This window comes from Magnolia sinica, chromosome 1 (assembly GCF_029962835.1).
Source record: "Magnolia sinica isolate HGM2019 chromosome 1, MsV1, whole genome shotgun sequence".
In the NCBI taxonomy this organism is placed as follows: Eukaryota; Viridiplantae; Streptophyta; class Magnoliopsida; order Magnoliales; family Magnoliaceae; genus Magnolia; species Magnolia sinica.
In genome coordinates, this window is record NC_080573.1 from 1,186,454 (window position 1) to 1,247,401 (window position 60,948).

Sequence of the window (60,948 nt, forward strand, 5' to 3'; positions counted from 1 at the left end):
TAGAAGTAGGTCATTTCGGATACATAAACCGAATGTTATTTTACATGTGATTGGTCTGTTTCTTCGACTAGTCTTAGGTCCTTCGACTAGTCTAGACTTGCTTCGACCCACTCTAAGAAAATCCTCGACCGATCGTAAGTTTGTTACAAATTCGGATAAAATTTGTTAGCCTTCGACTAGTCCTGAATCTGCTTCGACCGATCGTAGGAAGCAGTGTTTCGCATCTTCGACCGATCGTAGAATCTACGACTCGAAGTCCAGTGAACTTTTGCAGGACCTCGACCGGTCGAAGGAAACCTACGACCGATCGTAGGTGACTACGACCGATCGTAGGAGGGCTACGACCGATCGTAGAACGGTCTGCGCTTATCCCGCCTAATCTTTCAAATATCTGTATGGCTTCGACTAGTCGAAGAGCACTCTAGACATCGAAGACCCGATCTTCTCACCTATAAATAGAGCACGAATCTCGGAAGAAATCATCGATTTAATTATAGTATTCAAGCCAATCTTCGTCGAACTTCCGAGAGATAATTCGTGCTCCAATTAAGCTAAGTGTGCTTATTTAATATCTTCTTTCCTTAGCTTTATTTTAATTGATTTTGTTTCGGTTATCCAATCCGATTTGAAAAGAGGAATTGTTATTCCCTTTCTTTGGAATCAAAATCAATTAAGGCAAGCCCTATTTGGTTTAATTTAAAATCTATTAGAATTAGAACCATTGTAATCAAGTACCTGGACATTGAACTTGGACATTCAATCATCTACTTTGATTTGGTTCTACCGGCTGCTACAACGAAGGAGATTTTCAGGTATTTTACATATTGTAAATTCCTTTCTATTATTTTGGTTTCTTTCAAGATTTGCAGAAAAATCTTGTTATTTTGGTTATCTGAGGAGAGCCAGGAAAACTCAGAAGTGGGGGTTTTTAATTGTGTAAGCCCACATACAAAGACACAATTGTAAGGGTTTTGGGTGAACATAGGAAAACCTATTTTTAGTGAACGCTAATATCCCCTGTGTGAGGATATTAGGAGTGGAGTAGCTTTTTGTGTGGTTGTTGGATAACAGTTGGTGAACACACAGGCGAACCACTATAAATCCTTTGAGTTGTGGTTGATTGATTTATTCTTTTAATTGTTTTTATTCTTTTTGTGGGATGTATGTATGGTGGTGAATGTTGTAATTATTTCAAGCTTTGTGAGAATGTTGTAATAGCTTAGAATTTACTTTCTGCTATTCCTTTATAAGCTTGTTTTTCAATTTCATTTTGAAAGTTGTTCCAGCAAGGTTGCCCTGCCATTTTTATGGTGTATGGCTGTCCCTAGAACAATACATCTTTAATTACAAGTTATTTCAATTCAATTCATATTTGTTTTTGTATTCCTCTTCGATTTGAGACTTGATACAAAGACCTTTCTAGAAATAAGGTTGTCCTACCATAAACTCTTTTTTGGTGTAAGGTTGTCCTTAGAATAATGTTTGTATCAACCTCTCAAGATCTGAATTTTGAGGTTGTTTTTCTTTCCTGCATTATTATTTAATTTGGCTATCATTTTCTTTATTATTCCGCTGTTATAAGTTTTTATTTGGCATTGTCCTATTCACCTCCCCTCTAGGACATATAGCTTGGCCTTTTCAAGTGGTATCGAGCCTAATAGCTCCTTTTAATTCTTGGATTTAATTCCGAGCTAACGATTTAAGCTATTCGGATGTCAAATTTTGATAGCCTTTCGATCACTAGGCCTCCACCCTTTGATGGCTCCAACTATGCTTATTGGAAAGCCGGAATGAGGATCTTCCTCAAATCAATGGATGAAAATGTTTGGCAAGCCACAGTGACTGAATGGAATCCTCCTATCATGGAAGTTAATGGGGTTGATGGTTCAAAGTCTATGAAAACCACACCATATTACCAATGGACCACCCTTCGAAAAGTGAGAGTAGTGCAAATGCTAAAGCACTAAATGCAATTACTTGCGCACTATCACCGGATGAGTTCAAAAGAATCATTTCTTATACCGCAAAGCAAGCTTGGGATACATTAGAAATGACACACGAGGGTACTACAATTGTCAAAAATCTAAAGTCCAACTCCTCACAACCAGATTTGAAGAAATTCATATGGAGGAAAATGAGATGTTTATGGACTTTTACACTAGATTGAATGACATTGTAAACTCAATGTGGGGTCTTGGCAATAAAATCCCAGAAAGTAAAGTATGTGCAAAAATATTACGCTCACTTCCTGAACGGTTCAATTCTAAAGTAACCGCAATTCAGGAACTTCGTGATACGGATAATATGAGGGTTGAAGAACTAGTTGGTTCTCTACAAACCTACGAGTTAAACTTTAAAGCTCCTAAAGGTAAATCTATCGCTCTAAAATCTTCTAAATGTAGTTCAGAAGAAAATTCTGATTCAGAAGATGACATGACTCTTTTAGCTAAAAATTTTACAATATTTTCAAAAGTAAGTAAAGATTTGATTTTCAAAAATGAAATGACTTACATAAGTTTAGACCCAAATCTCGAAAATCTTTGAAAGATAGTCAATGTTACAACTGTCTAGAATATGGGCACTTAGCAAATAGATGTCCTAAAAGGGACAAACCCAAGAAGAAGGGTATGTTGGCTACATGGGATGAATCATCTGATTCTGAAGGTTCTTCTGAATCAGAAGATTCTGAAACCGAGTCCGGCAATGAGGTCAAAGCTCTTATGACTCTAGCCAAATTCACATTTTCAGATAATGACTCTACGAGTGAAGAAAATCTGAATAGTGAATGTGAAAATGAAGATGATCTTCAAGATGCTTACAATGCCCTATATAAGGAAAGTTGTAAAATTGTCAAACTTAAACTTCAAAAAGAAAAGTTTTCTAAACTCAAAAATTGTTTTGAATCGCTTGTCTTAGAAAAATCACAAATTTCAGATAATTTTGAAAAATCAAAATGCGATTTGGAATTTAAAAACTCTCAAATTGTTGATTTAAAATCTGAAATTGAGAAACTTAAAACTGAAGTTTCCTCTCTTCTGAGTTTAAAGGACACATGGAAATATGCCCAAGGTGATCCAAAGTTAGAAAAATTGTTATCCGAATCAAGAAAATGTGGCGATCGATCCGGGTTGGGCTATGATAAAAATCAATCTCCTAAACAAAAGTATACTCCTCCTATGTTTGTTAAAGGAGAGTCCTCAAACTCAAAAGGGAAAAGTACTTATCAAGATTTTTCTAAAAATTCAAAAACTTTTCAAAAACCTAGAAACAGCCATGTCAACTTTAATCAGAATCGAAATCCACTAGCTGAAAAGATAGTTGATTTACTCAAGGAGCTATTAAAATCTAACTCTATAGGTCATTCCTACAAGTATACACAAAAGAAGACTTACTATGTTCCTAAACCCAAAACAATTATGAAATGGGTTCCTAAAGTCACCTGCTTGGTTGCTCACACTGCTTTCAAAGCAACAAGTCATTCAAAGTGGTACCTAGACAGTGGATGCTCCAGGCATATGACAGGTGACAAAGCTTTATTCACCGATCTGAAAGATATGACTGATGGGTCAGTCACATTTGGTGATGGTAGCAACTGCAAGATAATAGGCCAAGGTACGGTTCAACTTTTTAATCTTCCAGTGTTTAAAAATGTTTTATATGTTGAAGGCCTAAAGCACAACTTGCTTAGTATATCACAAATATGTGATAATAACCATAATGTTCGGTTTTCTAATCAAAGTTGTGAAATACTAAATAATAAGGGTTCTGTAATATTAACTGGACGTAGAACGTCTGAAAATTGCTATATTATTAGCGAATCCAGCTCATCTAATCAAACATGTTACATGGTCCATACAGACGAGACTGATTTATGGCACAAACGTCTTGGACATGTACATTATCGAAATCTATATCGATTGAGCAAACGAGAACTTGTAAGAGGTTTACCCAAACTTCAGAAATTAGATAAAATATGTGGTGAGTGCCAGATAGGCAAACAAACAAAGAACTCACACAAAAAGGTGAATTCAAATACCACATCAAGACCACTCGAACTTCTCCACATGGATCTGATAGGACCTACCAGAACAGAAAGTCAAGGTGGGAAAAAGTACATCTTGGTAATAGTTGATGACTTTACCAGATTCACTTGGGTAGTCTTCTTAAGGGATAAATCTGAAACCCTTGAAGAAGTAAGAAAAGTTCTCAAAAGGATTCAAACTGAAAAATCCTCTCAAATCAGTAAAATTCGTAGTGATCATGGATCTGAATTTGAGAATAGCAATTTTGAGAAGTTCTGTACCGACCAAGGAATATTACATGAATTCTCTGCTCCCAAAACTCCACAACAAAATGGAATTGTAGAAAGGAAGAATAGGGTGCTTCAAGAAATGGCTAATGTCATGTTGAATAGCATGAAGCTCTCTAAAAATCTTTGGGCTGAAGCAGTCAACACAGCTTGCTATATTATTAACCGAGTCTACACAAAAAAGATAATAATAAGACGGCTTACGAATTATGGTTCAATAAAAAGCCTACTGTTAAATACTTTCGAGTTTTTGGCAGCAAGTGCTATATTTTACGTGATCGTGAAAATTTGGGAAAGTTCGATACGAAGAGTGATGAAGGTATTTTTCTAGGATACTCTTTAAACAGTCGAGCTTATAGGGTCCTGAACAAAAGGACTGGTGTGATTCAAGAATCCATTAATATTGTCATTGATGATCATTTAAACACACCAACTTCTAATTCAGATAATGATGAAGTACTAATCATTGATAAACCTGATACTTCATCAAATCAAACTGATTCGAGTTGAGGACTGTTAAAGATCATCCAACCACACAAATTCTTGGAAACCCTCTCACCGGTGTTCGCACGTAGACAACTTGAGGATATATGTAATTATGTATGTTTTACATCCCAAATTGAACCATCTAACGTAAAAGAAGCGCTTACGGATGAAGAACCGGATTGTTGCGATGCAAGATGAACTCAACCAATTCATAAGAAATGATGTTTGGTATCTCGTACCAAGACCTAAAGATAAACACATCATTGGAACAAAATGGATTTTCAAAAATAAGTCGACGAATGTGGAAATATAATTAGAAACAAGGCTAGCGGTGGTACAAGGTTATACTCAAATTGAAGGGATTGATTTCGATGAAACCTTTGCACGATAGCACGTCTTGAATCTATCGACTATTTATATCCATTGCATGTTTTAAAAAGATAAAGATCTATCGGATGGATGTAAAAAGTGCTTTTCTAAATGGCGATTTACATGAAGAAGTCTATGTTGAGACCCAATGGGATTTGAAGATTCCAAAAATATTGATCATGTATATCGGCTTAAAAAGGCACTTTATGGATTAAAACAAGCACCTAGGGCATGGTATGAGAAACTAACGAAATTTCTTTTAACTCATAATTTTCAAATGGGATCTGTTGATAAAACTCTGTTTGTTAAGAAACATAATGATCATATCTTAATGGTACAGATTTATGTTGATGATATCATTTATGGATCAACTTGTATTGACTTGACTACTGAGTTTGCAGATTTGATGAAATCACGTTTGAAATGAGCATGGTTGGGGAATTGACTTATTTCCTTGGATTGCAAGTAAAGCAACAATCTGAAGGAATATTCATTTCTCAATCTAAGTATGCCTTGAATCTAATCAAGAGATTTGGATTTGAGAATGGTAAGAATTTCGATACTCCTATGAGTACTACCCGAAACTATCAAAAGACTCTAATGGTAAAAATGTTGACTCAAAACTTTATCGGAGTATGATTGGTAGTTTGTTATATCTAACTCTACTAGACCTGATATTTCTCTAAGTGTTGGTATTTGCGCAAGATATCAATCTGATCCAAAAGAATCTCACTTGATTGCTGTCAAGCGAATTATTAGATATGTCGCAAGTACTGTAAATCTCGGTCTCTGGTATCCTCATGAAACCAATGTTCAATTAGTTGGGTACTCGGATGTTGGGGGTGGTAATCTAGATGATAGAAAATCAACCGGTGGTGGTTGTTTTTATTGGAAATTGTCTAGTTTCTGGTTTAGTAAGAAACAAAATTCTAAATCACTTTCAACAGCTGAAGTATTTCAGCTGGTAATGCATGTACACAACTTGTTTGGATGCAACGAATGCTAAGTGATTATGGAATTAAACAGATTCTATGTTATTACATTGTGATAATTCCAGTGCGATAAATATTTCAAATAAAACTTATAACAGCATTCTCGTACTAAGCATATTGACATTAGATTTCATTATATAAGGGAATTAGTAGAAGAAAAAGTTATATCTCTAGAATATATTCCTACTGAAAATCAACGTGCTGATATTTTCACAAAACCTCTTGATAAAAGCAGGTTCAAAAAGATGAAATTTGATCTTGGCATGTGCATTTTAAATTGATAATTTATGCCTTCTTGTATATTATTGTATATATTTGCTAGATTAAATTTCAATTTTTGTGTAAATTGCAAGATATTGAATTTTTGGGTTTGTACGACCAGTCGTGAGTATACACCACCAGTCGTACTACGACCGGTCGTAGATACCCACGACCAGTCGTGGAGCACAGGTTTCACTTCAAATTGAGTATAAATCTGACCTGACTTCATTTATGGTTCGTGTTATCCATGCTATCTCAAATGGTACTCAGATTTGTTTGCCTTCCTTAATCTGTCATTTCATTCTTCAGTTTCGATTCATTGCCTGGTTGTAAGACCCGTGTCCTAATCCATCTTCTGTTAGCTTCCGCGATCCTTCCGGTCCAAATTCCGCAACCTTCGCACCGTATTGGTATTTGCGCACGATCCTAAGCAGAGTCCGCGCATCGACGTCGGCTCGATCCGAAACTTATGTCTTGGTGATCGCGTCGCCGCCGCGGTTCCAACGCCGTGACTTGCGCACCGAAACGATACCCAGGTAAGAGTGGGCCCGCGTTTATTCGAAGAAACACCGCGCGTTGGATTTCGGAGGAATCTCTACAATTAGTCCCATCAATCAACCATTAAAGCATCCCATACCTCAAGTACAACAACCCATCACCACCTTTTACAAAAGTCCACCATTCTTTCCACCTCACCACTCCTCTTTTCCAAATTTCAACAACAACCATACACCTTTTCACAATTTTCAACCCAAACCATCCCCCATCACTCCATCACCCATCTCTTTCTCTCTCTCTCCCTCCCTTTACAACTATCTCTCTTATTCATTTTTTTCAAAAAAAATCCAAAAATCCAAGAGAGAGCACCATGAGTCCCCCATGGTGAGAAAACTTCATTTGTGAGGTCCACCTTTCCCACCCCTTCATCTCTCATCTCAACCATCCATTTCTCATCTTCCACCATCAAAGAGGAGCTCAAGGAGCTAAGGAAGCCAAGGGAGCAAGAAGATCAAGTGGTGGGTGCCTTGATAGGGTAGATTTTCATATTTTTAAGATGGGCCAAGTGAGGCCAACCGATCAATGGTTTGGATCTCACATTGGACCCTAAGATGTGGCCGATGGCCCACTTGGATCATCATGATCATTCCATGATGGGGCCATTCTCCATGGACCCCATCATGATGTTTATTTTCTTGTATATTTAAGGTCATCTAGACCATTTATTTTAGTGGAGAAAGGATCTCCACCATTGGATTTCAATTCCATGGACCCCACATGTAATGGGACCCACTTGATGTATGATTTAGTGCAAGGGAGGGCCCATAGTGCCGGGGTCCCTCCATCACACGGTCTCACTCTCTATCCCTCTCCCTTTTTATTTTATTTTTATTTTATTTTATTTTATTTTTATTTTTATTTTGTTGTATGATGGTAAGGTTGTATGGCCACTTGAATGGACCCCACCATGTAGTAAGCATTTTATTTGAGTGGGGCCCACCTTATAAGGATAGTACCCACGCCATTCATCAGTGGTGGCCCACCTGAACAGGCCCACCTCAAATTGCAAGACCGTCCAGCGTCCCTGGACGCTGGACGTTTAAATGGGAAAACACAAATATCACCTTTTGTCCCAAGCCTTGGGGTGGTCCACTCATGTAGGCCCCACCTTGATGTATATATTAAATCCGTGCCGTTCATTCCTTTCCCAAGACGATTTTAGGCGTTGAGCCAGAAGGTGGGATCCATCAGACCTTCAGGCGGGCCATACCGTGGCAAATGGAGGTTTGCACCATTGAAACCTTTCCTAACCCTTTTATATGCTGAAACAGGCCCAATATTGGGCTTGTTTTGACTATCGCGAGGCATGGGGAGTCTTTGGACGGAGCAGATCTGCAAGAGGTGGACCCCACCTGCAAAATCTGTGGAAAAAACGAAAAATCAAAAAAATAAAAATAAAAACAGCAGCAGCTGCTGCTGCTGCTGCGTCAGAAGCGCAGCAGGCGCTGCCTGCGCCAGCGTCCGGGCGGACGTGTCCGTGAACAGCCACCCACGGCTGTAGCCGTGGGCCCCACCTTGATGTTTATATGCTGTCTAAACCGTTCATCAAGACTCAGGTGGGCCACATCGTGTGAAACAGTGGAATTGAACATTTACCTTTGAAACCCTTTTTGGGCCCACAGAAGTTTTGGATCAGGGTGAAAATTATTTTCACCCTTCATCTAGGTCTGCTGGACCTTATCAACGGTCCGGATGGGATATAAACACTATGGTGGGCCCCACATGGAGCCCACATTGATGTATGTGCTTCATTCCCACCGTCCGCCTGGACGGTGGACGTGGACCCACTGTGACGTGTGTGGGCCCACTGTGATGAGTGTGTGGGCCCACTGTGATGTGTGCGCGTGTGTGTATATATATATATATATATATATATATATGTATAATATTATACTTCATATAATATTATATACATGTATTATGTATATATATTATATACTATATACATATTATATACTATATTATATGTATATATTTTTTTTTACTAATGTGGAGGCCCGTGATTGAGGCCCACCTCAGTACTTGTGACCCATGGTTGAGGCCCACTTTGATGTATATAAAAGGCCCATGGGTCGAGGCCATTTAATGTATTAGAGGCCCATGGGTCGAGGCCATTTAATGTATATAAAAGGCCATGGGTCGAGGCCCATTTGATGTAATGGGACCAATGAGTTGAGGCCCATTTGATGTGCACATGGGGCCCAATTGGTGAGGCCCATTTGATACATATAAGGCCCAGGTGAGTAGACCCATTTGATGTACATATGGAGCCCAACTGTCGAGGCCCATTTGACACGTGTAAGGCCCATAAGCTTAGGCCTATTTGATATGTTCTGAAGCCCCCGGGTTATAACCCATTGCAATGTACATAAGGCCCATTGGTGTGGCCCACTTAATGAATATAAAGCCCATATGACTTGGCTAATTTGATGTATTTAAGGGCCCAATGGATGTACCTAAGGTCCATTGCAATGTGTGATCCCAAAATAACTTATGAAATGATATTTGTGGCAGTCGTGCCTTGGGAGCAATGTTGGTTTGACGTCCACATTGTAAGTGTAGTGTGGTTAAATGTCCGCATTATGACTTTTCCTAGGGCCCATTGATAGGCTCGTACACCTGATATATAGGCCGTCTAGGCCCATCCTTGTTATGATTATCATCCATCCCATATAACATATTTAATTCCATGATTCATAATCATATGCATCATACGTATGCTTGATATGATCAATGCCGATCATAGTATATGCCTTGGGCAGACTGTTTAGGCTCCCGTACAGAGGGTGTTGCCCTACATGAGCGCACGATACGCGCAGGATTCGTTGCATGAGTGAATAGTGTGATTCATGCATTCGCATTGTGTGATATGGTTACTCACGCCCTAGCGACATCGGGCCATAGCCTCCACGACGCATCGTGGTTGGCGGGATTGGATACTGGAAATCTTTCTACATGGGGTGCGATAGATATCCCCAGGTGAAAGTCCCTAAACCCTTATGGTACCGGGAGGTTGCTCCAACGTCTGACCGAGTGGATGCATGAGCGCCGATTGCCGATTACCAGACGGTCTCCCCCCGTGTCGTGGTCGGTTGGAAGGGGGTGCGGCCTTACACCGCCCGAGAGTAGGGGCAATGCTAGGCCGAGTCCGACCGGCTCGAGGAATGGGTCCGCTATTGACGAGCCGAGCCCGATATTGGCAGGCGGATAGTGAGGTCTTTTCCACTCACCTTATTGCGCGCGATGGGGCGGCAATCTGGCTTGGAGTGTACTAGACCCCGGTGATATTCCAGATTTGAGCCGTATTGACATGTGGACTTAGATGAGGATTTGTATGCTTGACTTGCATTTTGCATTGCATGGCCTTGGTATGGCCGACATCATTCTTTGCACCGCATGGCCTTGGGATACGGCTAATGGGATTCTTAGCATTCATCAGCATGTTCCGCATTACTCTGATACTGCATGACTACATTATCACCTTGAGCATACACTTTCACCACCCTCTAAGCTTTCTATAAGCTTATGCACGACCGTTGCGTGCAGGTGACGTTGGATCGCGCAGCGATTGGACGCGTGGGTGATCTTCTTTTGGAGTTTTGGTCTATCTTCATTGTATTTCCCTTATGCTCATTGTACTGTAAAGTTTTTGATTATAGTGGAAATGTGATGGAGTTTTTGGTTGTTGTTTGTGGGTTATGCCTTTGGTTATGCTTATTACGAATCAAAGATGTACAAAATCCTCCTTGTAGCATCCCGGATCGGAACCTGGCGAATGGGCCTGGGAGCCGAGAATGGGGTTCTACTGAGGTCGCGCCGGATTCGGCGATCGGGAATTTTGTGAGCCGGTCTCCGAGTTTGGGGCGTGACATCGGTCATAGTGACATTCCATTTGCATACTTTATGATGATTGGCTACTCATATGTTAGTCGATATGCACTGTTGATGAAGCACCAATCCATCATCCGATCTTCAACAATACAAATATTAATAAGATGAAGTTGGATCTGCTTCTAACAAGGTGGTGGTGGTGGTGGTCTTGAAGAAGCGGTGTTGATATTAATATGGATGATATTTTTGAGGAACTGGATTTGACTCAGCTAATGATCCAATTTTGTACCATCTGATGTTGATGCACGTCGAGTGCATTAGAAGATAAAGTTGAGAATATTAATGTTAAGTTGGAGAATATGTCCTTTGCTCATGATTTGCAATTCAAATACATGCGCAAATACCTAAGGCGCTTGAACAAAGGCATGCACCAACTTGATCCTTCTATTCTTACTCCATCTTCAAGTTCTAATTCTGACTAGTTTCTATGAGACTTTTGGTATGTAATAACTTTATTACTTTGCTCTTGTTTGATTGAGTTTGAGTTGGATTCTATGCTGGATATTTGTTTTTCATGTAATATTTATGCTGGATATCTGTGATGCTATCTTGAGTATCTCTATGACTCTTGTGCTATACTCTATTTCCTCCTCATGTTTACTCTCATTCCTTTATTTAGTTCTCCTTTGTCATCTTGTGACAAAAAGGGGGAGAATGGTTTGTTGTTAATGTGATTGTGAGAGGAGTAGCATTGGTTATGTTACTCAGGGGGAGTGGGGTGTCAAGAAGAATATATGTTTGATCTTGTTGAATGTTGAAACTGGTTGAATGTTAAATGTTGATTATTGATTTGCATGTATTAACCAGTTGTTTTACTTTTGTTTGGTTATGTGTTTTGTCACTAATTTGACAAAGGGGGAGATTGTAAGTGCTATATTTTATATCCCTGTCTGTTGTCAAACTTGTGGTGCCAAAATCACTATTATACTCTGTTATATATAACTTGCATAAGTGAAGCTCTCTCAAGGATCAACATACATGTACAAGCTAAGCTCACATCAAGCAACGCTCTCAAGTACAAGACTCAAGATCTTGAATGAAAGAACTGATCACAAGACAAGACTCTTGAATGCAAGAACTGCTCACAAGACTCAAGCTGAAAAGAAAAAGAAAGTACAAGGCAAGACTCAAGTTGAACTCAAGACTCAAGTGAAACTCAAGCCACTTTCATGATTGAGCTACTTCAAGGTTTAGTCTACATCAAGACTTCAAGGCTCATTCTTCATGGTCTCTTGTTTCAATGTCCATACTTCATGATTGAGGTTTGTTTGACCATAGGATGACCTTAGAAGTAGGTCATTTCGGATACATAAACCGAATGTTATTTTACATGTGATTGATCTTCTTCGACTAGTCTTAGGTCGCCTTCGACTAGTCCTAGACTTGCTTCGACCGATCTAAGAAATTCCTGGATCGATCGTAAGTTTGTTACAAATTAGGATAAAATTTGTTAGCCTTCGACTAGTCACGGAATCTGTTCGACGATCGTAGAGCAGTGTTTACGCATCTTCGACGATCGTAGAATCTACGACTCGAAGTCGGTGAACTTTGCGGGACTACGACCCGAAGGAAACCTACGACGATCGTAGGTGACCTACGACGATCGTAGGAGGGCTACGACGATCGTAGAACGATGCGCTTATCCCGCCTAATCTTTCAAATATCGGTGATGGCTTGACTAGTCGAAGAGCACTCTAGACGATCGAAGACCCGATCTTCTCACCTATAAATAGAGCACGAATCTCGAAGAAATCATCGATTTAATTATAGTATTCAAGCCAATCTTCGTCGAACTTCGAGAGATAATTGTGCTCCAATTAAGCTAAGTGTGCTTATTTAATATCTTCTTTCCTTAGCTTTATTTTAATTGATTTTGTTTCTGCTATTCCAATCGATTTGAAAAGAGGAATTGTTATTCCCTTTCTTTGGAATCAAAATCAATTAAGGCAAGCCCTATTTGGTTTAATTTAAAATCTATTAGAATTAGAACCATTGTAATCAATCTTGGACATTGAACTTGGACATTCAATCATCTACTTTGATTTGGTTCTACCTGCTGCTACAACGAAGAAGATATTCGGTATTTTACATATTGTAAATTCCTTTTATTATTTTGGTTTCTTTCAAGATTTGCCGGAAAAATCTTGTTATATTGGTTATCCGAGGAAAGCCAGGAAAACTCGAAGTGGGGTTTTTAATTGTGTAAGCCCACATACAAAGACACAATTGTAAGGGTTTTGGGTGAACCTGGGAAAACCTATCTTTAGTGAACGCTAATATCCCTGTGTGAGGATATTAGGAGTGGAGTAGCTTTTTGTGTGGCTGTTGTTTAACAGTTGGTGAACACACAGGCGAACCACTATAAATCCTTTGAGCTGTGGTTGATTGATTTATTCTTTTAATTGTTTTTATTCTTTTTGTGGGATGTATGTATGGTGGTGAATGTTGTAATTATTTCAAGCTTTGTGAGAATGTTGTAATAGCTTAGAATTTACTTTGTGCTATTCCTTTATAAGCTTGATTTGCAATTTCATTTGAAAGTTGTTCCAGCAAGGTTGCCCTGCCATTTTTATGGTGTATGGCCGTCCCTAGAACAATACATCTTTAATTACAAGTTATTTCAATTCAGTTCATATTTGTTTTTGTATTCCTCTTCGATTTGAGACTTGATACAAAGACCTTTCTAGAAATAAGGTTGTCCTACCATAAACTCGTTTTTGGTGTAAGGTTGTCCTTAGAATAATGTTTGTATCAACCTCTCAAGATCTGAATTTTGAGGTTGTTTTTCTTTCCTGCATTATTATTTAATTTGGCTAACAGCCATTAAAGTATTCTAAGAACTTTTTTTAAAGTAGTACAAGAACATAGATATGAACTTTAAAAGCTGGTAGCAGTAAGTGATGAATGAAAAGGAATGAGCTTTCAAATCCAGTACACAAAGAATTGAGATACCATACCTTGAAGTAGCAGACATGAGAAGGCATTGGTAGTGTCGAGGGACATGTGGGATAAGGGCTTTTAAGTCATCTTCATAGCTATATGACAAAAGGAGATCTACCTGGAATCAAATATAAATCAAGTATTATTCTTGCAAAAGAAACCACACACACACAAAAAAAAACCCACATTCCATAGTTGAATAAAAGAGGAGACAAGTAGGTAAAACTTAACATCAATAAAACCTTGATACCATCCAATACAATTTGAAATGCATTCAAATGAAAAAGATAAATATGGAGAAGCTTTTCAAAATTAACAAGATTTAAAAATTAAAACAATTCGAGCTTCGACTAATATGAAGCATGTGTAAGTGTCAAGTTTCTAAACCAAAAACCAAACAACAAGCTAGGCACCATATAAACCTCTTGGACAAAATCAACCTGACACTAAAGTTTGGAGATGCTAAGCACAAAGTTATATCGTGCTAAAAACAAGATCTTGTGTGTTTCACTTGAGATTTGAATCTGATTGAGTTTTGGGACTGCATCCTAAAATGGCCCGGATTCCTCCATGGTATGAGAAAATTGAATATAAAAAAATATTTCCAAACTCTTTTTTAAAAAAAAAAAATTAATTAATTTTTTTATAGCTTGTTAGTACACCCCACTGTCAGTTAACACTTCACTGTTAGCCACCCCACTAAGGAATCAATACCAAGACTATTGTCAGTTAACACTTCACTGTTAGCCACCCCCACTAGGGAATCAATACCAAGACTATTGTCAGTTAACACTTAACTCATTTTTACAAGTAAAGCATTGATCTATGTGGCTCAAGAGGAGAATGTAAGACTATTGTCCGTTTAGTGGGCCATCATAGATCAATGATTTGATTAAATAGATTGAATCAAGTTGTTGGATCTTAACTAATGAGCATGTTTGTGAGCCCCACTTATGATTTGATCATATCCTACATAATATGGGCTGATCATAGACACTCATGTGGTGGGATCTTAGCAAGTGTGGGCATTCTAAAAGCATAGAGACTTGAGGGCTAAGGAACCTTGATGGGCTGAATGTTCTTAAGAGTCCCCTGTATATAGAAGTGTTGGTCCCCAAGCATCTCTTATGTCTTCCACTTCTTCCCTATCTTGAAAGTGATGTAAAGGGAGAGAAGGCAAGCAAGAACAAGTCTCTGAGCCTCCTCAAGATTCAACAATGACCCAACATCTCCTGGTACGCATTTAGTTTATTAAACTCCATGGTATTGATGCAAAGATATTGTTGGTTTACATGGTCCAACACTCTGCCCAAGTATGACATCAACCACAAAATGGATGGTTCGAATCATTTGATGGATGTAATTTTCAGCTTACTTTCTATCAACTATGAGCACAAGATGTGGACAGTCTGGATGCAAATATACAAATTCATGGTTGATGAATTTCCACAATTTGGTTATTTGTGAAGTGCCTAAGAGAAGATTGCAATAATGCCCTCTAAGAAGTTGGGGAATAGAAATGCATACATCACAAATAAAAAAGAAAGCAAGAAAATCCACAGAATCCTCATTTGTATCCTTGTGATGCTTGTATATCCCAGTAACTCTAGAAGCCACATAGTACCATTATGGATTGTGGTACATGCTTGAGATCCAAACCATCTATCAGTTTCTCTACAAGCGATCACATATACTAATGTGGCATATGCATGCAAGAATCCAAGCATTCCATCAAGCAGGCCCTGTGTGTATATTATCCCTCGCGAAAAGATCAAGCCGTAGTTTTCATGAGGGCTATGCAAAGTGTACCTAACAAATAGATGACCGAAGAAAGTTGGCTGAATATCTTTCTTTCTAGTCATCCATTTGTTTCATAGACTAGTGTACCCGATGGTGGTACATGCCTATTTTGGTGACAGAGCATATACACGAGCAAGCCCACCTGATTGGGGATTTCTTGTTTGGCACACATGCCAATTTGAGAGATGTGGCAGCTTGTAGAGGGGCTATGTGTACGCTTGTGGAATTAACAAGGTCTGTGTTACCCGATCTAAATTTTAATTTCGTGTTTGTTACTAGCATGAATATGAGCCTATCCGATAATGGTGCTGCCACTGTGAATGAGGAAAAGATGACTCTGTTAGACAGTGAGAATCACAAAGAGATTAATGCCAGTGAAGATCAGTTCCCTGTTGGGAGTAGCGACAACCTGATAGGCGCTTTGGTCGAAAATCCTTCTATTCCTTTTCAAGCTGACATGGGTCTTGAGGGGACTGCCATTCTGAATTCAATGACTAGGGAGGAGAAGATGCCAGTTGATCATCCAGCAAGTGATTCTAGAAATGATGTTCAAGTTGTAGAGGAAGATAAAGCTTGTGATTTAGGAAACCATGTTGAAGCTGCAGGTGAAGAAGATACTGCAACAAATAGTAATAGTTATGTCGAATCCAAGTTACTGGTTGAGGATCATTCCTCTGTTTCAGAAGGCCAAAACCGAGATGCTCTTCCCATCAAGCAAGTTGGTCATCCCCTGACAGCTGCTGCAGGAGACAGTGGTAACTTGGCTGTGGTGGATATGGAAGAGAAAGCGATGGATGAGGTTAATCAGACTCAAACAGCTGTAGGGAACATAGAAAAGGTGATGACCGATGAGGTTGATCAAATTCAAATGGCCACTCATTCTACATCAGATGTGGGTGGAGACGCAAAATGCAAAAATATCGATCTAGCTACTGGGATCGATGTTGTTCTAAATGAGAAGGCCATGGAATCAGATGGAAAGCTGGTGGAAACCATTGCGAGTTCTGAACAGGCAAGCATAGAACTGGATAGTGAGAGAGTGCTTCGATGCGTGAGTATGCAGATGCTGAAAAAAAACTTGCTGTTAACCGTTCGATGTTCTCGGAATTCGACAAAACCATTGATTCAACATTTTCTTCATAATCTAAAAGGTCCATCAATGTTTTCTTCACAATATCCACGGCCCATGAAACAAAATCCTAAAATCCCCAAATCCCCAATTTGTAAAATTAGAAAAACCCAAATTCAAGGTCCACATTCAAATCTGTAAGCCCTAAAATCCCCAAATCCCTAAATGAGGGTCCATATTCGAATTGGAAATCCACAAATTACTAAATCCCCAAATTCATAAATTAACATTGAGATTGAGAGAGATTGAGAGAGAGAGAGAGAGAAAAACCTCGCGTTCGAGGATGGGCAGGGAGAGAGAGAGAGAGAGAAGTGGAGCCGTCCGAATGAGTCCCTCACGCAGTCGAGGATGGGCAGGGAGAGAGAGAGAGAGAGAGAGAGAGAGAGAGAGAGAGAGAGAGAGAGAGAAGTGGAGCCGTCCGAACGAGTCCCTCACGCAGTTGAGGATGGGCAGGGAGCGAGAGAGAGAAGTGGGGAGAAGATAGAGAGAAAGAAGCGAGAGAAGATAGAGAGAGAGGTGGGCGCGAGAATGAAAAATGCAGCGGGCGGGGGGGCTATTTTGTTTTTTTGCGCACGCGGCCGCCAAATTGAGATGGACGGTCATGTTAGGGGTTCCGTGTGGCCCACCATGACGTATGTCATTTATCTATGCCTTCCATTCAATTCAATAAATTATTTACGGATTTATCCTAAAAAATGAGGCAAATAGAAGACTTACATGGACCACACCTCAAATCAACAAAAGGGACTAAATCTCCATTGTTTCCTATGGTGTGGTCCACTTAAGCTTTAACTTTATCTAATTTTTGAGCTAACGCATTAAAGTGATTTTTCAAAATGGATGGACGGATTAGATTGAACACAAAAATTGTGGTGGGCCCCCCATAGAACTTCTAAGAGACCATCAATACGAGCAAAGGCTACGAATGATTGGAGTCTTTAGCTACGGATTTAATCCGTGGTAATATTGCTACGGTTTATATCCGTAGCTAAAGCCTCCAACAAAGATCGTGCCAAAAATGATGGACACGTTCATCTCAGGAAAAAGGTATAAATAGGATACATATCTACAGGAAAATGTATGCAATATCTAATACCTTAAGCTTACTCTACACAACTTAGACTCAGATTCCTAGCCTGGCTTTGGTATCGAAGGGTCCCCTGCTCTAGCCAGGGTCTCCTTTGTCCTTCTCTTGCGTAGACTACAGGGCTCGGTTCGAGTGCTCAGAGCTTAGCAAAGGGTGAATCAGATTTTAGCATCAACAGTTCCATGGTGCAGGCCATCCTAATTTCTTTTTTATTTTTTATTTTTAATATTTTTATTAAGCTTGTATTAAATATAGTATAGTGGGCCTTGTAGATACTGTTTTACCTACTGTATAGGATTGGATAATACTAATGTGTGGGATTAGATTGGATGATAAGCTTTTACTGGATGCCAAAGTAATTAATTTGTCATACTTTATAAGGAAAGTAGAAAGTGTTGTAGATGATTTATGTCCTTTAATTACAAGGAGTGTACCAGTTGAACAGGATAGCTGTACTAAGTACCATAGTGGCCTGTAGAGCTCATGTACATTAGCAAACAGAGACTGTTTGAAGAACAAAATCCATACAATTAGTTTATAGTTTTAAAATCTCTTATTTTTCAAGTGGGCACAAAAACTCCTTTTACTGAACTAAGATCTTTTCTCTGAAAAGAACAATTTTGTTTGAAAAACAAAACTTTCAAGGCCTATTTTAAATTTATATATGCCATTTATTAGTAAATAGATGGATAAACTTTAGTCAATGCAGATCATTTATATAAAAATTACATGAAAATAAAGGATTTTAACAACTCAGTAAAGGGGCGTTTGGATCTTAAATTACTTAAGATAAGGTACTTATTCCTCAAATAGCTTCTCTTACTTTCTACTTATTAAGCATAAAATTATGTTTGGTAAACAACATGTTTATCAGCTTCTCCTTTCTTTAGTCTCTCTGGATGCATCTCTTAGGCAATTGATAAGAAGTAAAAAAAGCTAAAAAAGTTAACTAAAGTGATTAAGTACTTTTAAATAAAAATAATTACTTATAACTAATCATAAACCAAACTAACTTATCTGAAATAAATTACTGATCTACTGATGTAAATAGAAAAAGTAATTTATTTGGATGAGCCCTAAATGGCAATAACCCGTTATAAGATTATTTTTTTCACACACCCACGTTGGCATTTGACCCAAGACCTTTTAGTGTTGAAAGGCAGCGCGTCTGGTATTGAACCATGGGTTGGCACCCCAATATATATATATATATATATATATATATATATATATATATATATATATATATATATATATATATATATAAATTAAAATTTTACCAAATAATACTTATATGAACAGTACACTGTGAAAGTGTTCTTTGAACAGTAAAACTACCATAATGCTTACCACGCACTTTTCTCCTTTTAAAAGTGGTAAGATTGAGAATTGTGCACCCTGCATTATATCTTTATGCAATCCAACTCATCCATTAAATATAATCCACCATAACATCTAAAAAAATTAAACATTTAGTCAATCTAAATATGAACATAAGATGAGCAAGACCATAAGATTTTAGTCAATCTAAACATGAACACAAGATGAGCTAGACCTTAAGAATGATAAACACCAACTCCAAACATCAATATACACGTGCAGCCCATCTAGTGATTCCATGACAAAGTTTTTTTAGCCTGTGTGATTATTGTGGCTGGGTGCATGTGTTTAATACTTATATATATATATATATATATATATATATATATAATGAATCTTTTGATGGGCTTTAAAGGGTTTTCAAGTGTGAGGTCTAAACTTGTGGGAATTACTAATAGGACCTAATTTGTCTGTGCACCGAATATAAAGATTCGCCATCACTGTGAAATCGGATTGCCAGAATCTTTTTTTCCTTATACCTTTCAAAGGAGATTTGATGAGGTTTTACTCATGTTGATTGTGTTGGATTGGGGACCCAGGTCTTATTTATATTCAAGAGGGTAGAGAAGTTTGAAACCCATCAAAACTCCTCTCCCTAAAAAGCTCCGCACGAAACAGAGAATCCCAGTTCTCTCATGATATGGCTGCCATGACAGTATGTAACGCCTCGAAATCCGAGGGTCGAGCAGATGCCCAACTCCAACTCCCGAGTTGCAATGCATCACTTATGCAACATAGATAATGATGATTAAATGTTGTCTGTATTAGCACATTAAACATGAATAAGATTACACTAAATCAGCATATCATACTCCAGAGACAGTTAAATTACGCAAGCGGAAGACTGTGACAAGTGTATAAAGCATATAAGTGGTAAGTCCCTAGAGTATCAACATGTCGCCAGGTTAAGTAAATTACATGTATAATTTTCAAAATTACAAAATGATAAAGTGAAATGTTTGCTAATCCATAACCCTATAGCCTCGGTGACGCAACTCCAGGTCTACATAGAGTTACAGGTAAGAGAACTCCTCGTTGTCATCATAGAGGGCAGGCTCCGTCTCGTAAGCCTCGTCGCCATCTGAAACTATAACAAAGTTTGGTTGGTGTTTTAAAACACCGTCCCAGAGTGGGAGTGAGTGATTAACTCAGTGGAGCTATAAGGCAAAGGTTAACATGTTATAAATGCAATCAAGCAGTAATGATAAAACAATACAACAAGCATTCCTAAATACTCTGGTTAATGCAAGGATGATATGTATTAATGACGTATGCCCTCGCCTGCACTCCCTTAGCGACATCATCTCACGATCGCGCATGCAATACGTCCAGTAAACGTGCGCTTCCTCGCCAAAGCACATGCAATACGGTGCATGTGCGTAATTAGCCAAGTTCTTAATTAGTCTTATTCATATAGCAGGTTGAGAAGCTAAGGCACCTCCCTTTATATCATTTATCTAAACAATGATCCATCTAGGGTCGTCAATCCTAGTTAATCTCATACGATAGCAGTTCTAAGTCGCTACGGAGGGGCTCGTCACCTCAGCGCATGCCTAGTTTATACTCGAAGTCACTACGGAAAGGCTCGTCACCTTAGCATAGTCCTAGTGTATACTCAAGGTCACTACGAGAGGCTCGTCACTTGATTATAGGCCGACAACTCGAATATAGTGTCTCATACCACCGTATTCGGTTCACGAGTTTGGTTTGCTCACTGGACACTACGGGGAGGCTCGTCACCCCAGCGTAGACCGACAGCTAGACCACGGTGTCCTATACCACCATGCCCGGTTCATGAGTCTTAGCGGATCGTGGTACCAAAGTTACACGGGCTTTCATTGGTAAGTGGTACCTTAGATTCAAGCAGTTGCATCCATACAAAGTAAACATACATTAGGCCAATGGGGTTACTTGACAAGTTTGATTGGTACGAACGCACGCTAAGTTAATCGACATGAAGCGCATACACACTCCACGTGGCCTAACCACTGTCGACAAATCATCGTATGACTTGGATTCATCGAACGTATCCGTCGTGGGTAAAATAGTTCAGCCACCGATCATAAACCATTATCAATTGCCTGGACTACATCGTAGCCCCAATCACACTCCAAAGCAATAGCATTCACATGCGATAGTTAAAGACAGCATGTTACAACCAATCCAAATATTAAATCTCATTTGAGCATTTTAACAAACACACAGCGTTCATGTTATCATACATAAGCATTTCAACCATAAAGCACGTAGTAACGATAGAGGTTGCATGAAGGAAACTTTAACTATAGATAAGGTAATTGAGAACCCTGTCTCAACACCCTCATTAAATACATTGCAACAAATATTTTCTCATTCAGGCAATTTATCAAACACTTAGACTATACATATCACATACGTGTATTAACGTAGTTATGACAGGTATTATAGCAAATCCTTTAACAAAGGATTCGCCACATGTACAATAATTATGTATTCTTAATCGAAAACCATGGCAAACACATATCCTAATTCCATATTCATTCAAACATTTCAACAAACACATGGAATGCATTTATTTCAACATAGTTCATATATATATGTAATACGCGGAAACCTCCGCATCTAAGCATATACGATAGCAATCAAGTCAGTCATAAATCATTAACTGACATTGAAAGCCTTGAAAACCATAACCTAAACGTTTGTAGTTTGCACCTTTCGTCGATATACTCGTATCAAACTTAGTTTGAACACCACGTCTTTGTCTATGACACAACGGCTACCTGAATCATAAAATAAGTTAGCCATTTCGTCGAATCATCAACTTGGATACCTAAAACAGGTTAGGGTTAAGATTTCTTACCCAAAAATGGAATCGATATCGCCGGTATAGCGACATAGATGAGGTGATTCAATACGTGGAGTGGCGGGATCGAATCCCAGCAGCAAACCCCAACTCTCTCTCACTTCTCCTCACTTTCTCCTTCTCTTTTTTCCTCTCTTCTCTCTCATAGGGTTTGAAATTCGTGTGGAATGAGAGAAGGGTAGGTTTAGGTCCTTATGTAGGCCCAGAACTGATGAAAATAGCCTCAGGGCTATGGTATACTTAGGTTATAGCCAAGGAGTGGCTGTTTTGGTCCAACGGAGTTCATCTGGAGACTCATTTTCTACATATGGTCCGGTGAAAGTTCCCTGGCAATGGATTTATGTCAAGTTAAGATTTTGGTCTGATCGGATTTATGGATCAACCGCGGTGGACCTGTTTCAGTTCAACGGTCATCGTCACTTGATCAGGGCCACAAGTACACTGACCTGTGTAGAAAAATTTTCCTGATCCGAAGGTGTAGTTGGGTCAGATTCTGACGGTTTGAAACTTTAAATTTAGCCTGCAAGCGAACGGCTCAATTCACTTAAGTTCGAGTCTATTTTCCAAAAGTATTCGCGTTTTTCACACACTTCGCTCCGGGCTCAAGTTGTGCGTTTTGGGATACTATTCGAGCTTGATTTCCGAGATGGTTGTCAAGCCCAGTAAAGCGGTCATAACTGTATAGTTTCCCGTTAATCGGACTTTCGACGAGCGGTCCAGGTCCGATACGGAGTTTCAAGATGCTCCCAAGAGCAACTAGGTTTTGAAATTGATCTTAGGTTTTTAGGTAACGTAGAGTTAGTATTTCTACTGGTTTTGAGTCTTACAGATTATATAGAAAATGGTTCAAGCTAATCTACCGATTAATTTGATTTAGTACTTATTTACTTTCGTCTAATTTCTAAAGGATTCGGTCCTTAATGATTTCTGCCTGAGGTGGTACTCGGGTCTTTGTACGAATTTTTTCGAGACGTTACATAGTAATAGCACACCAATCCTTAAAAATTTCTAGATGTATCACAACTTAGTGGGGCTCATTGGTGTACCCGATTACATATCCAACCTTTAGGTTAATCTAGACCGTTGATCAACATGGCCCACCTTATAGGATTCTTACACAAGGTGCCACCTGTGATGGAGGATGGGTTGGGTGGTGTAAATACACCATGTAACCCCCACGAGACGAGCATGACCATAAGGTTATGATACCGATGCCACCACAGCATGTCCCTTTTATAAATACATACATATGATGTCGTTTTTCCACTCCATTCATGCCCAAAAAAGAATCTTGCTTTTTAATCATGACTATTAGTGAAAAATAATCACCTCCTAAAAATGGTAGCAACTGATACCAAATACCAATCTCAGAGCCTTCATGGCCATTGTAGCTACAGATAGGTCAAAACCCGATATCAAAGATTGATTGGGTGATCCTGACCGCTCATCAATATACATCTATTTGTTGAATCTAGGCCGATGACTGGACGATCCATTCCACTTTTTGTTGAATTTAAGTTGTTGACTATTTTCCTTCACAACTGTCCATTGGATACACACCAATTGATCAGTTAGGGCATCAATTTAGTATCTTTTCTAGCCCCATCTAATGTGGGCCCATGTGTCTCATGTGTTCATGTGTATGAACCATTATATTGCGCCAGAGTATGGTCATATGGTAGGTTTTTGTGTTACTAAATACTACCCATTCATGAACTATAATAATCCATTAAAATAATTGGGTGAAGATCTAGTGTTGTATTTTTAAAATCTCACTTTTTAAAGAAAAATCTCACTTCACATGCTTGAATTTGAATTGGATTCTCATATTCAAACAAAAGTCGTCATCACAATTTCGTCACTTTATTCTCTTTGGAATCATTTTAGGTTCACTGCATATTCGTTTTCAAATCCAACCTTACTTTTGCTTTGTGGTTTACCAGAATACATTTAGATCTATTTCTATGAACCGCTCTAGATCAACCGAGCACGATTTGGGTGGAACTTTAACGAAATCCACCCCATCCATCTCATGTTTACCATGGCACCAAAAAATCATGATGATATTGACTGTATCAAAATCTATGCCTTATGTTGGCATTGCAACATGGCACAAGGATTTGGGGGTCGCCTTATATATGAAGGGCATTTTTGGCATTTTAGTTCTCCTTTGATAGAGGTGAACTGTTACTCTAGTCATGTCAAACCTAAAGCATGTTCTGATACATTGAAGATAAGGTCATGGTCGATAAAGCGTAACTGCTCTTTTCCTGTTTGGTTACACACAAAAGTGCCACGTGGATGGCAAGTTGTTCTCTATTTAGTAGATCCAAGAAGAAAGGCCCTTCTTCGAATCCAGAAACACAACTATAATTTCCGTGCGCAACACTGTGTATTTAGGTTTAGCCTTCCTCTACTTAGTAGTAACAGACCCTTAGTGTAGATTTAGACTCAGTTCGTCCATGCGTGCCTGTCACAGTGACTTTAGGCAGTAATCATTAATTATAATTCCTTTTCATCTGTGCCCATATGCCGGATTTGAAGAAAACATTAGTTTAGGAATCTGTTCGCCTACGATCATACATTGGACCGACCTTAGCTATTATTTTCGGCATTGCCTCTGCTTCGCTTACCATCACGCTGCTCTCGGAAACACACTGCTACTCTCAGTCAGGTCGATGATTCTGTTGTAGTGGTAAGAAACTTGTCTCTTTTTTAGTATCTATCTTTCTCCACTTTACTCCATTTCGACCATACACCTACTCCTTGAATTTTTAAGGTAAAAAAGAGCTTATTTGGAGGAAGAGCCCCAACTTCCATTAGTCACTTGAGTAACGAACGCACAACATTTGGCTAAATAGATGAATGGTTAAGCCCACGATCGAACCTCGTTCTATCTTTGCACTGGGGGTCGGTGGTTATGGTTTGAATCAAATCCGATCGATTCTGGCACGCCCGCAACCCTTACACATGTTCTACACAAATTCGGGACCTAATAGATACAAAGATCGAGTTACTTCGTAATTTACTAGAATACAGTTCAATCTATTGCTATGAGCAGCTCTAGACCAATCAAGCACCAAGAGGGTGGAACTTTTGTGAAATCCACCCCATCCAAATCAAGTTCATCTTGGGACCGAAAAATCATGATGATACAAAATGCATGTAGGCCATGACATTCGAAACGTTTATGATGGTTTGTCCACCATTACTTTGGTCAAGAAGACAATACATATTCAACAAAAAAAGTTAAAATAATCAAAGTGCTCAATTATTTGAATTGGAGAGTTTCAAATCCAATTTTTCTTTTGCTTTTTGGTTTGCTATAGAATACATCTAGCTCTATGTCTAGAAACTGTCCTAGACCAACCGAGCGCTATATGGGTGAAACTTTAACCAAATCCACTGCATCCATCTCATGTTTACTCAAACACCCAAAAATCATGATGATACAAAACTCAAGTTGCTTTGTGATTTTCAAGAATACAATTCAATCTATTACTATGAACTGGTATAGACTGGTCGATCTGATTCCATGACTGTAAATAGACTCTGTTTCAACACTAAATCAAGCACCATTTGTGTGGGTGTGTATGTGGTGTGGGCCTGTAGAGAGAGAGAGAGAGAGAGAGAGAGAGAGCTGACCTAGACCAATCAAGCACCATGTGGGTGGAACTTTTTATAAAATTCACTCCATCAATAATACGCTAACCGTGGGACCCAAAAATCGTGATGATACAAAACTCAGGTAGGCCATGCCAGAGGAAATGGTTAGGATGGGATCTCCACCATTAGTTCTGTCAAAGAGACCATACACATTAATGGAAAAAAAATTAAATAATTATTATAATTAGAAATTTTCATTAAGCATCTTTCATTGACAGCGAGACCTATGTTTTAAATGGCTTTGATCACCGACCCGACAGCCATATTCCTGATTTATCATATTGGAATATGTGGGCATGCATTTTAACTAATCTTGCCTTTGTTTATTTCTTTTTAGAAAGCAAGTCTTGTTACACAAACCTTAAGAATAAAAGCACACTAAGTAAAGTTGAGAAATTTGATTTATTTATAATCTTATATTAAATAATCTGTTTTTATCTTTCGATAGCGGTGGAGAAAGCATTTTTGATGGGACAGAATGCACTGAATTGCTCGAGTGGACTCGCCTCCCACGTGGAACTCTATAAGCTACATGCGTGTGAGATCCAAGCCATTGATGAGGTGATCTTCCATGTTTAGATGCCATGTGCAAAAAATTACACCATATGATCATCAATTTTTGTAAATTTCTCTTTAGTGTTTTTATTTTTTTGGGTACCTCGCGGCATGATCAATGACTGGAATAGATAGATTCTTTCTAAGAACCTAATGAACGGATCCGATCTCACACGCGTCCCTTGTCCTCTAATGTCAAGCAAGCACACTCACAAAGGAGGGCATCTTTTCAGTTCGTCCGGAAATGAAATATACATGGTTCGTTGCAACTTCCATGGGGTATAATCTCAACCGTCCACATGGTAAGTCCCACATTTATGCGCCAGTCTACCTAATCCTCATTGAATAATAACATAACAGCATGGATAGTGGATCCTCAAAAGCTTTTAAGACCGAGGAAAATCTCAGCCGTCCAATTTTGCACTTTCCTTTAGATGGTTTAAATTTTCTTAGCTGTCTCTACTTTTCTTCAATATATTTTACAGGGCATCCCTGTCCATGGTGGAGACATCACAGAACAGTTGAGATCACTAAATCAAGGGCCCCACTTATCCAGATGAGCACGTCTGCTCAAGATGTAGACTAGGCCGTATTGTGTACGGTGGGCCCATCCATTTTTATATCCAGACTTTTGACCTAATGGTCAAACCATGCACCAAATTTCAAGTTGATTGGAGGATCTAAGCCATCCAATCTTGATACCATTATTCATTGAATATGATCAGTTACAGACTAACAGTCTTAGCCGTCCATTTGGTAGCGATCGATCAAAGTGTTTAAACCCTTACAATCCGGAGAACCGTAGCCACTGATCAAGGTGGTCACATCACATTAAAAGTTGGATGACCCAACGATGGACCCTCTTTTACAAACTTGGATAATGCAAGTGGGTGGATCTGAGCCGTTTGCTTGTGTAGAGTGTAAAAGTGGATATTGCTTTTATAGTTGTTAGCTCCAAATCAAAGTCAAATGGACCTGAGGTCCTTAACTAGGAAATTACAACGGTCAGATCTTTCGGGGGTCATTTGGCACATGGATTTTAAACTCTGATTTTTCTATTGTGTTTGCCAGCTTGGATTTCCAAAAGCAGTAGATTTTAGATATTCTTGGAATTATTTTATATCTATACTTTTAGTTAATGAATATCAAATATTATTCTACAGTTACCCACGTGTGCAACATGTAACATGGCTATTGTAAAATGACATTTGAGAGAGAGAGAGAGAGAGAGAGAGAGAGAGAGAGAGAGAGAGAGTTCCAAACATAAATTACTCTACTAAGGTGAGTTTACTAATTTTATAATTAAATGAAAATCTCATATTTATTTCTGGGTAGTTAATTTTTTATATATGGTGTTCACATTATGATTATATAGTCTGATTTTTCAGTATAAGTGAGAAAATTCAAATATTCAGGATTTGAGTGTGTATGAGTGCATTCGAATTTCAAAAGTCATTTGACAACACCATACGTGAAGGCAAACGAAATCAGAGGTAATTGAAATATACAATTTTAATGAATTTTGAAATTCCTCCTTTTCTCCTGTGGTGATTTAGAGTAAAATGTTTATTTTTTGGCTCCTTATTTAAAGAGATTCATATATGTAATGAAGGTGTCACTAAGCTAATAATCTATAATACAAGTGATACATTAATAATACTCCAAAACAATTAGATTAGCACTCGCATTACTAAATTCACATGACTAGAATGATCTAAACGGTCCAAACATTAGCTATATAAATTCAACAGTTAAAAATGTTAATAAGCCACTCGTTTGTTTCCTATAATTATGGCCAACCCAAGGTTCAAAATTTCACCATAATGGCAAAAGTATATATTTTAATGAGCTTGCTACAATTATTTAAAGTTGATTTAATAGTTAAATTTAAATTCTTTCAAATATGCCATAGGATTTCAATGCATTCTTAGTTTTGAATTAAAGTGCATTTTAATTACAAGCTGCTAAATGTAACTTAAAATTTGAAATAGCGGCAGTGAATTCCAATGCATTTCAAATACAAGCTCAATAAAATCTCCCAAACGAGCACTTAAAAAAATACCTAACCTATAACTTGTAACCCCAAGTATACTAATTTGGAATTCACCGAAAATCCAATGGATATAGGTTTGTTTGGCTACCCAACACCCATCAAGGATGTGCGGTATTAATCTCCCTCGAGAGTTTGGCCTTGGGCGGATTGATGCAGGTAACTTGCGGTGTCCACGGGAGCATCTGAACACTTGGTTGTATGTGGTTTTCTAATTCCACAAGCTGCATACATCCACACAGCAGATACCAGACACGTGCAAACATGAAACACATGTGAGGTCTGAGCTTTCTATGAGGTTGGAAATAATGTTAGGATCTTCTGCCTTTCAGACAATGTTGCTCTTTAAGTGGGCCACACAACATAAAGTAAATTAGCCAAACGTTTTTCCTAGCCATTCATTTTTTTCTTGACATGTTGTGGTCCACTGGACGTGTGAAATGACCTGATTGTTATTCCAGGCATCTAAGTAGGGTTGTACATGAGCAGAGTTAGCTCGGTAGCTCGCTCGACTCGACTCGGATTGAAGCTGAGTTCGAACCAAGTTAAGCTAATTTTTGGAGCTCGAAACGAGTTTGAACCGAGTTCGATCTTGTCCCAGCTCGACTCGACTTGACTTAAATACTGCTTGAACTTGGCTCGACTCAGTTCAACTCGGCTTGACTCGGTACAGGGTATATATACCCTTCAAAAAAAAAATAATCCTACCCATTTTCAAAAACCATCCCAGCCCGCCCGAACCCTAGACTCTCCTCCCTAACCCTCTCTTCCTCCCTCTCTCTCAGTCGGCTAAGCTAACCTTCCTCCCTCTCTTTCTTTACTCTCTCCCTCATCCTCCCTTACCCGCACGATCGTCCAATCTCCCTACTCTCTTACCCGCACGGTCCTCTCTACTCGTCTCTCTCCCTCCTTCTCCCTTATCCGCATCGCCACACGGCTGTCGTCCGATCTCTCTACTCTCTCCATCTTCCCTTACCCGCACGACCGCCGTCCGACCATTTTCCTAAACCCTAAGTTTGCCATTATTGCCTGAACTCAGCTCAAACTCGGTTGAACCGAGCACGAGCTGCTGTTTCGAGCTCGAAGGCCGAGCACAAGCTGAGACTTGAGCAGTCTGAGTCGAGCACGAGCTGGGCAAAGCTTAGCTCGGCTCAACTCGTGTACACCTCTACATCTAAGTAGTTCGGCTCACCCACCTGTTGGGGAAGCCGATTGGGTGTTGACCCCGACCCTAACACAACTTGTGTTGGGCATTGTGGTCCCCACCATGATGTATGAGTTTTATATCCATGCCGTCCATTTATTTTTCCAACTCATTTTAAAGCATGAGCTCAAAAAAAAGAAGTAATTTTTTTTTTCTTTTCACACACACACACACACACACACACACACATATATATATATATAGGCTTTACAACACCAGCACCAACAACATGTTGGTAGTGTTGGATCATCACTTTCAAAGAAATTAATTAAAATATCACTTAATTATGACGTAACAAAGATACTTACCCCAACATCTAAAGTTATTATTTAATTCGCACTCTAGATGTTTAAAATGTTCAGTCAACTTTGTTTCTTATATACGAGTTTACGGAGCTTTCCATTACTTCATTTTTACACTTGTGACCTAAATTAAGTTGATAAAATTGATGGACCATGTGAATGGCAGGCATTAATATATATATATATATATATATATATATATATATATATATATATATATATATATATATATATATAGGCTTTACAACACCAGCACCAACAACATGTTGGTAGTGTTGGATCATCACTTTCAAGGAAATTAATTAAAATATCACTTAATTATGACGTAACAAAGATACTTACCCCAACATCTAAAGTTATTATTTAATTCGCACTCTAGATGTTTAAAATGTCCCTTTGTGTGGCATCACTAATAAGATGGTAGCTTTTCGCATAAGTTGAGAAGGCTTTTTGAGAATTACGGTATGGACTTCATTAAATCAACGATTGGAGCTACCCCTTAACTGGTTTGATGCATTCACTTTAATTAGATTGTTGTAATCCCATAAAAGGTCATTTAAAAAAAAAAAAAAAAGTTTGGAGTTGTATATGACATACAACTGCATTAATATTGTGAGTTAATTCTAAATTATTTTCTTTGGTGTGGTTGTTAGAATATGAACGGAAATCTTTTTTTAAAAAAACATTCAAAAGCTCACAAAAATAGAAGAAATAATGCCAAAAGTTCTTCGAAATGGGTTTTATGGAGGTGGCAATGGTTCTAACCACCAAATATTCCTCTCCAATAGAAAAATGAAAAAAAAAAAAAAATGAAAATGAAAAAGACTAAATGAACTTCTCGTGGTGCAAGGAAACCCACTTATTAAACCCATCACACCTCTTGTGTGGGGCCCATTGAATTGTCTTGTAGTAGATTCAAGCCGTCTACATAAAATAAATTTTAATTTAATGCCATTTATCCAACTTTGACGGTAAAACTCATCGAGGATGGGCCATACCCGACAGTCACAATAAGCTTACACGTGCTAGCACCTTACACATGCTAGCACAACACCTGGTGGAGCCCACCTTGGAGATATTAAGTGCTGAAAATCACAACCATCTCATCCTAAGCTCATTACCCGATCATATTAGACCTCGGAATGGGCAGTCGTAGAGTTGGCTCCATCCTTAGATTTTGATAAGATTATTATAATCTTTCTGTCAAATATTTGAAATATTGAAGTTTGATCACTTATTTTCTATTCGATTGCGTTCGGGTTATAAGGACCGAATACAATTAAAGATTTGAAATAAGCTTAGTTTGTGATTTGAATTTTAATGCATTCCAAATATAAGCTCCCAACAAGCTCATGATTAAAAAAGGCCTAAGCTCCAAGATGTGACCCGAGGTATGCTATTTTGGAATTCAAGGGATATCCAATGGGCAGATTTGCTTAGCCATCCAACACCCACTTAGGATGTGCGGTTATGAATCTCCCTCAAGGGTTTGGCCATGGCCAGATGTAGGTAAGTAGCTGCGAAGCAGTTTCCACAGGAGCATTTGAGCACTTGGTTGTATATGGTTTTCTAATATTTCCGGAGGCTGCACTCAACCACACACTAGACACGTGCAAGCTACGAAACACTTGAGAGATATGAGCTTTCCATTAAGTTTATAATAATGTTCGGATCTTCTACCTTCCAGACAATGATGCTTTGTAGGTGGGCCACACAGCAAAAGGTAACTAGGCCAAACGTTTTTCCTAGCCACTCATTTATTTAACAGGCTATGGTCGGCTTGACGTGGGAAGTAGTCCACCTCACCCACCTGTTGTTGGGTGCTGATCCCGACCAAACACACCTGTGTTCAGCACTGTGGGCCCCACCGTAATGTATGAGGAGTTATATATCCACGTCGTCCATTCGTTTTGTCAATTCAATTTAAGAATGTGAATCCAAAAATGAAGCAGATTTGAAGCTTATGTGGACCACATAACATGAAATGGTGAATAGAATGATACCCACCGTTTAAACCTTCCTAGGGACCATTGTAATGGGTCCACTTGCCATTACTTCACTTTTGGGCTCGAGCAAAATGAGCAGGAAATCGGATGGACAGCGTAGATAAAATGCACATATGATGCTAGGCCCCACAGTGCCAGCACTAGCTTAGTTGGGTGGTGTTGGGCCACCACCCAATCCGCTTCCAGCTCAGATGTCACACATGGAATTATCAAACCATGGTTGGTTCACAAGCTCTCATTTATCACAATCCAAACCGTGCAAGTTTGATACAAACCGTCAACCGTTGATGGGTCTTATTTCGAAAGTAAGATTGGTTTGCGTATCACACCTCCTTATTAGTGGTTTCGTATTCTTATGGATGACGATGCTGGGCCAGTGCGCTCCATCAAAGTGGGTCCCAGATTGGATTACTTGAGTGGCATTCACTATGCCACGTGTACGGTAGATGTGAGGTGTAACTCCTTGAGTTAGATAAAGATGCGACATCTCATTCTCAAAAGTCAGAGTGCCGCCTCACGATCTCAAAGGGCAAGATTCGCTTTTTATAGCGGTCGTGATGTCTACTAGTCTTCATGGTTTTCGGTAAAAATAGTAAGTGTCTGTTTGGCTTCACCAAATCGTTCCAATTATTCTAAGCTCTTTTCATGTTGAGTAACTCCAAAGCCCAACGGATGAAGAGTTACAATCAAACTAAAACTTACTATTTATAGTAAAAACGAAATTAAAGTAGGGAAACGACCGTCGATCCAGGGGTTTTTCGTAATTCCGGGCTATGTAACCTGGGATGTCACACATGGAATTATCAAACCATGGTTGGTTCACAAGCTCTCATTTATCACAATCCAAACCGTGCAAGTTTGATACAAACCGTCAACCGTTGATGGGTCTTATTTCGAAAGTAAGATTGGTTTGCGTATCACACCTCCTTATTAGTGGTTTCGTATTCTTATGGATGACGATGCTGGGCCAGTGCGCTCCATCAAAGTGGGTCCCAGATTGGATTACTTGAGTGGCATTCACTATGCCACGTGTACGGTAGATGTGAGGTGTAACTCCTTGAGTTAGATAAAGATGCGACATCTCATTCTCAAAAGTCAGAGTGCCGCCTCACGATCTCAAAGGGCAAGATTCGCTTTCCAAATTATACACGTGATTCATTTGCACCCGGACGCTCTTCCTTCACATTCGTTTTCATCATAATTTACAAATATTGCCACTCTTTGCGATTACCCAAATGCCCTTGCTCTTGTAACGACTTGCAAAAGGTTGCAATTTAAAAGTGTGGTCCACCTCAAACATCAAAAGGATCCACCGTCCGATCCTTGCATCAGGTAATATCTACTCAATGATCAACACAATCTGATCAAGTGGGCCACATATACATAAAATTTGGATTGTGATCCTGATTAAGGAACGTTTGTTTGTTGAATTTAGACTGCAGACTACATTTTATTCTTTACCATTTATTCTCCACTAATCAAGCATTTAAGATCATAACTCCAGCCTATGATCAATCTGTAATGTGTCCCACTTTTTGGACGGTTCTGATTCCATGTACTCGCACTGCGTACATCAGAAGAGACGTCCTCTCAACCCAGCACCAAAATATCGGGACAATACAATGATGATGCCACGGTCATTTTTGGGTGATAGTCCATCCATGTTAGGGCACAGCAGATGGAAGGTCAGGATTTCACACACATGTGCCACCCGCAGCGAGATACCATGGGCAATTTCGTCCCCCTGAGGTGACCAGCTTTGTGGGGCGTACCGTAATTTCTGAGATATATCCGCTCCGTCCATCCGTTTCTACGGTTAGTTTTAGAATATCTTACAAAAAACGAAAGTTGCCGATCAAAAACTGAAGTGGTACGCACCACAGAAAAAGATGGCCCCACACAGCTTACGGGGAATTCCTGTCCCCGCCTACCAACCCGAAAGCCGCCGCTAAATGGCATTTCCGTAGTTTATGGGAAAAAGCAGGGCATTTCCAAATTACCATTTCCATTTAATACTCTTCCACTGCTTCCTCCTCATCCTACCAAACGCTCACAGGGAAACAATTCCATATCTGCTTTTTGAAAGAAAGAAAAGAGAAAAAAGAAATGGCCGGAAACAGAGCGATCGCCGGAAAGCAGCGGAGATTCTCCTGCCGGCCTATCCCAAAGCGCGGCCAGGTGAAAGCCGCGATTGTCATATGCTTGGCTCACTCCTTCGTCTCTTTCTTCTCGGTCAGCCGGCGCGCAGCTAATCCGAGTCGAGCTGATTTCTGATGCAGGCGATCGGAGAAAGGAAAGTTACACGTTGCAGCCAGGGACATCTCGGTTTCCAGGCGCGGGAGTGATTACGTTGTCGAGATGAGATCTGAGCCGCCCATGAAGGAGGAGAGTTTGGATGATGCAAGAGTGCAAATCTGAGCCGTTTGTTTTTGGATATTTTTGTAAAAGATGCAAATAATATGTATATTCTTTTTGCTATACATGGAAGTTAAAAGTTTGGAATATCCGAATTTCTTTTATTTTTCTTTGTTGAAAAAGAAGGATCTTGGTATTCATGGGATGTGCATTTTAGCTGCTTATAAGACCGTTTTGCTATCCTGCGCAGAGGGCGAAGGAGTAGGATAGCGCTGACCTGATATCCTGAGCTACGAAATTGGAGAGTGAGAGAGACCAAGCCAATATGATTTAGGTGACGGAGGCAGTAGGAATAGAGTGGAACGTGGCGCACGTTAGCATTTTCAATTTTAGTGACGGCGACGCGCAACAGCGTCACATACGGGCCTACTGTGTTTGTGCGTGCGCCATCAGCTCCGTCTATGAGGTGGACCTTCTCATATCCACCGTACACTCCAAAAGTAAACCCAATCCAAAACTCAGGTGTTGGAAAGGAACGGTGTGGCCCACCTGTGTTTTGGATGAGTCTGATTATTGGGCAGTCTAGTCTTAGGACCGTACGAGTTGGATGGGATATACACCATGGTTGTCCCGTACACAAACTTATGGTTGGTGTCGTCTCCTCATCGATCCCTGTGATGTGGCCCACCTGAGTTGTGGATCACAAAGATATTAGGCCTTAGGTCCTATATTCGGAATGCGGACCTGGTGGACGGAGTGGATGTAATATAAATAAATAAATAAAACACGGTGGCCCAACGAAGCTCCGATGTCTTACTGTGGATGGACAATATTTCCCTTCTTTGGGCGACCTATTCTTCCGTCTACACATGTGGCCCACCTGATGAGAAGACCAGGCCGTTGATCGTATGGAACCTACACAGGATGGGAGATTCCCAAAAAATATCCTAGATCAGACAATCTCAACCTTTGGATCTATGGCCTTGATATAGACGGTTTCGATATAATCTTCCGAGCTTTGACGTGTGGTTCCAGTGTGAAAAAAAAAAAAAACAATCTTTCGATAAGCAAAACTGCACCACCTGACACTGCTAGCACAGCACCAGGTGAGGCCCACCTTAGAAACGTTACAGGCTGAAAATCATAACCGTCATCCTAAGCTCATTTCGGTGCCTACACTGTCACACAGCACTAGGCGGGCCTAGAGTTGGTTCAACCACAGATTTTGATGACATTATTATAGTTATTTTATTAAATATCATATGTTGCTGTCAAAATTTGGGTGACTCTCTGCTAGGACTATTGGACTCTGAGCCGCTTCGACGTCTTAGACCTGCACAAACACAACGAGTAAAGGAGACTTTGGTCAGGGACCCTCTAATGCCTAAGTTAAGTCAAGAGAATCTAAGTCTAAGTTTGTTTGTAGAGGAAGAGTACGAGATATTGCGTACCTGTCCTCTCATTATGTGATACTATTTATACTCTTTACCTGGGATGGGTGTGTCTACAATACTCGGCGCGCCCTTTGCCGCTAGCCACGTACTGCGGGTGAATTGGCATGGGCGATTACTTGGCAGTTGATGAACATGTAGACGTGGGCGGTTGCACAACTCCCGTTAATAATGAGTAGATTTTGATCAGTGGTATTAAACTACTCGAGCTGGCAACCCCAATCCTAGCTCGCCTATCCAAAGCCTCAGAATAAAAGTGTAACTAAGGTTGAGCCGGGAGTCTTTCCCTCCTACCGTTCTTGTAGTCTTAGACTCATTCGTTCGCCTCTAGTCAACTCTAAACAGTGTCGGACCTTGGAGTCGAGAGGGCACTCAGATCTTCCCATAACGTCATATGTGACACTAATTTGAGATATTGAGGTTGATTTAATTGTCCATTCTTATAAATATTTAACATAATTTTAATGTATTTTTATTTTTATTTATTTCAATGCACTCCGATTACAAGACTTCATTTATGATTTGGATTTCAATACATTTTTAATATGAGCTCTTAAACCCGCTCTTTAAAAAAAAAAAGCTAAGGAATTCACCTATAAATTGTTGATACAGAAATCTTATATTTTTCTCCTAACAAAATCACATAGGCAGATTTGTTTGGCTATATAACAATGATATTGGCCAATATAGCCACGATATGTCTTGTATCCCACGCGTACGATATGAAAGGTATAAGTGGTGAGGTATATTTTACATGTTTGATTTAATGATTTTTATATATATATATATATATTTGTATATATATATTTGTAAATCATGTTAAATTAATGTTAAATTGGTATTGAGTTATGAATTTCATGTTTTACATTGCATTTGATGGGTCCCCTTTAAATTATGGGATATGCCAAAAATCAGCCGTATACGGAACTCAGGTAGGCAATGCCATCTAAAATCATGTGAAGACACCGTTAAAACATATAAAAGCACTTGGTGGGGCCCACCTAAAATTTGCATGCGTCTGAAACTTGGTCCGAACCCTCATCCAAGTGGGACACACATAATGGATGGGCTGGATTTGCAAACCACATCTTGGTGGGCCCAAAAAATGATTATGAATTTTTTAATGGTGCACGGCCCCTCCCCACTTCTGTATGTGGTGTGGCCCATACAGTCACGGATTGACTTGATTTTTGAGACCTAGGCCCACGATAGAATGGTGCATCTAACTGATGGAGTAGATGTTCGAAACGCATCACGGTGGGGCCCACATAGCTCGACCTCATGGGACGAACTCGTGAGGTCAAGCGCATAGTACCTTTTCCCAATATATATATATATATATATATATATATATATATATATATATATATATATATATATATTTGTAAATCATGTTAAATTAATGTTAAATTGGTATTGAGTTATGAATTTCATGTTTTACATATAAAAAAAAATTGTGAATTATGAATTTTTATTCAAAATTTGGAAGAGGTGAGCTAAATTGTGGAAAATTGAAAAAATAAAATAAAATTCAACTTCTTATAAATTACTAGTAATCTTTGTCTCCAAAAATAAAATCAACCATGTACGTAATCTATGAAGTGATTCTTCTTCTACTTTTGAATGTATTGCTTTTGTTTTTAAATACCTTTTTATATTTATAAATTATATGAATAGATTTTGAATAAATTTGCATCAATTCAATTTGACAATGTATAGTTTAGGACTTTATAAAAAAAAAATATTATGTGCACTTATTTTTTTGTAATATTTTGATTTATAATTGTATTTTGATATTATTTTTATCAATTATTGAAATTTCATTGAAAATTTTAACCAATTTTCAATGATTCTCATATTTCCCACAACAATAATATATTATACGATGCAATAACCAATACATCTAATGTGATAACTAATATGTATTCATATTTCAAAGATGCGATACATAATACAATATCAATATTTTGAACACTAGTATCAGGCACATGTGATCTCAATAGTATCGGCTAATATTATCGATATTACAAACAATGGTTGTATCAGTTCCGTAACAGTGCCAATATATGATTTTCTAATTCCACAAGCTGCACTTATCCACACATCAGACAAGTGCAAGCCACGGAACACATGAGATTTGAGCTTTCCATTATGTTGGAAATAGTGTTAGGATCTTCTACCTTACCTTTCAAAGAATAAGGCTTTGTAGGGGGCAACATAGCAAAAAGTAAATTGGCCAAACTATTTTCCTAGCCACTTGTTTGCTTGACGCGTCATGGTCAACTTAACGTGTGAAAATGGCCTGATTATAATTCTCCCACCCTTCAGGGAGGCAGATAGGGTGCTGACCTGACCTAACACCATTTGTGTTAGGTACCGTAGACCCCATCAAGATGTATTTGTTTTATATCAAGACTGTCTTTCCTTTTGCCAGCTCATTTTAGAGTATTAGCCCAAAAATAAAGCATGACCCTAAAGTGGACCACATCATACTAAACAGTGAGGATAATGATACCCACCCTTAAAACCTTCTCTTTCTTGGAATGAGGTCCACTTTAGCTTTTTATTATTTCATTCTTGGACTGTCTGTTAAAGTGAGCTGATAAAATGGATAAACAATGCCGATAAAATACACAAATTATGGTAGGCCCCACAGCGCCAGCACAAATTAATTGGGTGGTGCTGGGTCACCACCCAATCCGCCTCCAGCTCTGATGTTACTTGGGCTGTCAACCAGCCGGGTCTGGGGTACTCTTACCTTGTATTTTGAACTCTTTTAGGTTGGTTTTATTCAAAATTTTAATTTTATCTCAGGCATTACCAAACTTTTGTTGGTTGACGGGTTCACATTTATCTCGATTCAAACAGTAGAAATCACGGTAACAACCATTGATAGGTCATATTTTAAGATATGTTTGGGTGCCAATTAAAAATAAATTCTTCTTTTTTTAGTTAATGTTGATGTAAAAATTAGGTCTACACTTGCCAAGCTCCTGAACTTCTGAGCACCTGCACAATGGGAAGAAGGCAATAGAGACCTTGGCTAGAGCAGGGGCCTCTCCGATGCCAAAGTCGTTTAGGAATCTGGGTCTAATAGCGTAGAGGGGTTCTAGGTGGAAGATTTTGCATATATCTTCCTATAGGTGGGTCTCTAATGTTCATACGACAGGAAGACACATCATCGTAGGCACGACCTCAGCTATTAGGCAAGACGTGTGCAGGCAATAATGTCACCGGTTACCCCAAAATCATGGATCAAATGGTTATTTATGTCGTGTGTTACCGGAGGAGGTCGTGTATCTAGCTTATCTGGTCAAAATCTCCTGGTTGAGCAAAGACAATCTGAGCTGAGCTTTCTCTGAGTCAATCTCTGTTGAACAGCTGAGGACAACTTATATTGGTCTCGTCAGAACTTGACCTGGTCACTTAGCCAAGGATGGTTCGAGCCAATCCAACTGCGCCTATCTTAGCCCAAGTTATGGCTGGAGACCTAACTTGTTCGTTGGCTCTGGCTATTCTTTGATGGTATTTTGTTCGAATTTGATCACCTAGTTCTCGGCGAACGTCAAATAGTTTGAGATCTCATTCTGCTAAAACTATGTTTGTAAACTTTATGCCAGTTCCTTTCATTAAAAGGTCTCAGGATCGGTCGTTCGTCCGGGTGAGTTGACCTTGAAGGTGGTTTGGCCAAGCCTCCCTTAAACGTAGTCAGGTCGGGCTGACCTTGAAGGTGGTCTTATTATATTTTCCCATAATAGTTAATAACAATTTTCTATTAGAAATTATAATGTAGGGTGTGTTGGGTTGCAGCAAATATTACGAAATTTTATTATTAATTAGTTTAATTTGTGTAAATTATGATTGGTGCAAACCAAACACGCCCTCAAAGAATTGGATAGGTTTGAGGATCACAACTGCTATCAGCGGTTTCCTATTCGTATGGATGGTGATGCCGGGCAGTGAAATGTAAGTCACTCTGCCACGTGTACGGTAGCTGTGAAATGTAATCCCTGTGTTAGATAAAGATGCGACATCTCGTTCTCAAGAGCCACAGTGCCGCCTCACGATCTCAAAAAGCAAGATTCCACCTCCAAATTATCCACGTGGTTCATATGCACCCGGACACCTTTCCTTCACTTTCGTTTTAAAAATACATTCTTTTTTATCATAATTTACAAGGATTGCCACTTTCTTTACGGTGACCCAAATGCCCTTGCTCTTCTTATCACATGCCAAAGGTTACCCCTGAGAAATGCCGACAGTAGTACCGCTCGAGTGTCATTTGCAAGTGTGGTCCACCTTATAAATCGAAAAGATCCACCGTCTGATCCTTGATGTGGGCCGCACGCATACACAGAATTTGGATTGTGGTCCTGATTAAGGAACATTTGTTTGTTGAATTTAGAGAACGTGTTCCCTTCTCCCCACTCAAGCCGCGACTAAATGGCATTTCCGTAGTTTAAGGAGAAAACCATGGCATTTCCAATTTACCCTTTCTATATAATCCACCTCCAGTGCCTCTCTTGACCTCACCAAAAGCCCACAGCGAAATAATTCCATCTCTGATTTTTGAAAGAAAGAAAAGAGAAGAAAGAAATGGCCGGAAACAGAGCGATCGCCGGAAAGCAGCAGAGATTCTCCGGCCGGCCCATCCCAAAGCGCGGCCAGGTGAAAGCCGCGATTGTCATCGGCTTGGCTCACTCCGTCGCCTCTTTCTTCTACGTAAGCCGGCGCGCGGCTAATCCGAGCCGAGCCGACTTCTGATGCAGCGCTCGGAGAAAAGGAAGTTCCACGTTGCAGCCGGGGCTGTTTTGACATCTCGGTTTCCGGTGTTTTTTTTTTTGGGCCGGAGTGTTTGCGTTATTGAGATGAGATCCGAGCCGTCCATGGAGGGGCCGATCTGAGCTGTTTGTTTTGGATATTTTTGCAAAAGATGCAAATAATATGTATATTCTTTTTACTATACAGGGAAGTTAAAAGTTCGAAATATCTGAATTTCTGGGATCTTGGAATTCATGGGATGTGCGTTTTAGCTGCTTTTAGGACCGTTTTTGCTTATCTGCGCCAAGGGCGAAGGAGTTATGGATGTCGCTGACCTGACGTCCTGAACAATGAAATCGGGCCCCAGCCAAGCCATGTGAATTAGGGTACGGAGGTAGTAGGAAGGGAAACGGATTGGCTACTTCCCCTGCCACTAGCCCGGTGGCTAGTGGTCGGTGCTCTGTGGGCCCCATCATGATGTATGTGTTTTATCCATTCCGTTCATCCATTTTTACATATCATTTTCGGGCTTGAACCCAAAAATTATAGGGATACAAGTCTCAGGTGGACCACACCACAGGAAAATAATAGCGATTGGATATCCACCATTAAAATCTTCCTAAGGCCCACTGTAGTGTTTATTTGACATCCAATCTGTTGATTAGGTCATACAGACCCAGATGAAGGGAAAAAAATGATCAGCTTGATCCAAAACTTTTATGGCCCGCAAAAAGTCTTTAATGGTTGACGTTCATTCCACACTGTTTCCTGTAATGTGGTCCACTTGAGATTTTGATATAACTCATTTTTGTTCTCATGACATAAAATGATCTAGAAAAATGGATGGACGGAATGGATGAAAAACATACATCATGGTTGGGCCCACAGAGCACCGACCACCAGCCATTGACTGGTGGCAGGGGGAGACTGGAACAATGCGCACGTTAGCATTTACCCTGGTCGATGGGAACGTGCCACAGCGTCACGGACGGGTCCACTGTTTTTGTGGATACGACATGAGCTCCGTCCATCGGGTGGAACAACTCATATCCACCGTTCATGCCAAAAGAAAGCCCGATCCAAAACTCAGGTGTGAAAAAAAAAAAAAAACGGTGTGGTCTGCCTGTGTTGTGGATGAGCCTGATTATTGGACATGTCAAGTCTTACCAATGAGACTCACCTGATGTACGGGTTGGATTGAATATATGGGCCTTGGTGGTCCCCACGCACATAATCATGACGGGTGGTTCCCATGAGAGATCAACGGTCTAGACCAGAACCTCATGGACCCCACTTGTAGGGAGACGCGGATGAGCCACTGACAGGTTAAGTAGCGAGACTCACTACTGAAGTGACGTCACCAAGTTACGTGGGAACCACCGTGATATGTGTTGTAATCACACCGTCCCATCCATTTGAAGAAATCAATTTAGGGCGTGAGCCAAAGAAGTAGTCAATCCTAGGCTCGAATGGGCCCCACCACAGAAAACAGTAAAGAGAGTGACGCCTACCATTAAAAGTTTCCAATGGCCACAAAAGTTTTCGATCAAGGTGAAATTTGTGTTTTCCATTCTTTCATGTCTATCTTAACATACTGAGTACCTTTGATCTCAGATGAACTATGACCATAGGAAGTTTTCAACAGTGGGTGTCACTCTTTCCACTGTTTTCTGTGGCGGGTCTACTCCATATTTGGATCTGACTCATTCTTTGTCTCTCCAAATGAACAGATGGTGTGTGGATATAATACATGCATCACCGGTAGGTCCTACAGAACCTGGTGACATCACTACAGTAAGAGTCACGCTACTCAACCTATCAGTATCTAATCTGCGTCCCTTGTAGGGTGCGTTCGGATGCATGCATCAGGGCCATGATTCTTTGTTTGTACGTTGATATCCCGGCGGTGTGTGTGAAGGTCCGTATGCAGCGACTAAGAAATGTACACGTGGTATAAACGACAAGCCACTGGTGATATAAAATGGCACTTTGAATTGGATTTTATAAGAAAGGAAAATTGGCCGTACTTACCTTGAAGTTTGGGTAAATTACTTTTAAAAAGTGAGGTCAATCCATGTATCTTAGAAGGGCATTAGGCATCTTTTAGAAATTGTTTGGGATGAAAATGCTCCTGACTTTTGCTTGGTAGTTACAAGATTTTTTAGGAATTAAGAAGTTATGTCATATTTAATGCCAATAAAGTGATGTGTACTATTTTTATGTGTGGGTAAGGGCTAAACTCATGGGGCCCATATTGATGTATGTGTATAATCCATGCCGTTCATCCTTTTTACCGTGTCATTTTAGGGTTAGGGCTCAAATATCAACCTGATCAGAGCTCGTGTGGGTCACATAATAGAAAATAATGGTGACAATGGAACCCGCTGTTGAAACTTTCCAGGCTCACTGTGATGTTTGTTAGAAGTGGACATTGTCCAAGTCAGGACTTTTTGGGCCCACGCCGAGCTGGCCGACAAGGTGGATGGAACGGATCTCCTCATTATTGGCCTCAGGCTATTGTACAAATAGTTATCATTTCATTTGGTAGTAAAGGAAGTGAACATGTAACAACCGCGACCTGGGAAAACTACAACCCATGACAACTATGATACATGACAACTACGACCCATATAACATGAAAACTACAACCCTTACTACATTACAAGCACGACCCTTATCAGATTACAACCACGACCCAGGTATGGGTCGTGGTTGCCATGTTACATGGATCATGGTTTTCATGAGGAAAGGGTCGTGGTTGTCATGAGGAAAGAGTGTGGTTGTCATGCTATGCAAGATATAGTCTTAATTTTATATGCCCTGGCAAAGACCAACTAGTGAGGACTACATTGATATATGTGAATAATCTATGTCGCTCATTCTTTTTGTCTTGTCAACCACGACCCGGTTAACATGACAACCACGACCCATGGAAACGACGACCCATTACAACCACAACCCATATCATATGAGAACCACGACCCCATATTAGATGACAACTACGATCCATGACAACCATGACCCATGGGATTTCTCATTGATGACTAGGGGCGTACCATTTCTGTCATTGAGCTACAGAGTTGATTGGGTCGTGTATCACAGGATATCTCTGTCTCTCCTGTTATATGGATCGTGGTTCTCGTATTATATGGGTCGTGGTTCTCATGTTAAATGGGTCGTGGTTTCGTGTGATATAGATCATGGTTCTCATTTTCTACTCTCAAATTGCATGACAACCACGACTCATACCTCATGACAACCATGACCCATATAACACGACAACCACGACCCATATAATATGACAATCACAACTCAAATAACATGAGAACCACGGCCCATATAACATGACAACTACAACCCACCACCATGTATGTGTTTCACCCATGCCGCCCATCCTTCTTGCCATGTCATTTTAGGACTAGGGCCCAAATATCAGCTCGATCCAGTGCTCGTGTGGTCCACATAATAAAAAATAATGGTGACTGTTGAAAGTTTTTAGGCTCACTGTGATGTTTGTTAGAAGTGGACATTGCCCAAGTTAGGACTTTTTGACCCCACGCTGAGCTGGCCGACAAGGTAGATGGATCAGATCACCTCATTGTGGGCCTTAAGCTATGATATCAATGGTTTGATAGAAAAGAAATTGAACATGTTGAAAACCACGATCTATAGAACATTACAACCACGACCCATATAACATTGAAACTATGACCCATGCAAACCACGACCCATATAACACTAGCCAATCCACTTCGGTTTCCGACGCGGATTAGAAGTTACTCGACTTACGTGTAGCTGTAGGAGTCTTCGAGGAGTTCAGATTCCTAAGACCTTGGGAAGATTATTTTAGTAAGTCGCGTTACTCGACTTACGCATCCCAATATATTTAAAGATGGATGGTTTTATTGGGCCCATTGTGATGTATATATTTTATCCATGCCGTCCATTCATTTTGAAAGATCATTTTAAGAAATGAGTTAAAAAAATGAGGCATATCAAAGGCTCATGTGGACCACACCATAGAAAGTAATGAAATTGAAAATCTAATATTGAAAACCTTTTGGGGCATGACAACCACGACCTATATCAACCACGACCCATATAACATGACAACCACGATCCACATAACATGATAAATATGACCCGTGACAACCACGACCCGGATGACAACCACGACCCATAAAACATGACAGTTACGACCCATATAACATGACAACTATGACCCACAAACATGACCCATATAACTTGACAACTACGACCCATATAAAGGACAACCACCACCCATATAACTTCACAACCACGACCCATATAATATGACAACCTTGACCCTTGCTACATGACAACCACGATCCATTTAAATGGTCGTGGTTCACATGCACAATAGATCATGGTTTTCATCCACAAAGGGTCGTGTTTGATATTTGACCCTACCCCTAAAATGACACAACAAAAAGGATGGGCGGCATGAATTATTCACATACATTAATGTGGGCTCATTTGGGTCATGGTTTGCATGGGTCATAGTTGCTATGTTATATGGGTTGTGGTTGTCATGTTGTATGGTTCGTGGTTTACAATGTGTTCACTTCTTTTTCTACCAAACCATTGGTACCATAGCTTAAGGCCCACAATGGGGTGATCCGATTCATCTACCTTGTCAGCTAGCTTGCAGTGGATCTAAAAAGTCCTGACTTGGGCATTATCCACTTCTAACAAGCATCACATGAGAACCACAACCTATATAACATGATAACTATGACCCACGACAACCACGACCCATATAGCATGACAACCATGACCCATAACAACTACGACCCTTACAACATTATAACCACGACCCATATAACATGATAACCACGACCCATATAACATGATAACTACGACCCACAATAACCACGACTTATATAACATGACAACCACGACCCATGACAACTACGACCCTTACCACATTACAATCACAACCCATATAACATGATAGCCACAACCCATATAATATGACAATCACGACCCATATAACATGATAATCACGACCCATATAACATGATAACTACGATCCATGACAACTACAACCCGTGACAACCACAACCCTTACCACATTACAACCATGACCCTTACTACATTACAACCACGACTCGTAACAATCACGACCTGGATGGCAACCACAACCCCTATAATATGACAACTACAACTCATATAACATGACAACCACGACCTATATAACATGATAACTACAACCTGTGACAACCATGACCCAGATGATAATCACGACCCATATAATATGACAACTACGACCCTTACTATATGACAACCACAATCCATTTGAAGGGTCGTGGTTTACATGCACAATATATTGTGGTTTTCATCCACAAAGGGTCATGGTTGATATTTGATTCTACCCCTAAAATAACATAACAAAAAGGATGGACAGCATGGATTATTCATATACATCAATGTGGGCCTATTTGAGTCGTGGTTTGCATGGGTCGTAGTTGCCATGTTATATAAGTCGTGGTTGTCATGTTGCATAGTTCATAGTTTGCAACATGTTTACTTCCTATACAGGTCGAAGTTTTCATTTTGATAGGCCTTAGCAAGGACCATCTAGTGGGGCCTACATCGATGTATGTGAATAATCCATGCCGCCTGAGGCCAACAATGTGGAGATTTGTTCCGTTCACCTTGTCGGCCAGCTCGGCATGGGCCCAAAAAATCCTGACTTGGGCAATGTCCACCTACAACAAACATCACAATGAGCCTAAAAAGTTTCAACAACGGGTTCCATTGTCACCATTATTTTCTATTATGTGACCACACGAGCTCTGGATCAGGCTGATATTTGGGCCCTAGCCCTAAAATGACACAGTAAAAAGGATGGATGGCATGGATTATACACATACATCAATATGGGCCCCACGAGTTTAGTCCTTGCCCACATGCAAAAAGGGTTCCGTACACATCACTTTATTGGCATTAACTACGATGTAATTTCTTAGTCCCTAGAAAACCATGCAACTACCGAACCAAGGTTAGGGGCATTTTCATCCGAAATATTCTCCAAAAGATGTCAGAATGCCCTTCTAAGGATATATGGAATGACATAGCTTTCTAGGTAATTTACCCAAACTTCGAGTCGAGTACGATCAATTTCCCTATAAGAAATGCCGCGTGCATGAAACGACAGTGAGCAGTTGACTAGAAATATGCATGTACATTGTTGGGAATTGCTCCCGACTGTCTAAACTATCCATTCTCATTTATAATGGTGGCTACCTGATATAATTAGACCAGGCCAAGAGGCCAAGTCGGCCTATTCATCATTCACCTAGGTCCAGCCAACCTAGACACCGGCCTAGATTTTGTACCTGGAGAGCCAAAGCCTTAGCTTTACATGGTCGGTCCACTACTTAATCTTTCTGTTTACACTTGGCTAACATGGACCAAATCAAAGAGTAAGATCCCACCATATGTTGGCACACTCATACGAATATTAAAGAACAAATCTACTCATTGTCTAAAGAAACAGTCATAAGATTATAGTTAGTCATCTAAAGAGGATGTGTATCCTGTGAAGAATGCTAGACATTTAAAAACATACATGAAGAGTGGATGTAAGGCACACTCAACTAGCAGCGTACAGATAAAAACCTTACTAGCAACATATAAAAGAAAACCTTTATAGTGGATGTAAGGCACACTTGAGTAGCAACTACCTGATGGACTCTTGGTGTAATTGTATAGCCGGACTCTTTCTTTGAGAGAATTACGTCTGGAGAGCATATATGACATATTAAAAGGCTACTAAACTGGATTAAGTCATTTGAAGACATACATCATTATTATGGTGGCGTAAACATGTACAGAAATCTAGATTCTAATAAAACATAAGACAATAATGCAGCTATGTAATTAGAAGACCATTTATGAAAACTACAGAGTTTTCTGTGTGGCCACTGTCTCATCGAAACTTATAAAAGCAACAAATATAAGAGCTCGGGGCCTTGCACCAATATAATCAACACAAATCTTTTTTACTTCAACATTACATTTTTCTTTTCAACTCAATGCCATCTCTCTATCTTTTGTCCCTCATTGACACCTAATTCAATTAGTTTAGTTCAAATCCCTCAACTTCTATCCAGCACAATGTTGTGGCAAGTTCAACGCACTTCATATAGTTTAGTTTAGTTTTTCACTTTTGTCCAACGCATCACTATAACAAATTGATTAGTTCAAATTTAAATATCTATGATCATGTCATTAGATCCCTAACTCTTTAAATCCTTAGTGATCTTCTGGTCATGCCTTGTCGACCTAAACTAGTAGTTGTCTGAATTTTTCATGACTCTAGGTTTGAAAGACCATTAGGGCTATGGACATTTTGACAACTTAAACACCCTCTTTCTTTTAAAAAAAATAAAAATAATAATCTACCTTTGCATTGCTTTTGATGATGAATGTGACTAAGCTATCATTGTTGTTTAAAAAGTTCATATAGAATCCACTATAAGGACTTATCCTCTCCTTCACTATTGGTGGTTGAATAGTTAAGCAAATTTACACAAATCTAGGCCTAATCCGCCATTTCAGCATCTAGAGTCGTAGGGCATTCAGTTTGGTTGTAAGTGGAATATCACTTTGGCATGCCTAACACTTAAATACTTTGCACAAACATAACTAAAATTATGTCATTTGTTACACATGTGGTCATGTGGCCAAATTGCATAGCAACAACTTTAATAACCAACACTGCACCACCTTAAACTGTGCTGAAACAACACTTGGTGGGTCCCACCAAGGCGACGTTGTAGGCTTAAAATCATAACCATCACATCCTCAGTTCATCGTGGGATTTGCATCATACAATGGGTGGGCTTAGAGTCGGTTCCTTTCCAGATTTTAAACTAGTAAGGTCAGGCCTATTGAAAATATTAATTTTGCCTGGCCCATTGCCAGCCCATAATCCTAACATTTCCGGGGCCTTTGGAGAATGGCTAATGTATAGACGGGCCCTATATAATTCATTCCATCCACGCAGCGCAAATGGACAGTTGAAGTCATAACTATAATTCTTCATGATTTTGAGAACCACTATACTGGTCCGTATATATAATTGTTGACGACCACTGATGGCCATTTATAGATCTGGCCCAATTAATCTAGCTCATTGCTCCAACAGCAGGTCCAACTTTAAACTATGGTCCAGAAAATTGCATCAGATTCAAGATCGTACCTGATCGAGTCAGAGCAAGTTGTACTCGTTATAGTCTAGCGAGTCACAGTCCAAAATCGCTACTTGAATGATGAATCCATGCTTAGGTCTCATTTTTGGACCATGGGCCAAAGCTGGTCTTTTGCAAACAAGATCAGTGTTTGCATTGCTTTTATAAAATCACAGGCTGAGTTCGGGCTCGTTACGGTTGTCATGGGCCGAGCTTGGACCTGATTTTAAGGTCCACAAGATCGGCAGGAGAGAAAAACACAACATAAAAAATGGGTCATATTTGATTTAGTAATAGGGGCGAAACCATGTAAAGGAAAAAAAACGCTCTTACGAAGATTTTATTGGTAAAAAGTAGAAAAAGAACCAAAATTGAAGCTGATGCCATGCAATGCAACCGACATCAGGAGATTGCTGCGGGGCATCCAACTAAGTGTTGTATATAATGTCACTTCAGCCTATGTTGGTGTTATTGTGATCAAAAATGAACGTGGTGGCCCAGTTAAAAGCCAAGTACAACCTATTCCTCCAACTGAGGATATGTGTCAGGTATGCGGAATACCAAATCAGCCAGCTGATAAATCCTGCATGCAAAATGCCCTTTGCATCCTGTAAGTGAAAGGCAAAAGAGAGATTTGAATCTAGTGCTAAATTATATAGTTGAATGTGAAGAAATCTCAGAAAAAATCTACAATATGATACGTCACAATACCAGAAATCTGTATTCTAAATTATAACTCAAAAAAGAAAATGCATTCTATTATGAGTGACTGATGCACTTTCATGGTTGTTAGTGTATTGTGGTTCCCAATCCGATCGGACGGTTAGTGGAACCAGCCTCCTTTTTCAATAGCTTTATGAATTAAAAAAATACTAATTGTGAATAAAAATAAACAATAACTTATTATAAATTAATTAAGTATTGTATATGTATGTAAATTAATAATCCTAGACACAAGAATGCAATTATCAGGAACACACTCTACCATTGAACTAATAGATATTATAATTAGATGCAAGCTAAGTCCAGGTATGGGTAGGCATACACTCACACCCAATGTAATTACTAATTGGGCTCACTTTAATACCCAAACCTGTGTTGTTAAGTCCAGGTATAGGTAGGCATATGCCAACACCCATTGCAATTATTAATCGGGCTTACTTTAATATACAAACCCGCCTCGTTACGTCCAAGTATAAGTAGGCATACGCCAACACCCATTACAATTATTAATCGGGCTTACTTTAATACCCAAACCCGCATCAGCATCCAATTAAATACATCGATACCTGGTCTGTGTCAAGCCGAGCTCGGATACCCTCTTTGAGCGACCAGCCCATTACCAACCCTACCACATACATTCTATAAGTTCACATGGGTGGTCGACTTGAGCAAAAAATAAAAGGTGCCACACTCCAATGTGTGGGTCTACGGCCTATACAGATTTATCAAAGTGTGCATGGACACCTCTTCATCCATTCTCACTTAAGTTTAGGTCCATCTTGGTATAATGGCATAAAGTTAATAAATTAAGTTATGGTCAGATTTTACAATGAATTTCTGACCATGTTCTTTATAAGATTCTCCATAAGGTTCTCTTATTTTTTTGAGCTTGGGCCATCAAAGGAACTTATATGGAGGTATAGGCAACAACTTATTTTATTCCAAGACAACTCATAATATTTATATCAGTGTTTTAAATAGGAAATTAATAACGTGCAGTATAGTGTTCACCCCTTTAAAGGGTGATGCGTAAGCTACTTAGTGTGAGGCATAAGCTACACACTACTAGATTTTTAATCAAGGTTATATTTGGTTGTACCAATTCATGATATTTTGTACCAAAAATAGAGTAATTAATAATGAAAGTTAACAAATTTTTATGATATTCGATGCAACCAAATGCAATATAAATTAATAATAATAGTAGTGGTTAAGTATAAAGGAAAAGAAAAATCAACATAACTCAATATTATTTTTACTAAAAGTATTGAAAAGATTTAACTTTATATATATATATATATATATATATATATATATATATATATATATATTGAAAATAGAAAAATGTACCAAATCATTGAAAACATTAATTAATCTTAATGTTGTAGTGAAAAATAACTTGTTACGTAAGCTATGTAACGTGTAGCGTAGTCTATGTAATGTGTAGCATATGCAAATGATCATGTAGCGTAGGTTACATGCGACTAAAGCTATTTTCATGAGCTATGTATCATAAGTGCTAAACTATACTACATAGTGTTAGCTACACACTACATAGTATATGTATAGATATTTAAAACACTGGTTCATATTCCTTTATTATGCATTTATACAAACTTCATTCAATAGCTAACTTATTTGTACTGTAGTTTTCGTTTCATTTCTAAAACTATCACAACTCAACAGTTGTAGTTTGTACTTATTTTTGTTGTTATAATGATAAGGTATATTAATTGGATTAGAGTAAAAAAATAAAATAAAAATTAAAAATAAAATAAAGAGTTAATTACCTTGCTTTGGCGTAGATCGACCAATGCTTTATAACGCCCCACAGATGCTATGCTTCTGAGGTGTTTGTAGACAAAAGGATCTCCTAGAGGAATGTCTTTGGCACTGAAAGCTTTGCCTCCATTCTGCTTTCCAATCTTACGGAAAAGCTCTGTTAGGTACTTGCCTTTCCTCTCTTAGACCTGTGCAAAGGGCATGAGCTATTATATAAAGGAACTATCACAAGAAACAGACTAAGCTAGTTTTTAGAAGTAAGCCCAAATAGATATGTGGCTGAATGTGTTGGTTATTTTGTTTTGGACTGAGAGAGAGCAATTGACATCATTTTATCATTTTTATTGTTTCTCATTGTCAAATATCGTACTAAGAACAAAGAAAATAAGAAGATGCTTCAACACAACAAAGGGAGCCAACCTAAGCTAGAACTGGAAGAACTTGTTTCTCTGTCTTTTCAAGAAAACCAGCACAATCTCCAAGTGCAAACACAATTTCTACAGAAGGAATCCACAATCACTCATTAACACCGATTCTATATCAAACTGTGACAAGTATAATTAAAGCGATGCACATGGGAAAAATTAATAAACAAGAAAGAGTATAAAGAATGCAGATGAAAAATATAGTCAATAGACTGTTTTGCTACAATACCTTCCGCTAAGAGACTTGGGAAGACCTAGTGATTTCACAAACTGCGACGGGTTGACGCCTGTAGACCAGACTAGTAGACCATAGGGAACATTGGTCCCATCGTTGAGAACTATCTTCTTTTGTGCAAGATTACCTTGGTCAAATGCTTGGTTGCATATTGTCTCAGTCCTACATCAAATGATGACAATATTTCATTCACCTATTCAAGAACAAAGTAAAAGGTTTTATCTAATGATTTCACATCTTTCTTATTTCTCCATTCATTGCATAAAGGAGTAGAAAAGATACAAAACATACCTCTATAAGGGTGACACAAATGTGTTCCTTAACATGAGAATACCGTTCACGTACATCGTTTATGATGAAATCACTTAGTTCGCCACTGAACTCAACACCTGTGGGGCCACTTCTAATGACAACGCAGTGTAAGAGGCATTTCTTTTCTTCTTCTGATATGCCTGTAGACAACAAAGTGAGTTCCAACTCTACATGTCTGTGTAAGAAAAGTGAGTTTTGACTTTTTAGGTTTCTATGAGAAGAATGAAGTTGAAAACTTTTGCCATCCTTTAACAAAAAAAAAAAATATATAAAATCTAGTGAATTTGTGTTGATGATGAATATAAGGTTGGATATTGTGTCAAAGTTGATATTTTTATGGTGTCGAGGAGACAAAAGGTGTAGGGATGCATTATCACAAACTATTCTCTTTATAATAGTCAAGATGAGTAGATCATCATACAAAATGCTTTCATAAGCTTCTATAATAACTCTAGATTCATCAAAGTAGTTTGCTCCATTATAAAATATCAAGTAGTACAAAACAACATTTTCCTTCGTGAAAAGCTTGACCTTGACAAACCTAATTCACTTTCACTTTTGTTCCATTCATTAATAACGTTAAAAGGTATTGTTAAATAAATATTAACTTAGCAAGTATAGCATATAAAACATGCATAAATGAAAACAGGTAGAATCTACAATTACTAGTAGATAACAATCTCAAAACTAGAAAAAGAGGACACTCGAGGATTCTGTTCTGATAAGCTCATCTACTTGCACTCACCAAAGCAAACAATAGTTTTAGAAAAACATAACAGTACCAATTACCAAAACCATTTAAGATGTAGCTCCTAAACAGTGGCCTTGTTAGATAAACAGAGCAACTGCCACAGAGAACTAAACCTTAATGAGTAAAAACAAAGGGACTATAACCATAGGAAGCTCATCTGCCTGGGGGTTCTTAATTGACCGCAAACATAGTGAAATCTACCACAATTCTTTACCTTCGGTTGACAGTTTATTTCATTTATGTGAGTGAGCAAACCAATTGAAGAGCCTTATGAGGACAATGAAAATTCGTTCCCAACCAATACTGAACAATTTAATTATTCATTTTTATGCAAGGCTAGTTAGGCTGCTCAGTTGAACTGAATACCAATAGTTTAACTATATAGAATCAATGACCAAAATGGAGGTCAGATTCCATAATGACCAAGAGGCGTGACTCAGTTCATGAACAACATCTTGAAAATAACCACGTTATTGAGGGGTCAACCGTTCATAGCCACAAAGTTCAAAATGGATTATTGAATTATAAAACACGAAATCCATGATGGTCACTAAAAACTTAAATCTTCATATTCCAACCTCTACATACTCCATTTCTGATACATCTCCAATGTTACAGGTTCGTGGTTCTTAGCTTGAATATAGACAGATTAAATAGCTTTCTAACGGGGCATCATCAATGGTAGAAAAGTAGAACAGTCTAGACTTCTAGATATGTTAGTCAGTCATCTAAACAAATAAAATTCCTACAGTATCAATTCATTGTAATCCATCAGTAGCGAGAGAAGCAACATAACTCACCAGGATTTTCAGAGAGCATTAGATTCAAAAAGAGCTTCCTTTGTATTTCTTGAGCATGTGGTACGTCACGGAGAAAAAGTGCATGTTCCTTCACTCCATTGCTGTTGAAAGTTAACGGATCAGCCCCGGCTGCAATGACTAGCTTATCATATGCCACCATAAAGCGATAAGGATCATGAGGGAGTCCATTATTGCTAATTATCTCACAATAAACCTGATTCAAAATAAATGAAATCAGAATAGTTTCTTATTATTCCACCCTCAGAAAGGGACACAAGATTAAGGGAGAAAGAAAAGGAATTATAAAGTGCTCGATCAATGTGGACCATTTGATAGATTAGTCTTTTTCCATAAAGAAGGCTCTGATCATCGAAAAGGAGATAGCGGGGGGACCGATCATCCTTTAGGGGACCATTGATGAACAACTTAAATTATCGAAAGTAACCCCATTTCCAGACAATGCTTCTATGGATGCATGAACGCATGTATGCAATGAATGAATGGCAAAAACAATTCAAGAGTAGTTTTGCTATGTATGCATGCATGAAACAGAGATGAGTATACTCACTTCATGTTTGTCCATGTCGATTTCTTTATAAGAGGCTAGGTAGAAGTAAGAATTGGAAGAACCTGCCAATGCAGGTTGTATCCGATTGACTGGCTCGACGACCGACCAGAATTCAAGCGTTCCAACTCAAGTAGACATGAGTAGAGGAGTGAAAACCATGAGATTCAATCAAATTTAAATTGATCATAGAGTCAGCCCCCTATCTAACCTGATTATTTATCAGACCCCAAGATCAGGAACCCGACCCCCCATGAGGGACATCCAACATTTTGGAAGGTACTTATAGGAAAACATTGTTGCATAATGAGAGGAATAGACTTATTTTTGAATTCTGATTCTTTGGGTATTATTGGATAGACTTCGGTCTTGTAGAAATATTATGGTTCTAAATTAAAGATGTTTGTGGGATATAGAGGAGGGTGAGAAATAAGTTGGAAAGAGTAATTATCTTGCTATCCTGGATTGGTATCAACTAATGTACTTGCAAATGTTTGAGGGGTAGAAGAGGAAGAAGAGGCTAAAGAAGGATTTGGTGAAAAAGGAATGGTAAATCTTAATATTCAAGAAATCATTTTATCTCCAACACCTTATTTAGCTAGACGTTTTAAAAGTAAATGGTGGAAACAATTTATGTTAGACAGACTTTTAAAATCTACTCTTCAATTTTTTTTTCAAAACAATCCTCATCTTTCAAAATCTCAATCAATCTCTACCCAAGATCAATAGTTCTTAGTTTCAAAGATTTCAATACAAGCAAAGTTAGCAGCAGTAAAGACAAAAGCCGAATATATGACGATATTAAATGAAGCAGCATCAGCATTAAGACCAGAAAAATATTTTAAAGTTTCAAGTACTCATTATTTGCAACAAAATAAAGATGATTGTTATGGAATAGATTTTATACCACAATTATAATTGTAACATCACATTAGTAGTTAATTACAAAAGTAATATTTTAACGGATCTTCCAAGAATATTTTAGAGATGTCAACTCCACAAGAAGACAAACTGACAAGATTACTGTAGCCGTCACTTTACCATGTCAGCTCCACAAGAAGACAAACTGACAACATTACTATAGCAATCTACTGTAGCAGCTACTATAGCAGTATGAAACTATTATAGCATCGGCAAAAAAACAAGCATAGTTCCATTCAAGCACCTTCCAAGAAGCTTCCCAACTTTAACCAAGCTTAAATCCACAACACCTTCCAAGAAGTTTCTGAATTTCAATCAAGTTAAAATTCGTAGTCTTTATAAGGCTCTTTCCTCCATAGAAGGGATGCACTCAATCACTCGATCATGCAGTTCTTACTCAATCATCTAGCCTCTTCTAACCCAATTCCTGTAAAACCAGTATAACACTGCGTCATGTACTTCCACCAGCTTGTAATTTCTTTTTAGTTTGTAAGTACTTTATTTACAATCGTTGTATTTTGCTTTGTAATCTTTTTATTAAGACAAGTTTTATTATTCAAAGTTTTATAATGTCTCTCTATATTCCTTTCAACTGTCCAGATTTAATCAAATTTAAATTTATCGAGTAACTTATTTCGGTTTGCGAGATATTCCTGTTTTAACGTTTTAACTATCACACCCCAAACTCGGAAACTGGGCTCACAAAATTTCCAATCGCCGTATCTGGCACCGACAGCCTCCGTAGTACCCCATTCTCGGCTCTCAGCACCTATACACCAGGTTCCGATCCTGGGATGCTAGAAGGAGGATTTCAAATCATCAGTTCAATTATAATGAGCATAACAAACGCATAACCCACGAACAATAACCACAAGAACACCATCACAAAATTCACTATGATCAAAAACTTTAAGTACAATGCGTCTGAAAGGAAATACAAGATAATGTGAATAGCAAAAACTCCAAAGGCTCGACCGCACACTCCTGCTGCTGATATGCTACGGCTGCGACCTGACGTCACCTGCACGCATCAATTGTGCATAAGCTTATAGAAAGCTTAGAGGGTGATGTAAGTGTGTACGCAATATGAGCGTGCTCAGGATGCAAGGTCAGAAAAATGTGGGATCATGATGATGAACACATGTATGCAATCAGCCATACCAAGGCCATGCTATGCAGAATGCAAGTCAAGCATGTCAATCCTCATCCGCATATCAATGCAGCTCCTCACTAGAGCATCAAATAGTACGGTTCTCAGTATGGATAATCACCGGGGTCAAGTACACTCTACGCCAGCTTGCCGCCCCTATCCGGACACACAACTGGGAGGGTGGAAGAGACCTCACTATACGCCTGCCAATATCGGGCCTGGCTCGTCGATAGCGGACTGATTCCTCAAGATGGTCAAACTCAACCTAGAAATTGCTCCCTCACTCAGGCGGGTAAGGTCACACCCCTTTCCAACTGACCACGACATAGTGGGAGACGCAACCTACTGGTATATGGCCCTCGCGTGCTCGTGTATCCACTCGGTCTCGATGTTGGAGTCATCCTCTAGTACCATTGGGTTTAGGGATTTTCACCCAGTGACATCTATGGCGTCCATATGCTAGAACCAAATATTTTCGGTATCCAATCCTGCCATCCACGATGTGTCTGTGGAGGCTATGGCCCTGATGTCGCTAGGGCATACAGTAACTACAATCACATAAATGCAAGTGCATGAGTCACACTATCAGTCATGCAACAGTCCTGCGTGTACCATGCACTTATATGGGGCAACTCCGCCTATCAGGGAGCCCATAAACCATCTACCCGAAGCCATGTGCAATGATTAATCAATCCTTACATCAGGCATACATATGATGTGTATGATCATGAATCATGAATCTATATTAAGCATGTTATGTGGTGATGGGCTCTGATCAAAACGAATATGGGCCTAGACGGACTATATGCTACAGGTATGGGCCTATTAATGGGCCCTAGGGAGAGAGTGACAATGTGGACATTTAATCAACATCATCCTTACAATGTGGACATCAAACCATCATTTCTCCCAAGGTATAGCCCATTATAAAATCAATATATATACCATGGTGGAATCACACTACAATGGGCCTTAAGTACGTCCTATTGGACCTTGACCCATGGGCCTCCAGTACATCAAATGGGCCTCATAATATGGACCTAATATAAATCAAGGTGGGCCTCAACAAGGACCACCAATACATCAAGATGGGCCTCAACAATGGGCCTTAAATTATCTCCAAAATGGTTAGACAGTTGGATGAAACACATGCATCATGATGGAGCCCACACTAATGGAAGGTGTGGATTACAATACATACATAGGTGGGTTCTAAGTAGGACTCACCATAATGATTATTCTTCACCCAGCCTAGGGCTCAACATAATGTTTATTTTCCACCCAACTTAGGGCCCAACATAATGTTTATTTTCCACCCAACTGTTCATAAAGCCACATGGACCAAGGGAGGGCCCACTGTAATATTTATTTGCAATCCAATCTATTCATAAGGTCACGTGGACCTTGGATAGGGCCCACTGTGATGTTTGTCTACCATACAACCTGTTCATGAGGTCACGTGGACCTTGGGCCCACCGTGATATTTATCTGTCATCCAATCTGTTTATAAGGTCACGTGGACCAGGGCCCACTGTAATGTTCATTTGCCATTCAAACTGTTGATGAGGCCACCCAAACCTGGGGCCCACCGTGATGTGGTCCACAGATCCAGCCCACCCATTATGTGAGTCCCACTTGGCTGACCGTTCAGACCAAGTTTCAGCTGCATCCAAATTTCAGGTAGGCCCCACCAACTGATTTTATATGTTTCAGCATGACTTCACATGATTTTAAATGGTGTGGCCCACTGGAGTTCCGTATACGACTGATCTTTGGGGACGTCCCAGGCACAAAGGGGACCCATCAAATGCAGGGTGTTGATGTTCTAAATGCATCACGATGGGGGCCCACGGTTGGAGCCGTGAGGCCTAGCCGGTCGTCCGCCATCGGCCAGCGCAGGCGCTGCCTGCGCCTTCTATCAGTGGCAGCAATTGCTGCTGCTGCTTGTGTTTTGTCTTTTTTCTTAAAAAAAAATGAAATTTTGTAGTTTTTCCCCTGCAGGACCCACATTAGATGAATCCACTCCAGCCATTGGATTCCACGGTCCAAGACCGACCAAATGAGTCTAATATACGGCCTATTTTAGCGAATAGATTTAATGGTATACACTACTATTCCCTATGGTATAGCCTGCCTGAGAATCAGATTAGCCTCAAATTTTTGCTCAACGCCTAAAAACACATGGGGAATGGAATGGACGGCGTGGATTGGATTCATATATCAAGGTGGGGCCTACATAAGCGGTCCACCCAAAAGCAACCTTCCTTCCCTTTTCCTTTCTTTTTTCTTTTAGTACACACCCACGTCAGTGTACACACTCCATGTTAGCCTCTCCCGTCCATGGTTACACGTCCAGCGTCCCTGGACGCTGGACAGTGCTGCTACAACACATGCACCATGGTGGGTCCCACATGCATGGCCCACCACCATGTATAAATATATATATATATTATTAATATAAAAATAAATATAATATACTATATAACATGTGGAACTTTCCACCATCCCAAAATGGACGATGGATTTCGCCTAAGATGTGGTGGGCCACACCATTGATGAATGGAGTGGATTTAACATGATTTGGTGGGGCCCACTTCATTCTAGGGAGAGGAAAGAAAGAAAGAGAAAGAGAGATATACGGTGATAGAGAGGAGGGACCCCACCACTATGGGCCCTCCATTGATACAACACATACATCAAGTGGGTCTCACAATAAGTGGCCCTTAAAATTGAAAACAACGGTAGATTACGCACCTTATCTTCCTTCTTCTTGGTCCCTTAGACTCCAATGCTCCTTAGCTTGCCTTTTGATGGAGGTTGATGGAAGATTGATGGTGTGGATGAGAGATGAGAGGGTGGGCCACACTTGGCTTTTGGGAAGAGTTGGAGAGGCTTAGACGTGTGAATTTGTTGCTTGGAAGAAATGAGGGAGAGAGAGAAGTGATGGGTGATAAGAGGTGATGGAGTGATGGCTGATGAAAGGAAGGGTATGGGTTGGGTTGAAAATTTTGTAAAAGTGGTATGGTTGTGGTTAAAATTTGGAAAAAGAAGAATGTTGAGGTGGAAAGAGAGTGGACTTTTGAAAAAAGAGGGATGAGTTGTTGTACTTGGGGTAAGGCTTGTACTTGACATTGATTGATGGGACATATCGTAGAGATTCCCTCGAGATTCGCAACGTGCGGCGTTTCTTCGGAATGAATGCAGGTCCACATCACCTAGCCTGGGTATCGGTTCGGTGCGCAAGTCGCGGCGTTGGAACCGCGGCGACGGCGCGGTCGCCAAGATATAGGTTTCGGATCGAGCCGACGTTGGTGTGCGGGACCTGGCTTAAGATCGCGCGCAAATGTCGGTTATGGTACGAAGGTTGCCGGAATTCGACTGGAAGGACCGCAGAAGCTAATGGAACGGTACGGATTGGGACACGAGTCTTACATTAACGGTCTTAATGACTTCTATCTCTGATCGGGCCTTCTTTAATCTATCTTGGACATGAAAGTGTCCGTAACCCGCTCTACATTAGTCCCCACCACTTTAAAAGAACTCGTCCTCTAATTCTCGTGTTTCTTCGGTTCATGATACTCTGTCTGGTGCGCCATAACAATACCCAGACAAAAAGTTATGATTAATTTACGGTCCACCTTCTTTTGGTCTAACCATGCTAGGAATGTATCTGTGACACGTTATACATCAGACCCTTCTACTTGGAAAAAACTCTTCCTCGAGTTACTCAAGGGACTTAGTTCATGATTCTAAGATAACTTTTGATGTCGATGTTTATTAACCGTTTTCTTATACTTGACATTAAGCTTTTAAGTTGACACAATACACGTACTCATGCTCTCCTTGACTTGGCTAGTATGAATCAGTTCCTTCACTTCTGCCTCCAAGATCTGACATTCTTTCTAACTCACCTGACAGTGAAGGTGGTTGGGCAAGATAGCTCCAGGGACAGGGCCTATGTGATGTTGGATGTCCCTCATGGGGGGCAATCCATCAAGTAAATATTTTATATATAGTAATTCATTAAAACTAGAAGTTTGGCCTTACCACGATAATATCTTTTAATATGATTTAGATCTCCTCTATGAATTGGTCGTAAGATAGAGCCGTCATCGAGGTCCTCGTTGTTAGAACTCGTATTATCTGGTACAGTCTTACGATTCACCATTGGTAGTGCTCTACAAAAATCGAGGTTGTGTTCTATAACAACCACGAGCGGTTGAGCATCACATAGGGTTTGTGGCGAAATTAACGCATCCATAATACAGTTGAGAGTTGCTTGTAGCCCTTGCATGGTCAACTGACTCTCTTAGTAGAAAGCTTTCATTCTTTCCGAAAGATAATGAATCCCTTGATTACCGTCCATAAGATTTTTGTTCATACATTCATTGTTTGTCATCGGCCCGACGGGAGTCCTCGCTTTGATACCAATTGACACAGGTATGAACGTGATGAGGTTGATCACCGTCTTCCTCAAAAGGATAACTACTACGAATTCACGGAGCTTCTCTGGACTCCTCATAGAGACTTCTCGAATCCACGAGGAAGGAAAGTAAGAAAATATAAATAAATTCTAATAAATTTGAAATTAATTGATTATTGAAATAAATGAGTTCACAACCCTTTAAATAAGGATACCAAGCAATATGACAGAAATCAGAAGCAAAC

At 39.4% G+C, this 60,948-nt stretch overlaps 1 pseudogene; it reads right to left on the bottom strand.

Moving 5' to 3' along the window:
• Positions 1-49,068: 49,068 nt before the first annotated feature.
• On the bottom strand, positions 49,069-54,489 carry LOC131232287 (internal alternative NAD(P)H-ubiquinone oxidoreductase A2, mitochondrial-like; annotated as a pseudogene).
• Between the last annotated feature and the right edge of the window lie 6,459 nt (positions 54,490-60,948).